Source organism: Dipodomys merriami, unplaced genomic scaffold (genome assembly GCF_024711535.1).
Source record: "Dipodomys merriami isolate MVZ:Mamm:240054 unplaced genomic scaffold, mDipMer1.0.p SCAF_561, whole genome shotgun sequence".
Classification (NCBI taxonomy): domain Eukaryota; kingdom Metazoa; phylum Chordata; class Mammalia; order Rodentia; family Heteromyidae; genus Dipodomys; species Dipodomys merriami.
In genome coordinates, this window is record NW_027206137.1 from 502,614 (window position 1) to 574,702 (window position 72,089).

Below are 72,089 nucleotides of genomic sequence, written 5' to 3' on the forward strand. Positions count from 1 at the left end.
TTTATAATTTCAAGTCAAGTAATAAGGCAGTGCCTTCTAGTACTACATCACAAAACTCCAATTAAAGAACCCAGAATAATAATGGGATTATAGCATTTCAAACCACAGGCATGTTATTCTGGGGAATAATAGAGATGAGGAAGACTGAGGTCCCAGGCTAGTCTAGGCAAAGGGTTAACAAGAAGACCTTATCTCAAGAAATACTTCTGGCTAGGTGGTTCATGCCTGCAATCCCAGCTCTGAGGGAGGTGTATGGACTCAATGCCCAAAAATTACTTTAAATACTGAAAACAAGAAGCGGGCTGGTGGTTTGGTAGAGTGCATGCCTAGCATGTATAAGGCTTTGAGTCCAATCAAACAACAATACTATAAAAAAAGCAAACAAATGTAAGATGTGCTCATTAGATGGATTCAAATACCTATGCAAGAAGCCATAAAAGTACGGCTTCTTTCCACTCTATAAGAAATATTTAGAATTTGGTGAAGTTATGAGAAGTGTGCAGCACAAGTACTATGCAGCTGTACATTATCTATACAGCACTCTTAATCACCATGCCTGAGCACTTGCTGGATTTCACTTAGACTTAAAATCAGTTATTGGCCTCTGGTAAGCAGACATTTATGTCAGACCCATAGAAAGAGCAGATAAGTTGATTGAGTCAATTGAGTTAAATGATAGACATCTGGAAACAACCTGCTTAAACTGTATACAAAGGAAAACCACCAACACTAGAACTTAATATTTGGTTATTCCCAGTGCAAATTGAGATGTGTGCAGTTGTAGAGCTTTCCTGGCCTTTGCATGCTGGCTTTTCAGATACTAGTCAATGTGCATGCTTAGAAAGCTCCATTGCTGTGTGCTCTGCCACAACACTAAGACCATTAGTGTTGTAGGATGATAGGGAAACTCCTCACAGAACACAACATAGCCATTGTTATCTTGCACGAATAAGAAAGCTGTCAAGCTGGGCACCAGTGGCCCATGACTGTGAACCTAGCTACTCAGGAGGCAGAGATCTAAGTATGGCAGTTAAAAACCAGCCTGGACAGGAAAGCCCTTGAGATACTTATCTCCAATAAACCACCAGAAAACTAGCAGTGGCACTATGGCTCAAGCGATAGAGAACTAGCCTTGAGCCGAAGAGCTAAGACACAGTTCCTAGGCCTAGAGTTCAAGACCAATGACCAACAAAAAAAAGAAAGAAAGGAACAAAGAATAAAGAAAGAAAGAGAAAGAGAGAGGAAAGAAAGAAAAGAGAGAGAAAGAAAGAAGGAAAGAAAGAAAGAAAGAAAGAAAGAAAGAAAGAAAGAAAGAAAGAAAGAAAGAAAGAAAGAAAGAAAGAAAGAAAGAAAGAAAGGAAAGAAAGAAAGGAAGGAAGGAAGGAAGGAATGAAGGAAGGAAGGAAGGAAGGAAGGAAGGAAGGAAGGAAGGAAGAAAGGAAGGGAAAATTGAAAAACAGAAAGACACCTGTCAAGATGAGAGCTATGGCAAAGCTTCAGCCTCTGCAGATAAAGACATCCTGACCTGGGATATGGCTCAAGGACAGAGGAATTGCTCTTAGTAAGAGAAAAATTTTCCACTGAGCACATACCACTAGAATGCAGCAGATGCCCAGCACTTGCCTACTGCCCCAAGTCCGTGTGGCCAGAGTCATTAGCAGCCTAGCTGCCAAGTCCCCTCTGCTTCCCACCTCCTGGGAACATTGTGGACCAGCTCAGAAGGAGGTTTCAGAAGAGCATAAAGAGCCATGCAGCAAAGCAGTGGTGCAAAAGCACAAAGCACATGTCTCTCACCTCTGGGTTTACAGTTATTCTCAGATGATTTGTGGATAACAAGACTTGGGGGAAGCTTCCTGAAATTACTCTGTATCCATAGGCACTCTTTGTCTGCCTCACACTGAAAGGCAACAACTTGTCTAAAGGCTGGTCTCCTCTGTCGCCAATAAATTCCTTTTCCCAGTCATCACTCCTGTAACAGACATATGTATGTTGGCTGATAGCACATCCTTGAATAGAGATGTACCTGCCAAGGTTTTGAAATCACAGTGGTCTGTGAAGTCCTATCACCAGTTGTCTTCCACTATCATCTCAGAATTAGACCCAAAGCGGGTCGCAATTCCAGGACTTACCAACAAAACACTGTCCATATGAGAACCTTGTCAAAGTCTACTTAAAGATACCTTTTAGTTTAATTCTATGTCTGACAGAATAACCACCCCCTACTTTTTTGGTCTAGGATATGTACAGCTCTAAACTGGGAGACTTTTAGAGAATGAGATTAGAGAGAATGGGTCTTCTGGACAGGATCTGCTATAGGTATGACAAGGTGGAAGGAAAAAGGAAACAGCGTAAGGAAATATGATTAACAAGGCCGAAGTGGTCAAAAGAAATCTCTCCAATGCAAGAAGGTCCTTCTGACAAACCTGTTCTTGTTGGGCCACGGCCTGGTATGGTGGTGCCACTTTAGACTCTGGTCCCATTAGAGCAACATACATGTCAGGGCTTCTTCATTCCAGGGCCTAGGATGACTACGAGAAGTTCATTCCCTGTTCCTACCTCTGCTTTCTAAAAGGGTACATACATCAAGGGGCTCTCTTCTTTCCCGCTACAAACATTCAACCAGTGTTCCCTCATGACACAACTCTTCAGTGCCAATCTGGGTGTTTTTCCATGAGTCCTAATATTTTGTCTTCTGAGCCTAACATTTGTTTTTTGTTTTTGTTTTTTGTTGATATATTTTTTTTACATTTTATTTTTATTTTATGTTTTTTCTTGCTGCAAAAATTAATTTTATTTAATGTGCAAATACTATACAGAGTTGTTACAATTACATAGGCAAGATAGTGAGTACATTTCTTATCAAGCATTGTAGCCTCCTCCTTTGTTTACCATTCCCATCCCGTCCCATCCTCCCTGCCCCCCACCCAATCCCCCTCCCTCAAGTTGTAAAGTTCGTTTTTGACATGACGAATTGTACTTCTCATTGTTACAATAGGTCAACCTGTATCCTTATTTGAACGACTTCTTTTTCCCCTTCCCCTCCACAAATTATACCGACATCAAATAGAGTGAAAGCAGGGGTTATACTGTGGGGGAGGGACATACAAAGCAACAAAGAAATAATCTTATAATTGGGTAAGAAACAAATGCATGAAAGAAAAAAAAACATAAAATACATATCTTAGGGTTCATTTTCCAAACATCTCCTTATCTGACCTTTTCTGCTTGACGCATATATATACTAGATATTGCAAATAAGGGAAATCATGGGACCTATGTTTCTTTGGGCTTCACTTACTTCACTTAATATAATTTTTTTGAGTCTTTCCATTTCCTAACAGATGAGGCAATGTCATTCTTTCTGATGGAGGCATAGAATTCCATTGAGTATATATACCACATTTTCTTGATCCATTCATCTACTGAGGGGCATCTGGGTTGGTTCTAGATCTTAGCTATGGTAAATAATGCTGAAATAAACATAGTTATGCTGGTAGCTATAGTGTGGTCTTGTTTGTAAACATTTGGGTAAATGCCCAAAAGTGGGATTGCTGGGTCATAGGGGAGTTCTATGTGGTGTCTTTTGAGGAACCTCCATACTACTTTCCAAAGTGGTTGAACAACTTTACACTCCCACAAACAATGAAGTAAGGTTCCCTTCTGTCCACATCCCCTCTAGCAACTATTGTTATTAGAGTTCTTGATTTTTGCCATTCTAACTGGTGTGAGTTGGTATCTCAATGTTGTTTTGATGTGCATTTCTTTTTATGGCTAGGGAGGTTGAGCATTTCTTCCTGTGTCTATTGGCCATCCTTCTTTCTTCTTCAAAGAAGTTTCTCTTTAAGTCTTTAGTCCACTTATTTATTGGGAAGTTGTTTCTTTGAGGATTTGTTGTTGGGGGATTTAATTTTTTGAGTTTGAAGTATATTTTAGATATGAGACCCTTGTCCGTTGTATGACTAGTGAAGATCTTCTCCCAATCCGTGGGCTTTCTATTGATCTTGCTAGCTATGTCCTTTGTCATGCAGAAGCTCTGCAACTTTATGCAATCCCATTTGTCCAACATTTCTTTGATTTGTTGTGTTTCTGGGTCTGTATTAAGAAAATTTCGGGCAGCGCCAAGGAGACCTAGGGTTTCTTCTATTCCATCCTGTAATGTTTTCAGTGTCTGCTTTGACTCCAAGGTCTTTGATCCATTTGGAATTGATTCTTTTCCATGGTGATATATAAGTATCTAGCTTTAGTTTTCTACAAGTAGTTAACCAGTTTTGCCAGCACCATTTACTGAAGAGGCTGTCTTTCTTCTATTCTATTTTTTTATCTCCCTTATCGAAGATTAGATGGCTATAGGTCTGTAGGTTCATTTCTGGGATTTCAATTCAATTCGTTTGGTCCTGAGGTCTGTTCTTGTGCTAGTAACAAGCTGTTTTGATTACTATGGCTTTATAGTAGAGTTTGAAATTTGGTATTGATATTCCTCCAGCAGTGTTCTTTCCGTTGAGGAGCGTTTTTCCTATTCGGGGTCTTTTATTGTTTCATATGAATTTTTGGATTGCCTCTTCTATTTCCTTGAAAAATGAGGTTGGAATGTTGATAAGTATCACATTGAATTTGTAGATAGCCTTGGGAAGTATTGCCATTTTCACGATGTTAATCTTTCCAATCCAGGAGCATGGGAGTTTTTCCCATTTTCTAAGTTCTGTGTTGATTTCCTTTTTCAAGATTTTAAAGTTTTCATCATAGAGGTCCTTCACTTCTTTGGTTAAGTTAATTCCTAGGTATTTTATTTTTTGTGGGGCTACTACAAATGGAGTTGCTTTCCTAATTTCAGCCCCACTTTTCTAACATTTGTTACCTTTTCCTCCTTTTGGTGCTGAGGACTGAACAGAGAGTCTTGTGCATGCCAGGGATGTACTCTACCATTGAGTTGCATCTTCACCCAGAGCTTTGCGTATCATACTAGTCAAGGACTCTATTAAGTATTTGATACAATTACCAAGGTACATGAGAATAAGGGAGATGCTGCACTTAGCATTTGGACAAAACAATCACCCTGTCTATAGGAGTCACCTCAATGTTGGCTTGTGTGGCAATGAGTGCAGACCTCTGGCTGGGAGGAAACAAAAGCCATGCCTGAGAAATATATGGTGATCTACTGATATAATTATCAAGAAGAGTTTTCTGAGGGGTGAGGCAAGAGTTATTAATTGTGAAACAAGAACTACTTCATCAAGAGTGTAAACTAATAATCCAAAGACACCAGAAAAGGCTCATAAATGAGTATTTAAGAGAAAACAAAAAAATATTCTTAGTCATTTGTTGTTGGGGGATTTAATTTTTTGAGTTCCAAGTATATTTTAGATATGAGACCCTTGTCCGTTGTATGGCTAGTAAAGATCTTCTCCCAATCTGTGGGCTTTCTATTGATCTTGCTAGCTATGCCGTTTGCCATGCAGAAGTTCTGCAACTTTATGCAATCCCATTTGTCCAATCTTTTTTTGATTTGTTGTGTTTCCTGGTCTCTATTCAGAAAATTCCGGGCAGCGCCAAGGAGACCTAGGGTTTCTCATATTCCATCCTGTAATGTTTTCAGAGTGTCTGCTTTGACTTCGAGGTCTTTGATCCATTTGGAGTTGATTCTGGTGCAGGGTGATATATAAGGATCTAGCTTTAGTTTTCTACATGTAGTTAACCAATTTTGCCAGCACCATTTACTGAAGAGGCTGTCTTTCTTCCATTCTATTGTATCAAATCCTCAAAGAAACAACTGCCCAATAAATAAGTGGGCTAAAGACTTAAAGACAAACTTCTCTGAAGTAGAAAGAAGGATGGCCAATAGACACATGAAGAAATGTTCAACATCCCTAGCCATAAAAGAAATGCAAATCAAAGCAACATTGAGATACCAGGTCACAACAGTTAGAATGGCAAAAATCAAGAACTCTAACAACAACAGATGCTGGAGGGGATGTGGACAGAAGGGAACCTTACTTCATTGTTGGTGGGAATGTAAACTTGTTCAACCACTTTGGAAAGAAGTATGGAGGTTCCTCAAAAGACTTCACATAGACCTCCCCTATGACCCAGCAATCCCACTTTTGGGAATTTACCCAAATGTTTACAAACAAGACCACACTAAAGCTTCCAGCACAACTATGTTTATTGCAGCATTATTTACCATAGCTAAGATATGGAACCAACCCAGATGCCCTTCAGTAGATGAATGGATCAAGAAAATGTGGTATATATACACAATGGAATTCTATGCCTCCATCAAAAAGAATGACATTGCCCCCTTTGTTAGGAAATGGAATAACTTGGAAAAAATATATTAAGTGAAGTAAGCCAGGCACAAAGAAACACAGGTCCCATGGTTTCCCTTATTTGTAATATCTAGTATATGTATGAGTCAAGTGGAAAAAGTAAGATAATGTGATGTTAGGAAAATGAATCCTTAGATAGGTATCTTAATGTTTTTTTTTCTTTCATGCATGTGTTTCTAATGTATTTATAAGATTATTTCTTTGTTGCTTTGTATGTCCCTCCCCCACAGTATAACCCCCGCTTTCAATATATTTGATGTCATTGTAACTTGTGGAGGAGATGGGGAAAAACGAGTCGTTTAAGGATTCAGGTGGACCTGTTGCAACAATGAAAAGTACAAATTGTCATGTCAAAAATGAACTTTACAATGTCGGTGGGGGGTAGATGGGGAAGGATTGGGTGGGCGGGGAGGGGGGAGGCTGGGAAGGGAGGTGAAGGGTAAACAAAGGAGGAGGCTGCAATGCTTGGTAAGAAATGTATTCATTATCTTGCCCATGTAATTGTAACCCCTCTGTACAGTATGTTCACAAATAAAATAAAATTTAAAAAATATTCTTAGTCAAATACTGGTAGATATGCTAGGTGGGACCTCCATCACAGCTTGGCCTCAATCCTTAACCCACTGAGGAGTGAGAGTGCTTTGGCCAGACCTGCCTTCAGTTCTGACCCAGTAGCCTTATTGGGTTTGGGGATCATCCAACCTGATCAGTTCCAGTACTAGAGACCCAGGAATGTCAATTTGCTGGCCAACACCTACTCCCTAGGTCTTCCACATTAGAAGCTAATTGCACTTTGATATGCCTTGGGGCAAGGACAGAAAACATCTTGCTTCTAGTCACAGATCACCCCCTGGGGAAGTTTACTTTCTAATGAGTGAGATCAGCTTGGCTTAAAGATCTATACCCCATCATCTCCACCCTACTCCAACCTCAGGCCTGGTAGAGGAAAGCTTAGGGAAATTACTATTTCCCAACTTTACTAGCAGCAAGGAACTTGCACCTCACCCAGTAGTATCTTTTCCTTAGAGCTTTCTAAAAGTTGCTAAATTCCCATAGGTCCTGTTTCTGAATAAAAAGGGGCTTACAGGTTATTGGTGGCCATGGAGGAATGCCTGGCACAGACAACCTACCTGAAGCCTCACTGCAAGAAGAGTGAAAGATTCTGGCAAAAAGAACCCTTGACTGATGTGGCCTCCTGTGAAAACAGAAGTGTTCGACCTCTTCCTGGCCATTGTAGGTTCTAAGCAATTGAGATTTCCATCTTACTCATGTAAAGTAACCATACCCAATAGTCTAGCTCCATGCATCCCTTTTGTCCTTACAACTCCCCCCTGGGGCTCAGATAGCTTTGAATGCTGGAAAAGTGAGTATGAGAATGGGTCATTGGGCCATATCTCCCCTTCTCTCCTTCACTTGGAAGGACAGAATCAAGCAGTTCTTGATACACTATGGGGCTGGTCAGCTTTTCACTCCCTCAAAGAGCTAGACTCACTTCTGTCCTTAATGTTGCCAGATGCCTTGAGAAACTACCCTGGCAACCAAGATCTTGCACTCATCCTGTGAGTTCTGCTTCACTGTAAACTGAACTGTAAGCACAGGGATCGGGGTTCCTGCTACAGTTTCTGGAGAATGTGACTGCAATCCCTCTGATGGGGCATGAGACAAGAACCTATCATTGTGTGAAGGAGAAGTAGATCTCTAATGGCCAGTATTCATAACTGCCTTTTGTGGTTCCATTCCCAAAGAGGAATGTGTAATGGGTGGCAGGTATAGCCAGTCCTGTGTCAGAATAAAGGAGGAAGAGGCCCTGCTACCTCAGTGCCCAGACAAGCCTTGAACGTCAATCCTGTCAGTACTCCAAACATCAAATTGGTACTAGGAAAATTGTAACATTTAGTTTTCGTTTTCTTTCTCTTCAAACTGCTTTTTTGCTACTGGCATGCTATTGAGAGATTGCTAACTTTAAAACTGGGCCAGGGAAAATAAAAAATATTGGCATTTGTCATACTCCTCTTCAAAATAGCAGGAATACCATGAATTTGAAACTCCTCTTGAGCACCAGGCCTATATTGCTAAGATTAAATCCTGCTGGCCACCTTTATATTTCAAATACATTGAAAGAATAAAAGGGATTCTTAAGAAGAATAAGGACTAAGAGTATAAAATGTATACTTCTTTATTTATATAAATAAGGCTTTCATACAATTATATTTAAAAGAAATCTGTATTTTTACATTCACCACCAGTGAGTTTCTGACAGGAAAGGCTGTGCATAATGATACACAGCAAGGATCCCACTCCAGGACAACAGGAGCTCAGGAAAGCACCATTAATTTGAGAAGTAGGCAGGCTCTGACACTCCTGTTGCACTGCTAGCAATGGGAAGTCTTAAACTAGTTCCTCCACCAAGTCTTCTTCAAATTCCCCCTGTTCATCAGCAGTGTCATCTTGGCACTGCTGGTACTCGGACACCAGGTCATTGATATTGCTCTCAGCTTCAGTGAACTCCATCTCATCTATGCCCTCACCTATGTACCAGTGCAAGAATGCATTGCACTGGAACATGCCACTGAACTGCTCTGAGATGCACTTGAAGGGATCCTAGATGGCTATGTTGTTGCCGATGAAGGTGGCCGACATCGTGAGTCCATGTGGGGGTGGTGTGGGGGGGAAGGGAAGGGGGGATGTCACACACAGCCGTCTTCACATTGTTGGGGATCCAGTCTCCAACGTAGCTGCTGTTCTTGTTCTGCACGTTGAGCATCTGTTCATCCACCTCTTCATGGACATGCAGCCTCGGAAGATGGCAGCCGCTGTCAGGTAGCAGCCATGGCGGAGATCACAGGTGACCATCAAGTTCTTAGGGTCAAATATCTGCTGGGTGAAGCTCGCGCACTGAGAGAGCATGGTACTGCTGGCTGGCACGGCTGGCCAGGGGCACAAAGCCAGGCATGAAGAAGTGCAGGCGGGAAAGAGCACCATATTCAAGGCCAGCTTGTGCAGGTCTGCATTCAGCTGGCCAGGGAAGCACAGGCAGATGGTAACCCCGCTGTTGGTGCCTGACAACAGGTGGTTCAGGTCGTCATAGTTGGGCGTGGGTAGCTTCAAGTTACAGAAGCAGATGTTGTACAGGGCCTTGTTGTTGATGCAGAAAGTTTTATCTGCATTTTCCACCAGCTGGTGGACAGAGAAGATCGCGTTGTAGGGTTCCAGCACTGTGTTTTACACCTTCGGGGAGGGCATGACACTGAAGGTGTTCATGGTGTGGTTTGGGTACCCCTCTTGAATATTGTTGAGAATCAGGGTGCCCATGCTTGACCCGGTGCCACCTCCCAAAGAGTGGGCCAGCTAGAAACCCTGTAGACAGTCACACCTTTCTGACTTCCGCCTCACCACATCCAGTACCGGCTCCACCAGCTCAGCTTCCTCTGTGTAGTAGCCCTTGGTCCAGTTATTGGTTGCCCCGCTCTGGCCTATCAGATAGAAGCCATGATGGGACACACACTCCAAGAATATTTACTGTGCCATTTGCATTGTGAAGACAACAGGACTCTTCTGAGCCAAGCTTTGCTTTTAATTTAGATAACTTTGGTGAAATAAAGGAAATGTTTTCATTGTATCTGGGACCCTACAAATCACCCAGGTTCTAAAGAAATAAAGACAATGTGGAGGAAGATACATTTTAACCCAAATCAACTACTTGTAGAAATGAAGAACAGAGCCTGCCTCAATACTGGAAATGTAATTAGTTTCACAGGAGGGACAGGAGCACATTGTGATCATAGGAAAGCTAAGCTGCAAGCACTTGTCTGCACCTTGCTCACACATAGCTATGCTTTGATTTCTGGTGTCCTGAAGTAGTTCTCTGTTATTGCCGGGCATTTGAAATGACCAGCAGTGCTGAAACCTTGTTGGAGGCTTTCCCTGATTGCTGATCTTTCCCTTCAGAGGCTTCTTTGTCATGGAGGGCTTGCAGAGTTGCACTGATCTGAGCTGTCTGAGTGGCCAGGGGCATGACTCCAGTGGACTGGAATAGGTGGGTTAGGTGAGGACAATATCTAGGTGTATAAAGGCTCAGCCCAGCACTGGAGTGCCTGGATGTTAGGACCCATAGACCATGATGACATACCAAATATGAAGTTGTCTGGCCTGAAGCTCTGGCCAAATGGTCCTGATCTCACTGAGTCTAAGGTTCCAGGCTCTAGGTCCACCATGATGGCCCAAGGAACATATTTTTTGCCTGTGGAGACAAGAGTTGACTTAGGCCTATAATTGACAAGAAACTTAGGGGCAGAGCTTATGATTCTGAGTGACTCTCAGCATTCATTACAGAAATTACAGCATTTGAGACATGGAAACAGAAAAGATTGGTTCAGCCATTGAGGGATTTTTTGAAGAGGAGATTAGCAGTGGTTCTCTCACTTCAGCCCTCCCTTCTTTTCAGGCCTCCTGGTCACTTCTGCCTTTTGCACACCATCCCATCCCTGCCAATCCTCCAGGGCTAGTCAGTCTTTACTGATGCAGTCAATATAAGCTAGCTTATGTGGATTCAGAACAGGCAGAAGAAAGTAGAAATGCATTTGGAAGGTGGATGGAAAATGCCTCTCAACTGTGACTACCCTTTTTGCCCCTTGGCCAATGAGACAGTCATGAGACAATCAAATTGCTTCAGCTTTCTTGTCATCAAGAGGTGATTCAAACTTATCCATTCTCTTTCTTGACACTGTCTCTCAAATTACAGAGGAGCAATATGGTAATCTTGCTTCACAAAAAAAAATGGAAAAGACAACATTGAAGGAAAAGCTCATTGCTTCATGATGAGTGTTGGGCTGTTAAGAGCCAGTTGTCATTGTTGGAGTTTTTTAAAGTTACTCACCCATAAATTCTTACAGGTGTCTTCCTTGCCAAGGTAATTCAAGTCATTGATTGATATTAGCCTTTAAAACTTCCATGGAGATGTTGAATATTTTTGTGATTACCATCTTGTTGTGAGATGAAATCCATTTCTGACTTAGTAAGGAATGGACTTGAGAATTCTGATAATTCTCTTAGAACTTCAATTCTGAAGGAAGCTAAATAAATCTTGATAGGATAAGAACAAATATATGTGAACTAATCCTTCCTCTTCATCCCTTTTCCTTCCCTAGTACTGTTAATTGGGCCACTGGCTCCTCTTCTCCAGTTCCAAATGCTTCAGGCCTTAACCCATTCGTTCTCCACCTCCTTGCATTTTTCTCGTCTCCATTCCTGCCAGTTTTCATCTTCAGGTTTACCTTTAATTCACCTGCTATTGTCTCTGCACATTCCAACACTGTAGATTCCACCAAATGTGGCTTGTCAAGGGAAATAATTATACACTATTTTCTTCTCATATACTTGTACTGTACTCTATAGTAAATCCACTGGCTACATAGCATGTACCTGTTATTAAGTATGATGTCATGTAGAGACACTTGAATGTGTGTGGCAGATTATTTGTAGGTTCTATACAAATACTATTTTATATAAAGAACTTGAGTGTGTGAAGATGTTGTTATTGGTGGGGGTCCTCGAGCCCATTCCATGAGGATACTGAGGGGTGATTGAATTTTAAGTAATGGTGCTGTTTTCATACTTCTTTAAATGAATTTATGAACTTATTAAAAGACTATTTTTTCAGCCCTTTGTTTATGGATCAAATCTATAATCCTAGCTAATCAGGAGGCTGAGATCTGAGGATCATGGTTCAGTGTTGGCTCAGAGGGAAGGAATGTACTTGGAACTCTTATTTCCAATTAACCACACACACGCACACACACACACACACACACACACACACACACACGCACCACAACACAACACAAAGCTAGAAGAGAAGCCCTATCAATTGAGCCACTAGTAGACTTCCATGTGAACAGTGACCTGATTGAGCCTCACAGGTGTCTGCTGGACCAGACATCCATTAAAAGGGCTAAAGGATGCAGATATCTCATACAAGCTGTGTAACATCTCTGATTGGGTCTGGGATGGATATGGCCACAGACTGTCCTATGACCTTGAGAGTCATATAGCTCTCTCCTACAGACAATTAAACCCTGTACAAAGCATCCCAGTAAGTACCTTCCCTTAGGACCCCTCCTGTCTAGCAAGACATTTGATATTCTCTTCTTCAATAAATCATTGCTGTTTTATTCTTCCCTCTGCATCCATGAACTCATTCTTTGAGATCATAGAGACAAAAGATGTGATTCAGTTATTAGGTTTTCAGTATCAACATGATGGCCTGCTTCAAAACAGAACTTTTATCTGCTTCCTGGGCACCAAAGCTGGTGGATCCTGAATGCTTTTATCTTGAGCCCTTTTTGTGTTGCCACCAAACCTGTGCTAGAGTATCATCAGTGCCCAAGGGACACACCGGGAATGCGTTTGTTCCAATCACACATGGTATACCTAGGTGTTGAGTCTGCAAACATGATGGGTACTCACAGATGTGTGACTTAGTGATGTCAGCCACTCAGCACAAGGTTTCCCTGGACCAGAGTCTCATCCCCATGCATTGAGTGGATGATAGGTGAAACCTTTGTTTCTCATACACAGATTATATCCTGGTTGTTCCTAGCAAATGAATTCCATAGACCCCAGGGGAAACAAGCTGAATCCTTCTTTTAGTCATTTCTTCCCTAACACTGACACATCTGCTCCTTGAAGACACCATGGCCACATACCTCTCAGTAGAGGCTTTCCAAGACCCTACTCCATCATGTCACCCACCCACTTCAGATCTTTTAGCAGCCACTTTCCTCTAATAAACACTTCCCTCACGTCCAGCCTCCCCTATGAAAGTCTTCACTGTTGGGTTTTTATCCTAATGTAGAGGTCACATGCTTAACTATCAAGGTCATGGTTATTTGATATCGTTGGGGTCTACACACAGGACTGCTCAGGGCCATATTGATCCAATGTCTATGGCTCTGTTCACAAGACTGCTCAGTGCCATGGTGATGGGATGTATAGTGTCTGCATATGGGACTGCTCAGTACTATAGTGAATGATGCAGAATATCCATAGAAGGGCACCAGTTTCCCATTGAGATTTTCAGCTTTCATTACTTGTGTATAGCTGGTATTCCACACAGCACTCTAAAATCTATGGGAATTTAGGAGAGAGCCTCTTTATCATGAGTTAGCAGAGAATGGAATAAAATAGAATACTCAGCTGTAGTGGTGGTGGCTCTAGCTGTTATTTCTTGATACTCAGCAGACTAAGATCTGAGGATCTAAGTTCAAGGCCAGTCCAGGCAAGAAAATTCAGTGAGATTCTTATCCCTAATTAACCACCAAAAATCCCAAAGTAGAACTATGACTGAAGTGGTAGAGCACTAATCTTCAGCAAAAAAAAATCCAAATCAATGTTTATGCATTAATTTAAGCCTTAGGACCAACACACACACACACACACACACACACACACACACACACACACACACACACACACACAACCATTTGTCCAGCACTGGTGGCTCACACACCTGTAATCCTAGCTATTTTGGACGCTGAGGTCTAAACTTCAGAGTTTCAATCCAGCCTAGGCAGAAAAGTTTGAGACTTATCTCCAATTAACCACCAGAAAACCAGAAGTGGTCCTGTGGCTCAAAGTGCAAAAGCACTAGCCTTGAGGGACAGTGTCTAGGTCCTGAGTTCAAGCCTTTCGACTGACAAGAAAAATAAAATGTAACACCTGGATCAGGTCCTTTGTCTCCTTAGTTTGAGGAAAGAGTCTACAGACAAAAAGGAAGAGGTAAGACAGCATAACTTTATTGAAGGAAAAGACCATCAGAACCCTTGCTAGACAGGAGAGGCCCATGGGAGGGAAGGCACTAGTTGGTGTGGGTTATGTAGGTATTAATGAGGTGTCTTTAGGAATGAACTATATGTCTCTCATGACCATTGGACAGTCTGCAGGTCATATCACTCCCCAGGCCTAGTCAGAAGCTCCACAAAGCCAACCCAAGATCTTTATGCATTCTTTAGTCCTTCTGAGTAAGTTATAATTTTGGTACCTACCTCTGGGGTATAGTCACCTCATCACAGTGTTCATTGTTCCAGGGGCGATGGGCCATGATATGATGTCAAGGAGCCTGCACACAGGACTGCTCAAGGCCAAAGTAAAAGAGAACTTCCATGGGAGAGAGACTTTGCATCCATTGCACAGACATGCTCTTTTTATGCTCTGATAACTCTGGGCGGTTTTTCCATGTTTTCTCATTTTTTTTCTCCAATGCTTTAGATGGAAACCAGGACATCATGCATGTAAGGCAAGCACTTTCCCATTGCACTTATATTTCTTTCCTTGGATTTGTTTTTAAATGAGCAGTAGATTTCATCTTTGTGTATAGGAAAATAGTTATCAAATATCTCCATTTTAAAGGTTTCAGCTGATGAAGTAGCACAGTATTTTTTATAATCTAAAATAGAGATATTCTGCCTTGGATATGTCCAGAGGCCTCAGACATAAAAAGGCTTGGGATAACTGCTGTGCAATTGGAAAGGCCAGGCTGAAGCCTTTTCCTTTTGCCCCAGCTTGCTGTTGCACCAGTGCTCCTTTCACCAGAAATGCTCATTTTCTCCATTTCTGCTCTTTGACACTTAGTAGAGGAGTCAGCTCCAGCCCTCTGAGAACTCTCTATGGGGGTGCGGAGTGGGGATTCCAGTATGGGAGAGGGCTTCTCTTCCCCCTCCATCTTTTGTGCTGGTCTTGGGCTTGATCTCAGGGACTGGCTCAGTCAGTTTTTCTGTTTGTTTATTTTTTCTTGCTTGTTTGATTTTTAGTCAAGAGTAGAACTTAGGCAACAGTTTCACTTCCAGATATTTGGGCTCCTAATTAGTGATGAGTCTCATGAACTTCCCTACACAGGCTGGCTTTGAACCTCATTCCTCAGATGTTTGCCTCATGAATAACGTGGATTATAAGCATGAGTCACAATCACCTGGCAGAGAGAGGGGTCTTCTTTCAGACATACCAACTACACAGTGACAAAGATCAAGAGGGGTAGCCTCTTTGTTTCAGCTGACCCCATCTTTTTCCATCACATCCAGCGTCAGCCCTGTACCAGCTATGGAGAAGAGCTTGGTGCTTCTTCAGGCCTGATCTGAATTAATTCATTGATCATACTAATAATAAATAAAATATTTCATGAGTATGTTTGTCTTCTCACCAACAGGAACGGATCTAGAAATCAAGAATCATTTATACCTTAGCTTTCCCACTCCAGAATGTAGAAAATTACTCACGTTGCATATGCCTTTCTTTACTAAGTGAATTAGATCAGAACAGCCTTCACATGTGCTTCTCACCCAGTGGAGATGATAACAAGGTAGCAAGATGTTGGGCAGTCTTGTATAGAAATTGGGCAAGGACCATAAAAACAAACACATTTTGACTTTGTAAGGCTGGAACAAAATCTACAAAGCAACGGTCCCCATAAACAGGCAGGAGTAGCAATACTAATATCAGATAAAATAGACTTCAAATTAAAATTAGTTAGAAGAGATAAAGAAGGTCGCTACATACTAATGAAGGGATCTCTCCTTCAGGAGGATAGTACAATTGTAAATAGTTATTCACCAAACAACGGAACACCCAAATTTATCTGAGAAACACTCCTTTCTCTCAAATCTCATATAGATCTAAAAACATTAATTGTTGGGGACTTTAACACACCACTATCGCCACTAGATAGATCAACTCAGCAAAAACTCAACATAGAAACCGCAGACCTAAACAGCTGCATAGATCAACTAGATTTAACAGACATCTACTGAATATTTCACCTAGCAGCATCAGAATACACGTTTTTCTCAGCAACACATGGAACATTTTCCAAAATAGACCACATTTTAGGTCACAAAGCAAATCTGTCCAAATTCAGAAACATTGAAGTTATACCTTGCATTCTCTGAGACCACAAGGGAATAAAATTAGAACTCAACACCAAAAGCCACCAAAGAAAGTCCTGTAACATATGGAGGCTGAACAACACACTGTTGAACCACCAGTGGGTCATGGAAGAGATTAGAAACAAAATTCAATTGTACATGATATTCAAAAAAAATGAGCACACAAACTACCAGCTTCTCTGGGACACAGCAAAGACAGTACTCAGAGGCAAGTTTATAGATCTGAGTTCCTACATCAACAAATTGGAGAGAGCTGAAACCAATAATTTAATGAGACAGCTGAGCCTCCTTGAAAAAGAGCAGCAAGATAATCCCAATCCAGTAGATGGAAAGAAATAAAGAAAGTTAAATCAGAAATAAATGAATTAGAATCCAAAAAAAATCATAGAAAGAATCAACAAAACAAAGAGTTGGTTCTTCAAAAACATTAACAAAATTGAGAGACCCTTAGCAAATCTTATCAGAAAAAGAAGAGAACACACCTAAATAAATAAACTCAGAGATGAGAATGGTAACATCACCACCGAAACAACCAAGATTCAGAATATTATAAGGGAATATTTCTCAAAACTTTATGCTTATAAGTTTGAGAACTTGCCAAAAATGGACCATTTCCTAGCAAATATCGACATGCAGAGACTAAACCAAGATGAGTTAAACCATCTTAACAGGCCCATATCAAGAATTGAAATAGTAATAGCAATCAGAGACCTCCTTTCTGCTGTTTTACAGCGGAATTCTACAAGGCCTTCAAAGCAGAAATCACACGAGTACTCATTCAACACTTCAATGAAATTAAAGAGAAAGTTCACTACCGAATTCATTCTATGAAGCTATAATAACCATCTTCCCAAATCCAGGCAGGGACTCATCAAAGAAAGAACTATAGACCCATATCTTTGATGAACACTGATGCCAAACTTCTCAACAAAATTTTGGCAAATCAGCTTCAACAATTCATCCAAAAACATCATACAGCACAATCAAACAGGATTCATTTCAGGGATGCAGTGCTGGTTCAATATACGCAAATCAATAAACATAATTCGTCACATCAACAAGGGTAAGGACAAGAACCACATGATTATCTCAATAGATGCAGAAAAAATATTTGACAAGATCCACCACCCCTTTTGAATGTTCTGGAAAAATTAGGAATCCATGGAACATTCCTCAATACAATAAAGGCTGTATAAGACAAACCTACAGCCAGTATTATACTCAATTGTGAAAAACTAAAGCCATTTACTCTAAACTCAGGAAAGAAACAAGGATGCTCACTCTCTCCTCTACTCTTCAATCTAGTATTAGAATGCTTAGTTACAGCAATAAGACAAGACCCAAACATAAAGTGGATCCAAATAGGGAAAATGAAGTAAAACTCTCCCTCTTTGAAGATGAGGTGATCTTGTATTTTAAGAATTCCATGGACTCTGCTCCAAAATTACTCATGGTGATTAAAAACTTTGGCAAAGTAGCAAGGTATAAAATTAATCCCCCAATATCAATGGCTTTTCTATATGCCAACAAGGGGAAAAGTGTGGCTAAAATCAGGAAAAAAACTCCATTCAGAATAGCCCTACAAAAAATAAAATAACTACGAATTAACTTAACCAAACAAGTGAAGGACCTCTATGATGAAAATTTTAAAAACCTGAAAATGGAAATCGAAACAGAACGTAGAAAGTGACAAAAAACTCCCATGCTCCTGGATTGGAAAGATCAACATGGTGAAAATGGCAATACTTCCCAAGGCTATCTACAAATTCATTTCTTCAAGGAAAGAGAAGAGGCAATCTAAAAATTCATATGGAACAATAAAAGACCCAGAATAGCAAAAACGATCCTTAACAGAAAGAACACTGCTGGAGGAATATCAATACCAAATTTCAAACTCTACTATAAAGCCATAGTAATCAAAACAGCTTGGTATTGGCACAAGAACAGACCTCAGGACCAATGGAATAGAATTGAAAACCCAGAAATGAACCTACAGACCTATAGCCATCTAATCTTTGATAAGGGAGCTAAAAAAATAGAATGAAAGAAAGACAGCCTCTTCAGTAAATGGTGCTGGCAAAAATGGTTAACTAGTTGTAGAAAATTAAGCTAGATTGTTATCTATCTCCCTGCACCAGAATCAACTCCAAATGGATCAAATATCTCAGAGTCAAAGCAGACACTCTGAAAACTTTACAGGATGGAGTAGGAGAAACCATAGGTCTCCTTGGCACAGGCCAAAATTTTCTTAATAGATACCCAGAAACACAAGAAATCAAAGAAAAGTTGGACAAATAGGATTGCGTGAAAGTGCATAGCTTCTGTATGGCAAAGGACATAGTTCACAAGATTAATAGAAAGCCCACGGATTGGGAGAAGATCTTCACTATCCTTACAACAGACAAGGGTCTTATATCTGAAATATACCTGGAACTCGATAAATTAAATCCCCCAACAACAAATCTTCAAAGAAACAATTTCCCAATAAATAAGTGGGCTAAAGACGTAAAGGGAAAATTCTCTGAATAGGAAAGAAGAATGGCCAATAGACACATGCTCAACCTCTCTAGCCATAAAAGTAATGCAAATCAAAAAATATTGATATACCACCTCACATCAGTTAGAATGTCTATAATCAAGAAGTCTAATTACAACAGATGCTGGAGGGGATGTGGACAGAAGGGAACCTTACTGCATTGTTGGTGGGAGTGTAAACTTGTTCAACAACTTTGGAAAGCAGTATGGAGGTTGCTCAAAATACTCCACATAGAGCTGCAATCCCACTTTTGGGCATTTACCCAAATGTTCACAATCAACAACACACTAAAGCTCCCAGCACAACTATGTTTACTGCAGCATTATTTACCATTGCTAAGATATGGAACCAACGCAGATGCCCCTTGGTAGATGAATGGATCAAGAAAATGTGGGCACAATAGAATTCTATGCCTCCATCAGAAAGAATGGAATTGCCCCATTTGTTAGGAATTGGAAAGACTTGGAAAAAAATATATTAAGTGAAGTAAGCCAGGCCCAAAGAATCATAGGTCCCATGGTTTCCCTTATTTGCAATAACTAGTATATGTCTGAGTCAACCAGAAAAGGTCAGATAAGTTGATGTTAGGGGAATGAACCCCAAGGTACGTATTCAGATGTTTTTTGGTTTTTTTCCTTTCATGCAATTGTTTCTATCATATTTACAAGATTATTTCTATGTTGCTTTGTATGTCCCTCCACCACAGTATAACCCATACTTTCACTGTTTTTGATGTTGGGATAATTTGTGGAGGAGGAGTGAAAAAACAAATTGTTTAACTAGGGATACAGGTGGACCCATTGCACCAATGAGATGTACAAGTTGTTATGTCGAAAAACGAACTTAACAACTTGGGGGAGGATCATTTGGGGGGAGGGGAGGAGTATGGGAAGGGATGGGAAGGGGAAAGGAGGAGTCAACAATGCTTGATAAGAAATGTACTCGTTATCTTGCCCATGTAATTGTAACTCCTCTGTATGGAATTCTCATAGTAAAAAAAGTAAAAAATAAAATAAAATAAAATAAAAAGATGTTGGAAAGGGTGGCTTGTCTGAAATCTGAGCTACTCAGGAGGACAAGATCTGAGGTTTGAGGTTTGAAGCCAGCCATAGCCAAAAACTGACACTTTTGTCTCCAGTTAATCAACAAAAAACCTCAAGTGTATCTCTAGTGACAGAGCCCTAGCCTTGAGCACAAAAGTGAAGAGAGAGTATAAGGCCAAAAAATCAAGCCCTAAGGCCATCACACACATATACACGCACACACACACACTCACACACTCACAGAGTGGGAGAAGCTACATGGACTAAATGAACAATTGGGACTCTGCCAGTGGTTTTTTGTTTTGTTTGTTTGCTTTTGTTGGTCATGGGGCTTGAAGTCTGACGCTAGGCACTGTCCCTCAGGTCTTCAGCTCAAGGCAAATGCTCTACCACTTGAGCCATAGTGCCACTTCTGGTTTTCTGGTGGTTTATTGGAGATAAGAGTCTCACGGACCGGGCACCAGTGGCTCATGCCTGTAAACCCATGGTTTCCCTTATTTGCAATATCTAGTATGTGTATGAGTCAAGCTGAAAAGGTCAGATAATGTGATGTTAGGAAAATGAACCCTTAGATATGTATTTTAATGTTTTTTCTTTCATGCATGTGTTTCTAACGCATTTATAAGATTATTTCTTTGTTGCTTTCTATGTCCCTCCCCCACAATATAACCCCCGCTATCACTATATTTGATGTCAGTATAACTTGTGGAGGAGATGGGGGAAAAAAGTCGTTTAAGGATTCAGGTGGACCTGTTGCAACAATGAGAAGTGCAAGTTGTCATGTCAAAAACGAGCTTTACAACGTCGTGGCGGGGGAGGGAAGGATTGAGTGGGGGGAGAGAGGGGAGGCTGGGAAGGGATGTGAAAGGTAAACAAAGGAGGAGGCTGCAATGCTTGGTAAGAAATGTATGCATTATCCTGCCCATGTAATTGTAACCCCTCTGTACAGTATGTTCACAAATAAAATAAAAAAAATTAAAAAAAAAGAGTCTCACTGACCGGGCACCGGTGGCTCATGCTTGTAATCCTAGCTACTCAGGATGCTGAGATCTGTGGAACGTGGTTCAAAGCCAGCCCAGGCAGGAAAGTCCGTGAGACTCTTATCTCCAATAAACCACTAGAAAACCAGAAGTGGTGCTGTGGCTTAAGCGGTAGAGTGCTCACCTTGAGCTGAAGAGCTGAGGGATAGCGCCCAGGCCCAGAGTTCAAGTCCCATGACGGAACAACAACAACAAAAAAGAGTCTCATGGACTTTTCTGCCTAGGCTTGTTTTGAACCATGATCCTCAGATGCAGCCTCTTGAGTAGTTAAGATTGCAGCCATGAACGACTGGCACCCAGCTATGCCAGTGTTTTTAATGATCTCCTTCCCTCATGAGTTCTGCTTGAGAATGTGGCTTCTGCCTTTGGACAGTGGCCACCGGTAGCGCTAGCTCTGGTCAAATCCAGGCAGGAATTTCTGAAGCTTCTCTGACCCTGTGTACCCAGGCACCCTCACCACCAGCCCTCGCTGCCAACAGGAATGAGTAATGAACAATCACATGACCAGATGAAGTGCAGAAAATTCCATGCTTAGTGATCTCTTACTCTAAATAGCATTTTTAAAAGAAACGTTTGGTAACACAATGAAGAGACAAAGGTCAAGGGGGGAACCAATACAACAACAATATAAACAAAACAATATGTTGGAAATGATCTGTACAACTTGGGGCTGGGTGATGGGGGTAGAGAAAGCAGGAGAAAATTGAGGGATGGGGTAACAAGTTTGTCAAGAAATGTATTTATTACCTTATGTAACACTAAACTGTACATCATCTTGACAATAAAAATAAATAAATAAAAATGTATAAATAAAAGGAAAATTTCAGCATAGCAGACTGGGAGTGAAAAGTCACGTTTATGAAAGCAGAGTCAAACAAGAATAGTTTCTTAGGTTAGTGAAGGAAAAGATGATGTCATATTCATTTTTATATTACTCAGCCTCAGAAGACAATGAGCACATATTTAAACATACATTTTATGCGAGGCACTATTGTCTCATGGATACAATTCTAGCTACTCAGGAAGCTGACATCTGAGGACCAACGTTCAAAGTCAGCATAGGCTGACAAGTTTTCAAGACTGTTATCTCCAATTAACTAGCAAAAATAATGATACTAGAGGCATAACTATATGGCATAGCACCAGCCACAAGCCAAAACAAAATAAAACAAAGAACCCCAGTAAGAATGAGAGATCCATTGTTCAAGACCTAATAGTGGGACACACGCACACACACACACACACACACACACACACACACACACACACACACACACACACACACACACACAGGTAAGCAGGATGCTAGCACTGTATGCCAGAGATTAACTTGTAGGTATGCTAGAAACTACTTCTCAGGAGATCTCTCCCAACCCTGAGCAAAGGACAGGCTCTCTGAGAAGATCCTCTCTTCCCCTGGCAAGTCCCACATATGCACAGCCCTCTGTCCTCCAATTAAATCACTTTGTTTTGTGTTTGCTGTTATGTGGTCTTGAACTCAGGACCTTTTGCTGTGATGTAGCTTATTCACCTTTTCAGTGCTTACTTGGAAATAAGAGTCTCATAAACTTTCTTCCTAAGACTGGCTTTCAATCTCTTATCTTTAGATCTCAGACTTAGTACCTAGGGTGACAGGCGTGAGAAATGAGTGCATGACCTCTAAACTATTTTTAAGCCTTAAATTTCGTTTTTGTGGATTCATGGTCCCCCCTCTTCTTTTTTTTTTTTTTTTTGTCGGTAGTGGGGATTGAACTCTGGGCCTGGACGCTGTCCCTCAGCTCTTCAGCTCAAGGCGAGCGCTCTACCACTTGAGCTACAGCGCCACTTCCGGTTTTCTGGTGGTTTATTGGAGATAGGAGTCTCACGGTCTCTCCTGCCCGGGCTGGCTTTGAACCGCGATCCTCAGATCTCAGCCTCCTGAGTAGCTAGGATTACAGGCGTGAGCCACCAGCGCCCGGCCCCCCTCTTCTTTTCAATGGCAGTCTCTGTGGTTTTCTGACTCATTTCCTTTGGCATTCAGTGATATCAGTAACCAGATCTCTGATGGTGAGACAAATCTCATTGTTTGATAGACATACAAGGAAAAAGTTGGGGCTTGAAATTTTTCCCCAGGTAACAGGAGATTAAAAACTTGGTGAGGATAGGAGTAGAGAGGTGGTCGTTAGGATTCTAAGGTGTATTAGTTAATATTGTTTAAATAGAAATTAGGATATACTTACATAATTTTTCCAATTTTTAATGCTACTCATTAAAATCATATTCATTATGGTTCGGACCTGGAATGTCTCCAAAAAGGATAGTCATCCATTGTAGCGATTAATGTTCAGAGATGCAGCTTCAGTGAAGTAATTGCATTTGAGTGCTCTGTCCTCATCAGTAAGTAAATCCATTGTTAAGTTCCTAATTTGATAGACTTTTGGAAGCGATGGAATCTTTGAAGGTTAAAAGACCTAGTTGAAAGACCTGGGGTTTTAAAAGTGATATCCTTTCCTGGCCTGTTCCTCTCATTTATCCTCGTGCTCTGTTTGCTTCCTATTTGGTCCATGAGCTGAGTAGCTTTTTCTTAACACATGCTTCCACCACAATGTGGCAGACTCTCTGAAATCTTCCCAGATTCATCAAAGGACAAAGCTGCCCTTGAGTGTGTTTACCACAATGATAAAAATACGTAAATCTGTCATTTTTGGAGGTTAATTGCTTTTAATTAGAACAGTGATTCTCAGAGTATGTCTCAAACCTACATCATCAGCACTGAGGAATTGTCAGAACTGTCCGGTTTTTTGTCTTTTATTATTTTTTGGTAGTTCTGAGGTTTGAATGAAGGGTTTTACACATTGTAGGTAGTCACTCTAGCAATTTGAGCCATGCCTTTTAAACTTTATTTATTTTTCCTATAAGGTTCTATGTTTACAACCCCAAGGCAAGCCTCAAACCATTATCGTATCATCTAGCTTTCTGAGTTGTTGGATTTACAGGTGGGTTTGATCCTGAGATAGGATCTTGATAATATTTTTTCTGAGTTGGCCTTGCTTCCTAAGTAGCTGAGATTATTGGCTAATGCAAACCCAAATTGTTGGCTGTCCTTTTCCTTTGCCCCAGATAAGCTAATTAGAGAAGAAGGGTAAGAGTGAGCCTATCCAAATGATTTTGGGGAAATGTAGATTAAATGTAGATTGGATTTGCAGGAACTGTGTTGAGGACTGCTTTAGTAGAAATTTAAAAAAATATTCTAAGGATGATAAAGGCTGATTTTTGAAGAGATATGAGTGATGGAAAAACATGTTTATCACTCTTTAATTTGTTATCTGTCCCTTCACAAACATGTGACATCCAAAGCTGGCAAAACTATGTCCATATTGTCAAACATAGCTAACATCCTGTCCACACACAGCCAGCAGGCAGCAGATATCCATTATTAAGTTAACATGCATAATTGAATAATAGTAGACTAATAAACTATTATTTCAGTCTTTATTAGAAAGACAGTCAGCAATGTAGGCCCATATAGTTCAAGCATTTGTGTGTCTTAAATCATTTAAATAAGGATACAGTTGGACTCATTGCAACAATGAGATGTACAACTCGTTATGTCGAAAACGAACTTTACAACTGTGATGGGGGAGGAGGATTAGGTGGCGGGGTGTGGAGAGGATGGGAAGGAATGGGAAGGGGAAACAAAGGGGGAGACTACAATGCTTGATAAGAACTGTACTCATTATCTTGCCCATCTAATTGTAACCCCTCTGTATAGTATTTTCACAATAAAAAAGTCTACAAAATATCTGGGTTCAAGTTGTAATTAATTAACTTTAATTTTTGTGCCTTTCCTGGGCTTGAATTCAGGGCCTAGACAATGTCCTCATGCATTTTTGCTCAAGATTTGTGCCCTACTGCTTCAGACATGGCTCCACCTCTGGTTTGTTGATGGTTCATTCGAGTTAAGAGTATTACAGACTTTCCTACCCAGACTGGCTATACATATGATTCTCAGATCTTAGTCTCCTGAGTAGCTGGGATTTATGAATATATCATCAGTATCCTGAAAGCTTTTATTATAGAGATCTTAACATGTTCATTTCTATGCAGAATTAGAACAAATCATTATTCTCCTTAAAAGCTTTGATTGCATATTCTAATTATAGCATGTGCATTAATTTTGTTGCTGTCATTAAAAATCCCTACAACTTCGGGGATTTAATTGACTTAAATTTTGTATATCAAAGTGACAGATAAGCTTGGTACTGGTGGTTCGCACCTGTAATCTTTGCTACTCAGAAGAGTGAAATCTGAGAATCATAGATAAAACTAGCCCTATCAGGACAGCCTATGAGACTTTTATCTGCAATTAAGAGCCGAAAAATGGCAGAAGTGGGGCTGTGGCTCAAGTTGTAGGGCATTAGGCTTTTATCAAAGCAGTTTAGGGACTCAGAATTCAAGCCTCAGGACTAGCAGACATAAAAGGAGACAAGGGAGCTGCACAGAGGCAAAAGGCCTGAGAAACACTGACGGTTTGTGTTTTTAAGTTTTAATACAAAGTTGTAGAGATTTGATTACTCACAACGGTGGTACTTAAATGAATTAGCAGGCAACAAGTGAGTGTTTGTGGGTCTCCTTAGATGACTCAGTTTATTAGAGTGTCAATGGAAAAGTTCACCTGACAAAATGAAAAGGGCAAAGATGAATTTTGGCTATTACAATACGAGTTATTCAACTCAGCTGAAACAAAAATTGGGAGAGAGTTTGCTGTGTGTGCCAATTCTGTGGTTTAGACAGGGCCTGGGTGCTGTCCCTGAGCTTTTTATTGCACAAGGCTAGTACTCTGCTCCTTGAACCACTGTTCCACTTCAACTTCTCTGTGTTTAATTGGAGATAAGAATATCACAGACTCCTCTGCCTGACCAGTCCATGTTGCACATGTAGTGACAATACGAAATGGAACCTCATTATCAAAAAATAACTATGGTTAAGGTCATACTTATGATAAAATATTTGAACTATAATTTTTAGATATTAACAATTATATTTTTGTATGCTACGCATTGGTGGCTCATGCCTGTAATTCTAGCTACTAAGGAGGCTGACATCTGAGGATCAAAGCCAATCCAGGCAGGAAAGTCAAGGAGACTTTTTTTTTTTAATTTTTCTTTCATTTCTTTTGTGAACATACTGTACAGAGGGGTTACAATTACAGTGGCGGGATAATGCATACATTTCTAATCAAGCATTGCAGCCTCCTCCTTTGTTTACGCTTCACATCCCTTCCCAGCCTCCCCCCTCCCCCCCCCGCCACCTGACCAAATCCTCCCCCTCTACCCCCCCCACACCAACGTTGTAAAGCTCCTTTGCTACATGACAATTTGTACTTCTCATTGTTGCAACAGGTCCACCTGAATCCTTAAACGACTTGATTTTCCCCAATTCCTCCACAAGTTATACCGACATCAAATATAGTGGAAGCAGGGATTATACTGTGGGGGAGGGACATACAAATCAACAAGGAAATAATATTATAAATGCATTAGAAACAAATGCATGGAAGAAAAAAACATTAAAATACATATCTAAGGGTTCATTTTCCTAACATCACATTATCTGAACTTTTCCGGTTGACTCATACATATACTAGATATTGCAAATAAGGGAAACCTTGGGACCTATGTTTCTTTGGGCCCGGCTTACTTCACTTAATACAATTTTTTCCAAGTCTTTCCATGTCTTAACAAATGGGGCAATATCATTCTTTCTGTTGGAGGCATAGAATTCCATTGTGTATATATACCACATTTTCTTGATCCATTCATCTACTGAGGGGCATCTGGGTTGGTGCCATATCTTAGCTGTGGTAAATAATGCTGAAATAAACATAGTTGTGCTGGTAGCGTTAGTGTGGTCTTGTTTGTAAACATTTGGGTAAATACCCAAAAGTGGGATTGCTGGGTCATAGGGGAGCTCTATGTGGAGTCTTTTGAGGAACCTCCATACTGCTTCCAAAGTAGTTGAACAAGTTTACATTCCCACCAACAATGAAGTAAGGTTCCCTTCTGTCCACATCCCCTCCAGCATCTGTTGTTGTTAGAGTTCTTGATTTTTGCCAATCTAACTGGAGTGAGGTGGTATCTCAATGTTGTTTGGATTTGCATTTCTTTTATGGCTAGGGAGGTTGAACATTTCTTCATGTGTCTATTGGCCATCCTCCTTTCTTTTCAGAGAAGTTTCTCTTCAAGTCTTTAGCCCACTTATTTATTGAGCAGTTGTTTCTTTGAGGATTTGTTGTTGGGGGATTTAATTTTTTGAGTTCCAAGTATATTTTAGACATGAGACCCTTATCTGTTATATGGCTAGTGAAGATCTCCCAATCCGTGGGCTTTGTAGTGATCTTGCTAGCTATGTCCTTTGCCACCCAGAAGCTCTGCAAGTCATGAAAACCCATTTGACCAACCTTTCTTTGATTTGTTGTGTTTCCGGGTCTCTATTAAGAGAATTTCAGCCTGAGCCAAGGAGACCTAGGGTTTCTCCTATTCCATCCTGTAATGTCTGCTTTGACTTCGAGGTCTTTGATCCATTTGGAATTGATTCCGGTGGAGGGTGATAGATAAGGATCTAGCTTTAATTTTCTACAAGTAGTTAACCAATTTTGCCAGCACCATTTACTGAAGAGGCTGTCTTTCTTCCATTCTATTGTTTTAGCTCCCTTATCGAAGATTAGATAGCTATAGGGCTCTGGGTTCATTTCTGGGTTTTCAATTCTATTCCATTAGTCCTGAGGTCTGTTCTTATGCCAATACCAAGCTGTTTTGATTACTATGGCTTTATAGTAGTTTGAAATTTGGTATTGATATTCCTCCAGCAGTGTTCTTTCCGTTGAGGAGCGTTTTTGCTATTCGGGGTCTTTTATTGTTTCACATGAATTTTTGGATTGCCTCTTCTATTTCCTTGAAGAATGAGTTTGGAATTTTGATAGGTATCGCGTTGAATTTATAGATAGCCTTGGGAAGTATTGCCATTTTCACGATCTTAATCTTCCCAATCCAGGAGCATGGGAGGTTTTGCTATTTTTGAAGTTCTGTTTTGATTTCCTTTTTCAAGATTTTAAAGTTTTCATCATAGAGGTCCTTCACCTCTTTGGTTAAGTTGATTCCTAGATATTTTATTTTTTGTGGGGCTATTACAAATGGAGTTCCTTTCCTAATTTCAGCCACAGTTTTCTCATTGTTGGCATACAGAAAAGCCATTGATTTTGGGGGGTTAATTATATACCCTTCTACCTTGCGAAAGTTTTGAATCAGCCTGAGTAATTTGGGAGTGGAGTCTATGGGATTCTTTAAATACAAGATCATGTCATCTGCAACGAGGGAGAGTTTTATTTCTTCTTTCACTATTTGGATCCATTTATGTGTGCATCTTGTGTCATTGCTGTAGCTAGGCATTCCAATACTAGATCGAAGAGAAGTGGAGAGAGTGGACATCCTTGTCTTGTTCCTGAGTTAAGAGGAAATGGCTTTAGTTTTTCACCATTAAATATAATGCTGGCTGTAAGTTTGTCATATTCAGCCTTTATTGTATTGAGGAATGTTCCATGGATTCCTAATTTTTCCAGAACGTTCATCATAAAGTGGTGATGTATCTTGTCGAATGCTTTTTCTACATCTATTGAGATAACCATGTGGTTCTTATTCTTGCTCCTGTTGATGTGATGAATAATATTAATTGATTTGCGTATATTGAACCAGCTTTGCATCCCTGAAATGAATCCTGTTTGATCGCGGTGTATGATTTTTGGATGAATTGTTGAGGTCGATTGTCCAAAATTTTTTTGAAAAATTTTGCATCAATGTTCATCAAACTAATGGGTCTATAGTTCTCTTTCTTTGATGAGTCCCTGCCTGGTTTTGGGATGAGGGTTATGATGGCTTCATAGAATGTGTTCGGTAGTGAACTTTCCTATTTCAATTTCATTGAAGAGTTGGAAGAGTATTGGTGTGAGGTGTGTTTTGAAGGTCTTGTAAAATTCCACTGTAAAACCATCTGGTCCTGGACTTTTCTTAGCAGGAAGTCTCTTATTGCTGTTTCTATTTCCATGCTTGATATGGACCTGTTAAGATGGTTTAACTCATCTTGGTTTAGTTTTGGCATGTCAGTATTTGCTAGGAAAAGGTCCATTTCCGTTATTCTCAAACTTATTAGCATAAAGTTTTGAGAAGTATTCCCTTATAATGTTCTGAATCTTGGTTGTTTTTGTGGTGATGTTTCCATTCTCATCTCTGAGTTTATTTATTTGAGTGTGTTCTCTTCTTTTTCTGATGAGATTTGCTAAGGGTCTGTCAATTTTGCTAATTGTTTCGAAGAACCAACTCTTTGTTTTGTTGATTCTTTCTATACTTTTTGGATTCTAATTAATTTAATTCTGATATAATTTTAATTATTTCTTTCCCTCTACTGGATTGGGGTTTATCTTGCTGCTCTTTTTCAAGGAGGTTTAGATGTGTCATTAAATTATTGGTTTCAGATCTCTCAAATTTGTTTATGTAGGAGGTCAGAGATATACTCTTGCCTCTGAGTACTGCTTTTGGTGTATCCCAGAGGAGCTGTTAATTTGTGTGTTCATTTTTGTTGTATAGCATAAACATTTGAATTTCCTTTCTAATGTTTTCCATGTTCCACTCGTGATTCAGCAGTGCGTTGTTCAGCCTCATGTGTTACCAGAATTTCTTTGGTGGCTTTTGGTGTTGAGTTCTAATTTTATTCCCTTGTCGTCAGAGAGAATGCCTGGTATAACTTCAATGTTTCTGAGTTTGCTTTGTGGCCTAAAATGTGGTCTATTTTAGAAAATGTTCCATGGGCTGCTGAGAAAAACGTGTATTTTGATGGTGCTGGGTGAAATGTGCGGTAGATGTCTATTAAATCTAATTGACCTATGCAACTGTTTAGATCTGCGGTTTCTCTGTTGAGTGTTTGCCGAGTTGATCTAACTATTGGGGAGAGTGGTGTGTTAAAATCCCCAACCATTAATGTCTTTTGATCTATGTGGGTTTTGGGGGAGAATAGTGTTTCTTTGATACATTTGGGTGCTCCATTGTTTGGTAAATAGATATTTAGAATTGTAATATCATCCTGAAGGAGGGATCCCTTAATTAGTATGTAGCGACCTTCTTTATCTTTTCTCATGAATTTTAATTTGAAGTCTATTTTATCTGATATTAGGATTGCAACTCCCGCCTATTTATGGGGTCTGTTTTCATGGTAGATTTTGTTCCAGTCTTTAACATTGAAAATGTGTTCGTTTTTACGGGCAAGATGTGACTCATGAAGGCAGCAGATAGAAGGATCTTGTTTTTTAATCCAGCTAGACAGTCTATGTCGCTTACTTGGAGAGTTAAGTCCATTAACATTAGTAGATAGAACTGAGGGGTATTTGGTATTTCCTGCCATGTTATCCACCTTCTTGGGGGCTGCGAAAACTAGGTTCTTCCTAAGGTTCTTGGATTCTCAGTTTGGGTGCAGTTTCTTGGCCTTTGTTGTGGTCTTGTTGGTTTTCTATGTGTAGGACATCTTTAAGAATCTTTTGTAGGGCTGGTTTGGTGGAGATGTATTGTTTCAATTTTTCTTTGCTATGGAAGGTTTTTATTTGGCCTTCAGTTATGAAGGAGAGTTAAGCTTGGTACAGTATTCTTGGTTGATAGTTGTTTGTTTTTAAGGCATGGCATACATCATTCCAGGCTCTTCTTGCTGTGATTGTCTCTGCTGAGAAATCTGAGGTGATTCTAATTGGTTGCCCTTTATAGGTGATTATTCTTTTCTCCTTGACAGCTTTAAGGACCTTTTCCCTGGTCTGAATTGATCCTGTTTGGATTATAATGTGATAGTGGGATGTTCTATATTCTTCTTGTCTATTTGGGGTTCTAAAAGTTTCTTGTATCTGAATAGGCCTATCTTTTTGCATGTTTGGGAAGTTCTCTGCTAGCATCCTGTTAAACAAATTTCCTAGAACATTAACTTCTGTTTCTAGGTGCTCCTCTACGCCCATTATCCTTAGATTAGGCCTTCTGATGGTGTCTTCCAAGTGTTGGACAGATCTATCATATTTCTTGGACTTGTCTTGGATGGTAGTATCTTCTTTCTCTATAATATCTAGGCTGTCTTCAAACCCTGAGATTCGATCTTCTTCATGGTCTAACCTGCTGTCCAGACTTTCTACTTTGTTTTTTATCTCTTTTCCTTCTAATTGCTCGCTTTGATGGCTTCAAATTCTTTGTTGAAGCTTTGTTTTAGATCTTGTATGAACTTCTTTACTTCCTTAATTTGATGTTCAGTGTTTATTCTCAAATCACTTAGTTGATTAGTTATGGTTTCCTTGGACTCCCATTCCTTCTGTTTGGTTCCATTTAGCATTGCCTTTTTGGTCTTCCTGACTTCCTTCAGCTCTTTGTTAATGTATTCCATGAATTCCTTTAGTGATCTTTGTGTATTCTCATCCTGCTCTCTCAATTCCTGTATTACTCTTTGCTAGCTTCCTCCCTTTCGTGGGATTCCTGTAGTTCTCTTTGAGTATTCTCAGCCTGCTCATGCCATTCCTGCCTTTCTCTTTGTGAATTCTCATGCTGCTCACCCAAATCCTGTATCAATTTTTGAGTAGCTTCCTCACGCTTATGATATTCCTGTATAAACTTTTGGATTGCCTCCTCTCTCTCCCTATCACGCTCATACAGTCCTTTTTATGTTTTCAGTCTTTTCATTTATCATTTTTGCCAGCAGTGTTTGTAGAGCTATTTGAGAACTCTCCTCTGGATTATTCATTATTTGTTCCTTCCCCTGGTTATCAAGAGTGGGAATTGAGATACCCGGATTTGCCATTTTTCTTGTGTTTTTCCGGCTTACTCTGCCCGTTTGAGATGAAAAGAGCTCCAGTGTTGTGCTAGTACACTATCTTAAGGCAAGCATCAACCAAAGTCTGAATTTGCACACACAATAGTCTACAGATACAATCTAGTTCAACAGATACATCTATTCCACATCAAACAACTATATGTTAATGGGCTACGAACCGCGAAGAAGAATTTTCACAACCAGAAATTATTAGGGTTAGGGAGAGATGTGGTTTAAAAAAGTAATAGATTGATGTGGGAAGGCACAGGGAGAGTTAACTAAGTCCTAATCTCAAAGCAGGAAATAGGTTGTGTAGGATGAAAGTAGAGAGAGAGATAAAAAACAAGAAATGGAAAGGGAAAAGAAAGAGAATAGAAAAAATATAAAAGTAAAAATTAATAATATTATGCAGAACAAAAGCAATCTATTTAGAGAAGAACGTGAATATATTGAGAGAAGGGGAGGGATATAAAGGAGATATGAAAAACTTAAAAATAAAAATGCTTAAGGGGCTGGGATGGTGGCTCAGTGGTAGAGTGCTTGCCTTGCATGCATGAGGCTCTGGGTTCGATTCCTCAGCACCACATATACAAAAAAACCCGGAAATGGTGCTGTGACTCAAGTGGTAGAGCACTTGCTTTGAGCTGAAGAGTTAAGGGACAGCACCCAAGCCCAGAGTTCAGGCCCACAACCGACCAAAAAAATAAAAATAAAAATAAAAATGCTTAAAATATTATATAGGTATAAAGAGGAAGTACTGCTATTAAGGAATTTAAGCCTCAGAGGTTTTGAATTGAGTAATAAATTTGTGGATTAAGTGTGTACACAATGGGGGATATTGTCTAATAGTCAACTAAGAGTTTATCTGAGGATGTGCAGGACAACAATTAAGTCACATAAAGAAGAACAAAAGAGAGGAAATGGTGAAAAGGACAAGAAAGGAAGAAAAAAAGATCAGAAGTCCAGTAGAGCTAAACAAAAAACAAAAAGATAATTAAAAAAGAAAAAAAGAGAAAGAAAACAAAAAAAAGAAAGAAAAACGCACACTCAGGTATCCCTAAAATAAAAATTATGAGAGGAATAAAAAGTTACTGGAAAACAATTTTTTTTAAAAACGCAAAAATTAAAGATTAAAAAAAGTTTTAGAAAAGAAAAAAAAATTTATATAAGGTACCAAAAAAAGAAGAAGAAGTAGAAGAAGAAGAAGGAGAAGAAGAAGGAGAAGAAGAAGAAGAAGAAGAAGAAGAAGAAGAAGAAGAAGAAGAAGAAGAAGAAGAAGAAGAAGAAGAAGAAGAAGAAGAAGAAGAAGAGGAGGAGGAGGAGGAGGAGGAGGAAGAAAGTTCTTTGATTTTTTGGGGAGGGGTGGGAAAAATCCAGTATCTCCCTTGTGTATGTAACCAGCCTCTTGTTGGAGTCTCTGGTCTGCTTGTGGTCCTGTGTCTTGGTTGGTTTCTTAAGTCAGTTTTTTCTAACAGGCAGAAACATGCTCTGCTTTACCCAGGATTTTGTGATCCTCCTCCAAGGCTAGTTCAATGGGAGGCAGATCTACTTTGAGAATCACAAAAGAGGGAGTTGCAGTGATGAAGCTAGGTTTTGGGTAGAGTTGAGGCCATTCAACAAACAGTAGCTTTTCCCGCTGGCTAGTTTGTGAGAAATTCACAGCACCCACTATGGAGCCATTCTCAGGGTTTCTGTTTACTGAATTTCAATTGATTGTCGAGGCTGCTGAAGGGAGGGGCAGCTTCTGGCTCTGATTACCCAGTGAAGAAAGCCACTGCTAGGGCTGGCGCCTGAGCTGGGTGACTTTTCCCTGGGTGGAGCTGAGTCTGGCAGGTCACGCCGCCGTTAAGTTCTTTTGACCTGCTAAATGACTTGTTTTATTCCAAGGCTTGAGTTGGGGCTAGCAGCTCCAACGAGCTTTGTCGGTATCCAAGATGGAGATCTCCGGTACTGGGGGGGGTGGGGGGAGTGGCCTTCCTTCCTCTGCTCCCTGGGAAGGAGTGAGGATGTCAGGCTTCTACTCCCGCCGAGTCTTGGTTCCTGGGTCATCTCTGGTTCTCTGAACTGCAGGATGAAGATGTCCGCTCCTTGTCGGTTCTTGCTGGTGTTGAGTAGAATCCATTTGCCCGCTGCATCTGTCTCCTTCATGCCAGACTCTCTGTGGTTCAGGTATGGCCCCTGCAGTCGCCGCCACCACCGCTGCCGCCACCGCCGCTGCTGCCGCAGCTGCTAGCAAGAGCTCAGATCTGTCTCCTAGCCTGGATTTTCTCTCTCTGGCCTGACTCTCTTTTCTGTGATGGCACACTTGGTGTGATTCTCTTGCTTAGGACTGTTCACTGGAACTCTAAAACTGCTTTCTATGCGAGAGCTTGTTTAGACTCCAGCTTCTGCTCCTCCATCTTCCCGGAATTCCATCTCCATGAGACTCTTATCTCCAATAAACCACAAGATAAACCAGAACTGGTACTGTGATTCAAGTACAGTGTTAGCCTTGAGCTGAAGAGCTAACTGACAGCGCCCAGGCCCAGAGCACAAGCCCCATAACCAAAAATGTGCATACTCACACACACACACACACACACACATACGTAGGGATTGTGTTATTCTTTTACCCATTCATCATTGGTGGACCTACAGCTTTCTTAATGATTGCAATAAATATGGACAAGATCACATAGTAGATCTACTATTGCCAACTTAGATATTTTAAAATGTGCATTTCCATGCAATTTAGTACATTAATGATGTTGTCCAGTGATCTACTTTGAAACTTTTTCCATCTTCTCTAATTGAAACATTGGAGAAATGCACCTTCTACAGATCTGCTTTGCTAATTACATCACCATCAATTATTTAATGCATATGGCATTCCATCAAGGTAACTGTCTTTTGAACTAGTGCAGCTGCAAGCACTTAATCATTCATATGTTTACTCATATTTTTTTTATTTTCAAGATGATGTACAGAGGGGTTACATTGACCTAAGTAAAGTAGAATGTGCATTTCTTCTCAAACATGTTACCACTTCCCTCATTTTTCTCATAATTTCCCTCCCCTCTTACACCTTCCCCCCAAGTTGTACAATCATTTCCGACATATTATTCTGTGTATATTGCTGCTCTGTCATCTTTTCTCACCTTTCTGTTGTTCCCCTTCCTTTTCCTTATTCAGATAAATGTATATAAAATACCAGAGTACCAAAATCAAATACAGTGACAACAGGGGATATATCATAGTGGGAAGAAAATACAAAAAATTTACTTGTTTTCATTTTTTATTTTTGGCAGGGGGCGGGTGGTCATGAGGCCTGAACTCTGGGCTGGGGCCTGTCCCTCAGCTCTTCAGCTCAAGGCTAATGTTCTACTACTTGAATCATAGCATCACATCTGGCTTTTTCTGTTTAGATGTTGCTGAAGAATTGAACCCAGGGCCACATGATTGCAATAAATAGAGGCAAGTACTCTACTACTGAGCCACCTTCCCATCCTGTTGTTGCACTTTTAATGTACTATGTGATTTTTTCGTTTTTTTGGTACATTCTCTTTTTTTAATGAGTTTCAAATAATTGTGGAAAATTCTTTCATATACAAATAGATCCTGTGGAGATTTTAGCTAGAAAAATTTTCTATGCCTTTCATTATTTTTAATTTTTGTCGGTCATGGGGCAAAAAAAAAGAAACTTTGCCACTTTAGCGGGGAGGGGGGGAGGGAGGAGGAAATGGAAAGGTATGGGAAGGGGAAACAAAGGAGGAGCAACAATGCTTGATAAGAAATGTACTCATTTCCTTGCCCATGTAATTGTAATGCCTCTGTGTGGTATTTTCACAATAAAAAACAATAATAAAAAATTGCTATGTGTTCTGGTATATAGGTATAATACTGTCTTCTTTGGAGGCCGAAGTAGGAAGATTTCTTGTTCAAGTCCAGCCCTAGTAGATTAGCAAAACTATATTAACCCCCAAGTATAAACAAAAGGGGTTGTGGACATAACTCAAATACTATAGCACCTACGTAGCATGCACAGGCTTTGGTTCAATCTTCAGGGGAAACAAAAGTGAAAAGGAAGAGAAAAAATCCTGAATTATCAAAGTTGATACTGTGTAGATATTTCTAGATAACCATTTAGCCATCAAATCTATACAGGAATTTTTAGAAAGAGATAAGAATTTCAACAAATTGCAATTGCAGCAAACATGGCTTATTTATCTTATTTATATTATGGTGGGAATAATAGGCAATTAGAATGAATATGAGAGCTTCAGAAGAAATTGGCAATTTATCGAGGAAGAATGTCAAGCATTGCTTTGAGACACTAAAAATGGAAGCAGCAGGTCAGATTTCAGACATATTTGCAGCTGAACTGGGATGTAGACCAGCCCTGCCCTTACTACAGTCCCCTGAAAAAATTTTTGCCAACCTCTGCTATCCTTCTGGGCTGTAAAGCCATTCTCCTAACCTGTTCAGAGACAGGGGCTTCACCCCAACCAACGTCTTACAAAACAGTTCACCTTTTGCCTTCCCCAATCAAAAGTCCTGACAAATAAGCAATGGAATTCCCATCTCTCCTTCGTGTTTTTGAGCTAAAATTCTGCAGCCATATTTTAAGAATGTATTTTCAAGATTGTTTTAATTAGTGTTTCCTGGATGGGAAACTGGAATAGCCCCAAATGCATCTATTTTTATTTGTTTCCCACTCTGCTGATGTTGTACTCACTTGACACCATGGAAAACATTGTGGGTAACCCTTGAAGTTGAGCTAATTTTTCAAGGCCCCTGGGCAGTGGGATAGATCACCCTCTCAGATTAGCTATTACAACCAGTGATTAAAGTGTAACCTGGTCTTTCAGAAATAACAGAAATTCTGCCACGTTTTTCAGTTCTGTTAAATGTGGTGGACAGAGCTAACCCTGAATGCTGGCTGCATGTTGGGTTGCCATCGAAGCAAGCGGCATCCTTGGCCACTTGTTCCACAGAGAAGCTCCTCCCTGTGCCAGCTTAATAAAGCAGAAAGTACCTTTCTTTGTTGCTGGCATAGCTATCTCTGCCCTCCCCAAGATAGCTGAACAATAGAAGGGGTATCTCACTAATATGTGGCATGGAAAATACAGGCAACAAAGTGATGGACTTAGCTGTGTCCATCGCTGGCCTTAATGACCCTAGGGGATAGGTGAGATTTTACATTAGACAATATCATCAGTAATGCCAGTGGGAGATTCTTGTCTAAGCATTGGGAATAGCTCTCAGTGTTTCTTTTGCCTACATTAAAGGCTGCTTAATGCACTAGAGCTTGTCTTGGAAAAGACACTGAAAGGAAAAAACAGAGGGGATCGAAAGGGCCACAGAGACACAGAGTTGTCCTAGCCCCTTGTTAGGGATCTTAGAAGAGGAGGTGCACACATGTGGAAGCCCTCAATTTAAGCCTCACTTGATTTGTGAAATAAAATCATTCACTGAGTTGTGCCTCCTGGATTCTGCCTACCTGCATGTTTCCCTTTACAATTCACCCAAATGCCAAGGATGATACAGTACACTGTACTCAACACTCTTTAAATAAACTGAGGCTCAGGGATATGAGCCTGAGTTCCTTGGTAAGCAGCAATGCTGGCACTTGGATCTATGACTCCAGCTGTGAACCTACACTTCATTTGTCTTTTCTGACCTTGAAATAAGAAAATTCTCTTTTCCTGCCTGCCAGCTAACTAGCTCCATGCTCAGTGCCCACTTCCCTATACTCCAGTTCTATCTAGAGAATAAAATACTTGAAGTCATATATCTTCCACACTGATGTGTCTCTGCTTACCAGGAATCAATGCCTGGGGTGCTGGTAGGGCAGCAGAGGACAGCCTCCTTCTGCCTTCCTTATTTCATGCAAGTTTCTTTGTATATACTATCTCTCTTGTAACGCAAGGCTCTGGTGGAGCAGTGTTGCTAATGGGGCAAGATAGAAATCCTAGGAGGTGGAGTTCTCTTTTAATTTTAAATTCCTTAATTCTCAGTTGTCTCACTTTCTGAGGTATAACATATAAGCAAGGGGACAAAGAAATATGCTTTTAGCAAATATCAGAAGAGTTCTCTGTGTCTATTAGAATTGTTGTTTTTGTTGATCATAGAGTTTGAACTTAGGGTCCCGGCACTGTCCCTGGGCTTTTTTGCTCAAGACTAGAGCCCTACCACATTGAGCCAAATTTCCACTTCCAGTTTTCTGGTGGTTAATTGGAGATAAGTGTCTCACAGACTTTCCTGCCTGGGCTGGATTTGAACCACAATTCTCAGATTTCAGCCTCCTGAGTAACAAGTATTACAGTCGTGGGCCACCAGCACCTGGCAGAAATTTTTTCTTTTTTCTTTTTTTAAATACTGTGAGATTTGCAGAGAAAGCAAGAAATTAGAATCTATTGTTGGGAGAGCAAATTAATTAAATGTTTTGTGGACAGCTTGACAAAGTACATTAAGTAATGAAATATGCCTCATCTTTGACCCAGCTAAATACATCTGAATATTCCTCAAAATAAGTCACAGAGAGAGGAAGATATTCTGGGCAAGCATGCCTCAGCACCATATGTCCGTCCTAGGCAAGGTCTGGAAAAATAACCTAGGTGATAAAATTATTACTGCATGTATTCAACTAACTGGAAAGCAATTCTTAAAATACTACATGCCTATTGAAAGGAAAAGGTATTCTTGACACAGGAAGCAAAACAAAAACAAAGTGTTAAAAATAATAGAGTTATCTTGGGGTTCATTTCGCCTAGCATCATCTTTTCTGACCATCTCTGCTTGTCTCATATGTCTATAGTTCTAGCTATTCTGGAATCTAAAGCCAGAAGCTCACTTGAACTCTAGTTCAGGGCTCATCTAAGCAACATATTGAGATACTGTCTAAACACAAATAGCTGTCTTCATCCAACCAGACCATGCTCAAGAAATTATGTAGTCCCAAATGTTTGTATAAAGTACACTTAGGAAGAAGAGGTTCAGGTGTACCTTCACATACAAGGGTGACAGATAGGTAATGACAAATATTTAAGGCTTGAAGACAGAATTTTTATTGTGTTCACTATAAATGATGTATTTGAACAGATCAGACAGACAGATAGAATTGTGTCCATTCATTGAGCCTAAATCAGAATAAAACATACTTAATCGAATCCATTACATGTTACCACAAATTATAAGGCAGCTATCCAACCTGGGTCCTTGCATCCAGCATAAGGAGAATTCAGGTAAGAAGAAAACATATGTAAAGATGATCGAAGGGTTTAGTAGAAGAGAAAAATAACAAAGAGCATATATTATAGACACACCACAGAGAAAAGGGCAATTCGGCCCAGGTCAGCCATCTTGGCCATCTTCCTCATTACAGAGATTGGTCTTGGGTTAAATAGGGAGAATTGTAGACCTTGAAGATGGCTTTCCGATTGGTGGCTATCCTTTCTGTTTCTTGTAATGTTATGACTTCAAAGATTTATTGCCCCATCCTTATGTACTCAACATTTTGAGCATACTCTTTATTCTTCTGTAGCCCTCTTCGCCCATATCCATGTCAGCTAGCTTTGGTTTAGCAGCTGATCATGCCATCTGCCAGTTCTATAGACCACATGTTCTGATTGACTACTTTGCACTAACTCACACTAGAATTACTCTGATTTAAAAAATATGCCATGTTATACATGCATCTGAACAACATGTGGTAGCACATAGTACATTATGTATCAGGTAAAAATAGGGAATAAACATTTTCAGAACAAATACTGTAGTATATTCCCTAAAGTATTAAGTACTACAATTGTTTTATTGAAATGTATAATCATACGTAACTGGTATTTTTGTCAATAAACCTGCTTTTATTTAGGAGGTAGTATGTACAGAAATAGCTCTTAGACAGAATATTAAGTTATCGTAAAAACAACTCCACTTCCATTTCTATTCAAGATGGGTAATTTAGGTATCAATTCCCTCACTTTCTAGAGCAATGAGTTCTCTTCTTCATAGGCAGAACACAGATTCTGATAGCCTTCTTGCTTTAGAGCTGGCCCTGACATCAACCTGACACACTGGCATGGCTTTTTCTTCCCACCAGGTTTCTATCAGTTAGGGAAGCTTTATGGTTGCACACTGAAGACTGACCACCCCAATCTCCAGTCCATGTCTCCCAACTTGAGATAGGATATTCCTTACAGTACCTGAAGTCCATTAGTCCATTAGTCCATTATCTATCTATCTATCTATCTATCTATCTATCTATCTATCTATCTATCTATCTATCTATCTATCTATCTATCTATCTATCTATCTATCTATCTATCTATCTATCTGTCTGTCTGTCTGTCTGTCTGTCTGTCTGTCTGTCTGTCTGTCTGTCTGTCTGTCTGTCTGTCTGTCTATCTATGCTCTATTTTGTGTGCCAGTACTGGAGTTTGAACAGAAAGCCTCATGCTCTTCCTTAGCTGTTTTTGTTCAAGGTTGTCAGCCTCCCATTTTAGCCACACTTCTGCTTCCAATTTTTTGCTGGTTAATTAAATATAAGAGGCTATGGACTTTCCTGCCCAGGGTGGCTTTGAAACACAATCCTCAGATCTCATCCTTCCAAGTAGCTAGGATTACAAATGTGAGCCACCCCTGGGTGACTTCTTACCTTCATACACCTCCTATGGTTTGTGTCATCACCCAAAGGGCTTCTAGCCATAGAAAGCTTACCCATTCTGTCCATGGTTTCAAGATGGAGGCAGCCAAAACTGACAGTCTCAAAGCCTGTGATTTCATCCCACTAGACCCTACCGAAGCCTTCACCACATGAGGCATCTCCCTGCCATGTTCTAGCTCCAATCTTTTTATATCCTTTCTCCCTTTTCTCACCTTCTACCCAGACATGCATAATCTCATCGTTACCTTGGAACTAGTCATCTATCCATCCCATTCCTGGCATTTAAAGAACCCCTGGATTCCAATAGCTCAAGCCTGTATTCCTAGCAACTCAGGAGTCTGAGATCTGAGGATTGTGGGTCAAAGTCAGCTTAGTAAGAGTGAAGCCCACGAGAACCTTACCTTCACTTAACTACTAGAAGTTGAGCTGTGGTTCAAGTGACAGAACACGCTAGCATTAAGTAATAAAGTTCAGGGACCATGTACAGGCCCAGGTCTGTTGTGCATGTACACAAATACGCATTAAAACACATAATGTAATCTGGTTTTATTGTTTGGTGTTTGAATAAGGCTACTTGTTTACAACCTTAGGAAAGAGCACATTTCAGTTGCTTTTTCTACAGTGAACTTGGATGTAAGTCCTGTGTTGTCCTCAAACCCCTGAGTTTCAACAACTGAATATTACAAGTACTGGGATGTTATGCCTGAATGAAATCAACTGATGGTTGAGTCTGCCTTTGCCAGCTGACACTGTCCACAGGGTACTTCTAGTCTTTAGACACTTCCTATGGAAGTGACTGTCCCTTGTAATGTAAAGACTTTTCAGCGGGGGGGGGGGAGGGTGTTGGGCTGGTAGGGATGGTAAGGGGAAAAAAAAGGAGGCAACAATGCTTAATAAGAAATGTACTCATTACCTTGTTCATGTAATTGTAACCCCTCTGTACAATGTTTTCACAATAAAACTTACTAATAATAAAACAAACAAACAAAAAAGACTTTTCTGCCCCCTGGCTCCTGAAACCTCCTCTGAAGTTTTCTTCCTCCTGTTGTCAGGATTCAGCTCATGTGTGCTCCTCTCCAAAAGGCTGAGCAAGCTTTCTTGGAAGATGCATTCTGTCTCCAGGGAGCATGAGACATAATACCTCTTTGGGCAGTAACTCAGGTTTCTGCCCAATCCCATCTGCCAGGATTTTGACTGGGCACTCAGAGCTGCAGCTAATATGGAATGAATGAAAAAGACAACAGTGAAATAGAAGACCTCCCAAAAGAGCTTAGAGAAAGAGTCATAGATTGGAAATTGCTTGGAATATGGTCTTCCCTCCATGAGGCCTCTCCATTTACTAGCTAGCATTCCTGGGCTGGAGTGCCTCTTTGTGGCTCCACCCTTGGTCATGTAGACAATTCCTATATTGCCAATGTAACATCAAAAGCTGATGTTCCCAGGGACATTGGAGGGGACAGTAAGAGGTAGCTACCTATTACTTACACACAAACTACTTAGGCTGTCTAAAGAAATGAAGTCTGGTCATTTGTAGCATTGTGTTGGCAAATTCAACATCTATGGATGGGAGTGCACCTTAATCCTAGTGGAGCTAGAAGAGTCATACAAACGGATTACCCTGAAGCTTTGAGCAGAGCTAGCTGTTGCTGCTGGCTTCTCGACTATTTTGTCTTTGAAGTACCAAGAAAATGATGAAAACATCAGCACATCAAAGCAATTCTCAGTGTTCTTTTGTCACAAGAGTTCCAAAATAAGTTTCCAGCAATAGTTTTGCAAAAGCTTTGGCTGCTCTGTCCCCAGGAGAGACGTCACCTGCCCAAAGTGCCTATTGGACCTGGACATCATCTTAGAAACCAGCTCATCTGGGCTTGTTTGAGGGCTCTCGAGGTAGAGGCGGGGGTGGGAAGTTGATATCCCCAGACCTTATGTCTTTTATCGAGGCATTATCTCTTATTATAATGGTCTCTTTTCTTTTCAGTGAATATCAAGTGTTGTCCTGAATACTGGGTACAAAGCTGTGAACAGAATGAGGTACTTTCATCATGGGGCTTATTTATTGCTGCAAAGCCTAATGCATCATAAATAAGTGGAGATTATGCAGAATATTATGAGAAAAAGGCATGGTAAGGAAAGCCAAACTGTATGATTTCACAATTGAGGGATGTGTAGCTTATACACAAAGCCCAAAAAACAAACAGCTTTAATGTTGTTTCTCTTTTTTTTTGGTGGTAGTAGGGCTTGAACCTTGGGATTGGGCGTTGTCCTTGTGCTCTTCAGCTGAGGTCGAGAACTCTATTTGGTTTTCTGGTGATTATTTGGAGATAAGAATCACAGGGAGGGCTGGGAAGGTGGCTCAGTGGTAGAGAGCTCTCCTTGCATGCTTGAGGCCCTGGGTTCGATTATTCAGCACCACATAAGCAGAAAAAAAAGCCAGAAGTGGCGCTGTGGCTCAAGTGGTAGAGTGCTAGCCTTGAGCTGAAGAGCTGAGGGACAGCACCCAGGCCCAGAGTTCAGGCCCCACCACCCGACCCCCACGCCAAAATAAAAAAGAATTGCAGGGAGTTTCCTGCCCATGTTGGTTTTGAATCGTGATCCTCAGATCAGCCTCCTCAGTAGCTAGGTTTACAGGTGTGAACCACTGGTGCCTGGCTAATGTTGCTTCTTACTTGCTCACCTTTGGTGCCAACGACCTCCATGAGTCAAATCTCGAAGTGTCAAATTGAGAACTATCTTGTACTTTGAGAAGTTATAGGGAAATAAAAAATTCAGAGATATATGCCACAGGTTAGGGAGTCAAAGTTGGATTTGAATGTTTTGTCTCCCTTTGGGTGAATGCTTCCTCTTCAAAGATTTAACACTTTTCTCAAAAACAAAACCAAAAAATATGGGATGGATATACTTAAGCCATATCTTGTCTTGAAAGCCTTCTTGTTTTGAAATTATTTTAAACTCAAAGAAGAGTTGCAAAGAGTAGTGAGAGTTCCCACATACTTCTTCACTGCTTTTTTACTATGAACATACTATTAACATCTTATATAACCACTCTCATTTACTGATTCTAAGACATTCACATTTGCACAATATTTTCAAGCTCCAGATGTTATTTGAATTGTATCATATCCCTCTCTAATGTCTTTGTGTATGTGTTCTTGTATTAAAGTACTGATGGCCAGAAAAAGGGGTCAGAAATAATTTTTTCCTTACCTGGAAAGGAAGAGGCATGGGACATAGTGCTAACAGTGTGTAAGTGTGGAGACTGCACATTTTAGAAATGGTTACAAGCCTTATTAAAAGAACTATCTAGTTAATAAAAGTTGTCACCCTGGTCAATTGTCCTGGGCCACTGCCTCAAATGTTGCCTTAAAAACCAGCTGGACACCCGCCTATCAAGCCTATGCCACATATCCTTAACCAGTCTTAGTAGAAATTTGCAGCCCAGAAAAATGTGTGATAACCCTTTTGAGTCGGTGTGGGACCCTGCTGCTGCTTCTACCCACCCTTCTGGATAAAGTTCAAGGACGGCCTTATAGTCATCTGGAAGGAAATCTATGTTGTCATCCTGACCATGTTGACCATAGTGACAGTGGACTGGACTCCTGCCTGACTCCATCACCTCTGACTGCTTCCCAGTGGAAAGCTGCTTTGGATCTGCTGAAACTGAGTCTGTGGTATATTATTTCAGTGATATCCAGTAACTCTCTCTATTCCCACAGTAGATATTGAGGGCAAGGATGATATCACTGGCTTGCCTCAGGCACTTCAAGGATTAGGAAACTAGAAATCCACTCTACAATCAAAGCCTTGCTTGGTTTGGGTGTGGTAAAAGGCCGCTTCCAACAATAGCTATAAAGGAGAGATCTTTATCAATGGAGGTAGGAAGAGGAATGAAACTCACCCCTGCTATTAGAATTAAAAATTTAACAAAATTCTCCACCCAAGGGATGCCTTGAGGCAGTTCTGATAACCTGGTTCCTCAAGCCAAAGAAGCAAAATGGGCCCAAAAGCCACAAAGAAACTCAGGGAAAGAAAGAGTGTAGTAAAGAAAGCCTTAGAAAGGAACTGAAATAAAATCTCATCTGGATTAAAAAAAAAAGATATAAAAATAAGGATTGTCTTAAAATGTTTGTCACAGTGAAAAGGGGAAGAAGACAAACCCCAGAAAGTTTAAGTATGTAACAAATGGTAGGAGTATGTCTTAAAAATGAAGCTTATGAGTAAGTTGGTATGAAATTAAACTAGCTTTCATATACATAGAGTCAGGATGGGTGAATTGATGTGGAACTATTCTTTATGTTTATCTGTATGGTAGGGAGGAAGGATATGCCCACTTCAATCTAGATGCTGGTTTAGCTAATTAGAGCAGCCAGGTAGACTCGTTGTGAGAGGGGTTTCTCTTAAATTTACCATGACTGAATGACTCCTTCCCTTTGCCCTTTTGCGCTCCCATTGCATTGTCTATTCCAAAGGGTTTATGCCCTGTGAAATTATGTTTGGCAGACCATCCTTCTTGTGTCCTCGCTTAAAAACTGCAATGTTGACATAGATGACTGCTCCAGTCTTTACAGGCACTGCAGACTGTTCAACAGGAACTCCATTCCCAATTTCAGGCACTCCTGCAGGCAGCCCCTGTAGTTGGCCCTAATTACTGATCATGAGACACTGTGTGGGTCATATGACATAAAAAAAAACTAACTATCCTCAGTGGAAAGGACCTTATACTGCTATCCTAACAGCTCCAACCACTGTCAAGGTGAATGGGATCTGGTCCTGGATCCACGCTTCACCACTTAAGGTGGCCCTGCTACCAGAAGAGACAAATGGATGGTGTATAAGGACCCTGAAAAGCCTCTCAAGCTAAGACTTATCTCATCATAATTTTTCATTTATGCTTCTGTGCTCTAAATGATGTTAACTACCACTGGCAGTTTAAAATCAGAGACAAGGGGACAGTTTTCTTACTTCTGCTATTGTAATGTCCCTGATTGTAGCAATTTAATTTTACCAACCAACTCAACTTGTGGAATATGACAAACTGCTTCAGGTATCTTGATGTCACACCCCTTCTCCTACTATGTTCTCGTGCAATGGAAGCCTATGGTCATACATTAATCCAACCTTGGTCTCTTGGATTTTGATAACAGCAGTTCCCCAATTAAATCTTTATACCAAAAGTGAAAATTTTCAGAGATTGTTATCCCACCTCTTAACCAAGAGGACAGATTTTATTCCTATAATGTTAGGGGTGAGTCTGGTTACCTCTGTTGGAGGAGCAGCTTTTGCTGGAGGTGCTGTAAGACATAGTTTAAAACTTGCTCAAGAATTTGAGGAGAGGGTAGATGAGGATACTCATGCCTCTTCAGTGTCTCTGGCATGCATACAAAGACAACTGAACTCTCTAGCGGGGGTGGCCTTGCAGAATCAGAGGGCACTAGACCTTCTCACAGCTTCCAAAGAGGGAACCTATGTTTTTCTAAGGGAAGAGTGCTGATACTGTGTAAATGAATCACGGCTGGAGAAGAAAACATAAAGGTTGTAGGTAAACTGTGTGAAGGACTCCACCAGCATCCATCTGCTAAACTAGATCTAGTATGGGTTCAAAGCCTTTTGGCCTGGTGGCTAGTATCCCTAGCCACCAGCAATTATACTATTTCTTCTACTTGTTATTACTGGTTCCTGTGTGGTTAAGTCTTTGATATCACTTATAGAAAAAATAATTGGGACTGTCAAGCTGATGGCCCTTCAGGCCCAGTACAGTCTCCTAAGTCAGGAAAAAGAGTCAAGAATTTGACTCAGTTACAAAAAGAAAGGGGAATGTAAGGATCTCTTAGGATTAAAGACCCCAAGACCAAGCAAGGACACTTAGTCAGAATATTAACCTCTTATGGGGAACTGAGGAATGCAATAATCTCTTGCTTGAAACTGAGGAATGAAATAACAGGAAATTGCCATTGTAAAAGTCCCTTGTTTGAAAAAAAAAAGTTGATGTTATCATATTAATAGAACTTTGCAGCTTGTACCTGCTTGTGTTTTTTGCCTTCATTAGCCTAGGCTGTGTTCATGTTTAGGGTCATAGTGTTAGCTCCCAAGTCTACACTGTGTCCCTGGCAGGACTACTTCTGTAACACCTAACAAACTTCTTTAATCTCTAAGCCCGCTTTGATGGACTCATTCTCAGACCCTGTAAGAATTGAAATAACAGTGATTAAGTTGTCTTAGACACTAATGAGGGGAATTTGTTTTAAGGATATCTCAGGTAACCTCAAAGTAAGAATAGAGTAGGATCAGACCTAAAATCTAGAAGTAGCCATGAACATCCATTGGCAACCTGGGAATGATTGTCTCCTGAACCCACATACCTGTTTCAGCATTCTCACTGTTAAGAAAATGGAGGAAAACAGAAAAGGAATAGGCCAGACTCAATGATCAACAGGTGGGGACTGTTTATTGCCAGCAAGGTGCATAGACCTTTCAGGTTTGGAGGTTGTTTGAGGGACTATATTTTGGATGGACTTATATAGGGCTTGTTTTCACAAAGAAGCAGAAAATAAAAAGTGGCTTATGCTCTCTTAGGCCACAAGGAGACTTCCTTGACCAGGCCCACAAGTTGAATGTTGTACACTGGATGAAGGGCTATTGTCCCCTGGGGACCAAGTGTTATATCCTTGGCCAGGCACTGATTGGAACCTGCCTGCTGACAGGCATGTGGCCACGCTTGTTTTCTTGTACCTGGTGTCTTGCTTGAGCTGGAGGAATTAGGCAGGAATCAATCTTTCACTCACTGTAACAAATTTTTCAAGCCAAATTGCACAGATTCCAGCCTGTTACCTTTCCTGCAGCAGAATGTGGGGACATCAGGTTATACAGTGCTGTGGCGTTTTAGTGAGAGCAATGAAAAGAGTCCCCAGTATGTGACTTCTGTTAGAGTCATAGGAACTCTTGAACAGAAAAGTGTTGGTAGCTAGTTGTGATTCAGCTAGCTGCAGAAGGTCTCTGGCATCTCTAAAGGAGAACTGGGTCTCTCTGTTGACTGCCACTGGCAGGTAAGAATGTTACTGTAACAGAATAGAGTTCTAATGCCTGTTCCCAGAGCTAGGGCTGGCTCTGATTAGTAGAACCAAAGGACGAGGCTTGGGAGTGGTAGAGGCTGGTGGTCAAATGAATCTAGCTGCTCAGCAGAAAATGGAATATGAATTTTACTAAGAAATACTGGAGCATCTCTTAGTCATGAGATACCCTCAAATCAGGCTTTCACTGAGCTGGATGCAGAGCAAAACAAGCACAAAGCCACTGGTAACAACCAAAAACCAGCCCTGCTTCTATTCCCTGCAAACATTCTCCAGGAAATATTGCCACACCATGTAGAACAATTCCTACCAGATCTGCTGAGTTTCTGCTAGGCCCAAAAGTCGGGTTCCCTTTCCATTTTACTTTTCATTTTCAGTCTTTTTCTCTTGTTTGTTTTTCTATGAGATCTTCTTTTATTTGTATTTATACACACACACACACACACACACACACACACATTTGTGAAAATACCTTACAGAGAAGTTACAATTACATGAGTACATGAGCAAGGTAATGAGTACATTTCTTATTAGGGATGGTAAGAGGAAACAAAGTGGGAGGCAACAATGCTTGATAAGAAATGTACCCATTACCTTTTATTTGTATTCTGTGACAAGTGATCTGATTTTTCCCTGTTACTGCTTCCAGCACATGCTGCCCTAGGTCCAATTGAACACTCTACCACAATGCCTGGACCTCTGCTGTAACAGCTTCACCTAGTCCTATAATTGAATCCCAGGAGGCTGGGAATATGGCTCAGTGATAGAATGCTTCCCTAGCATGCATGAATTCATGGGTTCGATTCCTCAGCAACACATAAGCAGAAAACACCAGAAGTGGTGCTGTGGCTCAAGTGGTACAGTGCTAGCCTTGAGTAAAAGAAGTTCAGGGGCAGTGCAAAGGCCCTGAGTTCAAGCCCCAGGACTGGCACAAAAAAGGAAAAAGAATTGAACCCCAGGGCTTCCGATGTCACATTTAGAAGGCATGCTTTCTTCCTACATTGTCTGTCATGTGTATCTACAGCTTTCTCTAACAAAGGTTTTTCATTGAAACTACAGTTGCTTACATCTTAGCCTTAGGATCTGATATAGGGATTGATCTCTGGGCAACAGGGCTGGTTGAAATGCAAGACATTTCCTTAGCACAATTCAAGGGCCTACTCTACTTGTTTTAATGTTCTGGGAAAGTTTTCTTTTTCTTTTTTTTTTTGGGTCCAGTCGTGGGGCCTGAACTCGGCCTGGGCACTGTCCCTCAGCTCTTCAGCTCAAGGCTAGCACTCTACCACTTAAGCCACAGCGCCCCTTCCGGGGTTTTCTTTTTGCTTATGTGGTGCTGAGGAATCAAACCCAGGCCCTCAAGCATGCAAGGCAAGCGGTCTACCACTGAGCCACCTTCCCAGCCCCTGGGAAAGTTTTCTAAAGCAGTTTTGAAAGTTTGAAACAAGAAAGCACCAAGCTCATGGCTGGTCTCATTAACTATTGGGTGAAAACTCCAGAAAAGTGGTGGGAGGTGGGGATGTCTTCCTGCTTGGCCCATAGTAGCATGGCATGCAGCTCTTCTGCAATCAAGCATATTTCTACTGATCATATGTGGACATGGCCAGCTCATACTGGTACTCTCCAGGTAGTATTTCTTAGGCACCAGGAACTCCATGTAATGAAGTTCAGGGAGTTTACACAGTGCAGAGAAGAGGCGCTTGAGGGTGCAGGCTGACAGCAGGTTAGCAAGGAACTTGAGCTCCTAGAGATAGAGGCAGGAACACAGGCCCAGGATCATCATGACCACATAGCTATGGGTAATAGCACACTCCATTGGGGTCCACACCCACACTATCTGGGCAACCTGTTGCCGGAGCTTGAGGAAAGTAGAGGGATATAAATGAAGCAGATTGTGTCTACTGAGGTGCAACATATCCAGCTGGGCAGCATGGATACAGTCTGCCAAGAAGTTCATGTCCACATGGTTCAGAGCACAATTGGCCAGGTCCAGCATTCTCAATCATGTCCTGAACGGGCTGTAGAACATGGAATAATCAGCACTAATCAGAGGAGTTCCATGTGAGCAACAATGGATGTGAGCAATCCATCTGCTTGTCTGTCACAGAGAACAAAGACTACACCTTGCAGGGCAAGTCTTGTTCTTACCTGACTGCATGCAGTCTATGAAAATAGATTGTGACACAAGATGCTACATGAAATGCAAATATCTGTGTCCATAAATATGGTTCACTGGGATGCAGGCTGGCTCCCTTGCTTTCAGACAGTCTACAGCTGCTGGGCTTGCTGTGTGGTTCAGAATTAACCTGAACCAACGAAACCTTTGTCTTCATCTCACCTAAATGGCAGATTTTATCAACAACCATTTTCATATGAAAGGAGTTATGTACATGATCCTGGAGAGAACATCCACTCTGAGAGCTTGCTACAGAGGAAATGAGGCATTAGTAAGAAAAAAGAGCCATTACTCTAACAATAGAAGAATCCATTACTGTAGAGCCAGGAAGGGAAAGCCAGACATCCCCAACTGAGGCACCATATCCACAATCCAATAATTCTGATTTAGATAGTGTTGGCAGCAAGCATCAGCAAAGGGGCAGCTGGGCCCTGTCTCTGACTGAGTCCCTCACTGTCTGTGCATGCCCCTCCTGATATCATAACTGCAAATGGGTGAAACTATTAGCTAAGACCTTATGATAATCCTGCTTATGGAGGAGGCCAGGCATTCCCCCAATTCCCATGAATGATCTTGGGTTAATATCTGCTCAGAAAGGCCAGGGTGACACTGCAGTCCCACAGTCAGCTGACAACAACCTCATGTCACCCAGCTGAGCCAGATTTCTATACCTGACCTGAGATAATGCCAGTCACACAGTGTTGGGAACTTTTTTTGCACCACAATAGACAGCTACAGGAGTCACTATAGTTAGCTTTGCCTTATAAAGCAACATTCTATACCCATTAGTTAGCATGTTCTTTTCACAGAGACCTCTCCCTCTCCCTTCCCCCTCCCCCTTTCCCTCTCTGTCCTGCTCTTCTTGCTTTCCCCCACTCTTCCTCCTATCTATGCTAGGGATTACAGCCAGGGTTTTTCATGTGCTAGTCAAACACTGTAGCATCAAGGCACATTTTAGCCCTTATTTTTCTTTCTTTCTTTTTTCTTTCTTTTTTTTTCTATCTTTCTTTCTTTCTTTCTTTCTTTCTTTCTTTCTTTCTTTCTTCCTTCCTTCCTCTCTCTCTCTCTCTCTCTCTCTCTCTCTCTCTCTCTCTCTCTCTCTCTCTCTCTCTCTCTCTCTCTCTCTCTCTCTCTCTCTCTCTCTCTCTCTTGTCTGTCTCTTTCTCTCTTTATTTTCCTATTTTGAAGACCAAGACACCATTCAAACTCAGTATCTGATGCTTTTGCTCACTGGCTGGTACTCTAATATTTGAGCTACACCTCCAGACCTTGTTTTTTGAGGCAGTCTCCCCATGTTATCCATGCTGGACTTGAACTCACTTTCCTTCTTCCTCAGGCTTCTGAGTGTTGGGATTGCAAGCCTGGTTTTGATGCCTACCTTACACATTGTCTCTTTCTAACTAGAAGCAGTCCCCTAAGGTCCCTCACTATTCTGGATCACTCCTGATCCTCCAACTTCTTTATTTCTCTTTTGTGCTCTCTTATGTGCAGCTCCAGAGAGCATTAAGCTTGGGGCTTTGTGAATAAGCTGTTCTTCTACCTATCACTCAGTGCCCCTACAGCCTGTGAAGCCAATGACCAGAGTGCTTGACCCATCCCTCCTCCTTTCAGTCTCTGAGATTCACCCTAGGAGAATCTGGATCTTCCCTGTCAGCATGGAGAGGGCCACACTCAGCTCTATCAGGTAAGTCATGTGACTGAGCTCTCAGGAGATGGAGCCAAGGAGGCAGTCTTCATGCTTAGAAGTTGGGACAGAAATGAAGGGTGTGTCAAAGGCCTTAATGGGGAGGATGAGTGAAGTGAGACGAGGGAATCCCACCTGGGCTAACAACTGCTGCACATGCCAGCATGTAGCCGCACATTGTGGGCCACTTCCAGCTTGCACAGCTAACCTGTCCTGGCTAGGCCTAACACCTGCAGAAGCTACCCAGGGCTCAAGCTGTCTTCCCTAAATGAGGGGCAGTGCATTTGCAGAGCAGCCATACCTGCTGATTCCAGGGCCTGCACCACTATCTCAAAGTTGCCTTCAATGGGCTGGGAAGGTGGCTCGGTGGTAGAGCGCTTGCCTTGCATGCCTGAGGCCCTGAGTTCGATTCCTAAGCACTACATAAGCAAAAGGAAAAAAAGCCGAAAGTGGCGCTGTGGCTCAAGTGGTAGAGCGCTAGCCTTGAGCTGAAGAGCTGAGGGACAGTGCCCAGGCCCAGAAGGGCCCCACGACCGGACCCCCCCCCCAAAAAAAAGTTGCCTTCAATGACAAAGAAATAAATGAGAACTTCAATAGGTCACCTAACTGCACAGGGCTCTGCCTGTAGTTGGCAGCATATTCTAGCCAGGAGCTCAGTGTGGCTCCATATTCCCAGAGCCCTTCCGCAAGGGCATTGCTGTACCTGCACATTCCCGGATACCCATAAGGTCAGATCTCTGCAGCTGATGAATCCTTTTAAAGAATTATTTAAGAAAGATTTTTCCTTTGTTTTATTTAGAAAAGAATATTTTAAAGGTTCATTCCCTGGAAAACACTTCCCCAGTTTTAAATGCCAAGACAAATAGTTGGGTTCCACATGAGAGTGCCATTAAGATACTAGAACTCTACGTACTTTTCAGGGATACAATGAATTTTGGGATGACTCAATGTTTTAGGTATCCATGATTCTAACATTAGATACATTTCTACTTTCTCAATACACTGAGAAGAGATTTTGATTCCAAGAGACTTTGAAAAATAGTATGAAGTCTTTCATAACTCCGCATCAACTCTTCATTTTATGAACTTATTTTCCTAATATAATTTATGAAGCTTTATAGTTAATTATTTTCTCCAAAGTCACAAAATCATTTTTTGAAGATTTTCTAATAGGGATAAAGCTTTGAGACTGAAAGGTCAATATAATCCTTTTTGTCTACTATAATCAAGAATCTCTTAAAATTATTGTTGAATGTTAAATTCCTCCAAAGCCTATACTTGAATGGAATCGCTTCTATCTTGAGGGTATGAATTGTGTGTGCTTGGGAAAAATTCCATTTATCCCATTAATATGTGGAGGATATTTCACAGTAAGGAGATCCAGGTAGTACTTACCCACTTTGGTCTCATCTCTGTACTCTGTGCGTTTGGGCAAACTTCAACTTTGTTCACGACTCATTTAACTTCTGTAGATTCTATGATGAAGATACTCTTTTTTTGTGGGGGGGGGTCTGGTTGTGGGGCCTGAACTCGGCCTGGGCACTGTCCCTCAGCTCTTCAGCTCAAGGCTAGCGTTCTACTACTTGAGCCACAATGCCACTTCTGGCTTTTTTCTTTTTGCTTATGTGATGCTGAGGAATTGAACCTAGGGCCTCAGGCATGCCAGGCAAGCACTCTACCCCTGAGCCAACTTCCCAGCCTGATGAAGATTCTCTTAAATTTAATTTTTTTCTAAAATATATCAGAAGCCTGTAAGTATTCCTCAATACATCATGTATTCCCACAACTTATGCAATCCCTTCCTTTGATAAAAAGTCCTTCCTCTAATTAATATTAGCTAACTCCAATAGTATAGTATAAATAATTACTCAGGTTGAGGAGAGAAAGTTGTTCTATAAGTGAAATAAATATTTAGTTTTATCAAATTTTATCATTTTTAACCTCTGAAAAACTCTAGAGGTCCTAACTAAAAGCAGCTTTCATTTACACACACAAGAAAAGAGGTTAATTAATCTATTATACACTAAGAAGAATGAACCTCTGAGAGAAAAACCCATGGCATTTTTAATTATGGCTGTTATTATTATTTTAAGAACTTTTCTATCCCTTTTTATCCAAAGAAAAAAATTAGATACTATTCTTAAGCAGACCAAGTTTCATTACCAAGAAAGCTAAAAGAAAACCTAAATAATGTGAGAAAATAACTATATATTATAGATTTTAACCTCAGAGAATATATGAAGAACTCCTCAATCAAGTAACACAAAAGGAAATTCACTTTAAAATAGTTGTGGAACTTCAACAAACATTTCTTCAAAGCAGAGAGATAAAGCACCACTAAGCAACCCCAAAGTTGCTAGGAAAATGCCATAAAAATCACAGGAAGATACTGCTTCATGCCTTCTACAATGACTGTGACTTAAAAAAAATACAGAAAATGGTCTGGGAATGTGGCTTAGTTGTAGAGTGCTTGCCTAGCATGCATGAAGCCCTGGGTTCAATTCCTCAGTACCACATAAACTGAGAGAGCTGGAACTGATGGTGTTGCTCAAGTGGTAGAGAAAAAGAAGCTCAGGAAGAGTGCCCAGACCCTGAGTTCAAGACCCAGGACTAGGAAAAAAAGAGGAGGAGTTGAACTCTTTTGGCACAGCTAAGGTAATGAGAATGTAGAATGTTACAACCACATAGAAAACAAGTTGGTGAATCTTCCAAGAGTCTAACATAGAATTACAATATGACTCAACAATTCTATTTGTAAAGATACAAACAATGGACAATAGAACTTACATGGATGCCAGTGTTCATTGTAGCCTTATTTATAAATACTGGAGAGAAACCTTCCGAATGTTCATTTATAGATGAATGAATAAACAAAATATGGCATCTCATAGTGTGGAAATTAATGTGCCACAAGAAATAAATGACACTCTGTCCATGCTGTAACATGGACTGCACCAACCTTGAAAAACATTATAAAACTAAGTATTTCAAACCAGACACAAAAGCATAGCTCATGTATGATTGTACTTATAAGAAATATCTAGAATAGACAACAGAAACTGATAGCAGATTAGAGATTGTCCACAGTTAGAGGGAGGAAGAGATGAGTGACAATTTATTGATTAATGATGATACAGTTTCTGTCGGGTCTTTGTCCTTCCCACGAAAGACGGACGGGGTCTGAGGAAAGGTAAGTGCGGTGCTCGCCCATTCCCCAGCCTCCCTCAGCCCAGGAGACAATCAGACACAGGAGGGAGCCAAATCCAGCAGGTAGAAAACTCATTTATTAACAGAGAGCAGCCCTTTTTAAAGACAAAAAGGCAAGGGAGGAAGAGGAACCAATCACTGTCAAGGTCATACCCTATCATGCACCTAAGCCTTCACGGACTGGTTAGGAACTGATCAGAAGGTCAATTGGGCTCTGCCCACTCTATTCCCTCCCAGCGCCATCTTTGCTGCCCATGTGCTCTACAGTTTCTGTTTGAAGCAATAAAAAATTTAAATACTGGTGATGGTTGCACAACACTCTGAATATGAGCAATGTAACTTAAACACTTATATATTGGAAATTTGGTTATTTATAATTCACCACAGTTTAAAATGTCAAAACATGAAAATTAGTATTAAAGATGTGTTTCATGAGCTGATAAAAGCCAAAATGACAGCTCAACATGAGTGGCTCATGCTTGTAATCCTAGCTACTCAGGAGGCTGTGACCTGAGGATTACAGTTTGCAGCTAATCCAGTCAGGACTTTTATCTCCAATTATATACAAAATAAACTAGAATTGTGGCTGTGACTCACATGGTAGAGAGCTAGCCTTGTGTGAAAAGGGCTAAGGGACTTGGGCTCAAGCCCCAGTACTAGCACAAAAGAACAAAAAAAAAAAAACCCAAATGATAATGGTTGTTCTCAGCACTCAAGAAACCTACTAATATTTGTTCTTTCTCAATGTTTCCCTAATGTTAGGATATGAAAACCACATCCAGGAACTTTTAAAAATTCATCTTTCCTCAGCGTTTCCATAAATGCATGGCAAATCCCAGAATTGCTATACTGATTTCTATTACAGGCTTGTGACATCATGATTTCAAAACAACACACAAGGGGCTAGGGATGCAGCTCAGTGGTAGTGTTCTTGCGAAGTGTGCACAAGACCCTGTGCTCCATCCCCACGACTTCTATGAAAAAACTCCAAATCACAACACACATACTCATAAACAAAAGTATTGTTTTAACTGATCATTTCCTATAAGAATGGCTTCTATTATTTCTTTGACTAATGTTTAGCAAATCTGTGGCTCCTAAGAGAGACACAATTTACACTAACAGAGTTAACTGAAGTGATAATTTATGCGGAAGGTAGAAATTTCTCATAAACTCTAACGGAGAGCATTATATTTCAAGTGGTACTAGGGAATTTCTTTTATCTTGCAGAAACCAGTAACATTTAGAGGCACATCAAAGACCTTTTAGAAGAAAATATGGGAAAGAATAACACGACCATTTAGGAATGCCTCAATTTCTTTTTGAGACAACAAAATAATAATAATAATCAGAATGAATATTTTCTGGATTTTGAAGATTCTGTGTATTAGCACAATGAAAATATGAAGTTTTTATAAAATTTAAAACTCTTCATTCTAACAGATCACATACAGTTGGATTTAAAAGTTTCTCTTTCTTATTTGGTAAAAGATAATGTTACATTTTGTCTGACTTGCCCCACAGGATCAAAAAAAGCAAGAAAATCCAAGTATTCCAGCTGGTTGCTGGTGGCTCATACATGTTATCTTAGCTGAGGATGAGATCTGAGGATTGCAGTTGAAAGGCCAGGAAGAAAACTTCCTGAGAAATTTATCTCCAATTAACCACCAAAGAAAGCCAGAAATAGGGCTGTGGCTTAAGTGGTAAAGTACTAGCCTTGAGCAGAAATGTTCAAGTACAGGACCCTAGTCCTGAGTTCATGCTCCAGGATTAGCAAAAACCAAACGAAACCAAACAAAAAATACCACCCAAGAGAAAACCCCCAAATATCCCCTTTATTCCAATCTTGCTTTCTCAGATATTAGTGAGCACTTGCCTGATAAATCCTGCCCCATATTGGTGAGCATTGTCCCCCCAGGAAAACTTGATCATTCTCCATCATGTAAACTCTGAAGTGGATGAGAAAGAGAGGTGTTTGAGACTTAAGCACTAATATTTCGTTTAGTATCTTTTTTCCAGTAGCAGGAAAAATTGATGAAAGTCTGTTATTGCAATATCTCAAAGCTGGGATTCAGCCGAGCTGCATTCCTGAGTTCATAGAAGAATTTACGTTAGGAAGTGGCGCTGTAGCTCAAGTGGTAGAGCGCTTGCCTTGAGCTGAAGAGCTAAGGGACAACGCCCAGGCCCAGAGTTCAAGCCCCACGACCGACAAAAAAAAAAAAAAAAAAAAAAAAGAATTTACGTTATGCTCCTCAGTTCAACAAGAAGAGGTCCATGTTTTTATTTTCCATGCTACTTCAACACTTCAACCCTTGACATTCAGATAGAACACACACACACATATGCCTTAAAGGGCTTCTCTTCCACATTTTGCAGAAGATAACGTTGAGCATGTAGGTTTAGGTATCCATTTCTGTTGTTGCCAGGGGCCAGCCTCGGATCACAATCCTCTACATACTCATCCTTCATAGCTCAAATTATAATGTGTACCATTATCCCTGCTTGTTGGTTGATCTGGAAACTCACATTTTACCCAAGCTGGCTTCAAAATGCAATCTTCTATACTACTTTCCAAAGTGGTTGAGCAAGTTTATACTCCGACCAACAATGCAGTAAGGTTCCCTTCTGTCCACATCCCATTCAGCATCTGTTGTTAATAGAGTTCTTAATTATAGCCAATCTAACTGGGGTGAGGTGGAATCTCAATGTTGTTTTGATTTGTATTTCTTTTATGGCTAGGGAGGTTGAGCATTTATTTCTTCATTGGCCATCCTTCTTTCCTCTTCAGAGAAATTTCTCTTTCATTCTTTAGCCCACTTATTTATTGGGCAGTTGTTTCTTTGAGGATTTGTTGTTGGGGGATTTAATTGAGTTCCAGGTATATTGTAGATATGAGACACTTGTCCGTTGTATGGCTAGTGAAGATCTTCTCCCAATCAGTGGACTTCCTATTGATCTTGCCAGCTATGACCTTTGTCTTGCAGAAATTCTGCAATTTCATGCACTCCCAATTGTCCAACCTTTCTTTGATTTGTTGTGTTTCTGGATCTCTTTTACAAAAATTTCTGCCTGTGCCAAGGAGACCTAGGGTTTCTCCTGTTTTATCTTGTAATGTTTTCAGGGTGTCTGCTTTGACACCCAGGTCTTTGATCCATTTGGAGTTGATTCTGGTACAGGGTGATATATAAGGATCTAGCTTTAGTTTTCTACAAGTGATTAACGAATTTTGCCAGCACCATTTACTGAAGAGGCTGTCTTTCTTCCATTCTATTTTTTTTTAGCTCCCTTATTGAAGATTAGATGGCTATAGGTCTGTGGGTTCATTTCTGGGTTCTCAATTCTATCCCATTAGTACTGAAGTCTGTTCTTGTGCCAGTACCAAGCTGGTATCATTACTATGGCTTTGTAGTAAAGTTTGAAATTTGGTATTGATATTCCTCCAGCACTATTTTTTCTGTTAAGGATCATGTTTGCTATTCGGGGTATTTTATTATTCCATATCAGCTACTTTGAAAAGTAGTATGGAGGTTCCTCAGAAGACTCCATATAGAGCTCCCCTATGACCTAGCAATACCACTTTTGGGCGTTTACCCAAATGATCACAAACAAGGCCACACTAAAGCTACCAGCACGACTACGTTTATTGCAGCATTATTTACCATAGCTAAGATATGGAACCAACCCAAATGCCCCTTCATAGATGAATGGATCAAGAAAATGTGGTATATATACACAATGAAATTCTCTGCTTCCATCAGAAAGAATGGCATTGCCCCATTTGTTAGGAAATGGAAAGATTGGTACAAATTATATTAAGTGAAGTCAGGCCCAAAGAAACATAGGTCCCATGGTTTCCCTTATTTGCAATAACTAGTATATGTCTGAGACAAGCAGAAACGGTCAGATAAGTTGATGTTAGGCAAAATGAACCCTAAGATAAGGACTTATGTTTTTTTTCTTTCTTGTGATTTTTTCTTTTTTTGAGGGGGGGGTCTGGTTGTGGGGCCTGAATTCTGGGTCTTGGTACTGTCCCTCAGCTCTTCAGCTCAAGGTTAGCGCTCTATCACTTGAACCACAGCACCATTTCTGGCTTTTTTTCTTTTTGTTTATGTGGTGCTGGGGAATTGAACCTAGGGCCTCATGCATGCAAGCAAGTGATCTACCACTAAGCCACTTTCCCTGCCCCTTTCTTGTGATTATTTCTAACATATTTATAAGATGATTTCTTTCTTGCTTTGTATGTCCCTCCCCCACAGTATAACCACTGTTTTCACTGTAGTTGATGTTGGTATAATTTGCGGAGGGGAAGGGAATAAACAAATTGTTTAAATAAGGATACAGGTGGATCCTTTGCAACAATGAGATGTACAAGACGTTATGTCAAAAAACGAACTTTACAACTTTGGTGGGGGGGGGCGCATATGGGGGAAGGGATGGGAACAAAGAAGGAGGCAACAATGCTTGATAAGAAATGTACATTACCTTGCTCATGTAATTGTAACCTCTCTATATGGTACTTTCACAATTAAAAAATGCAATCTTCCCTATCTCCACCTCCAGAATAGCTAGGATTATATATATGCCACCGTGTTCAATGTAAAATTAATTCATTTTTTTGTTTGACTGAGGTTTGAACTCAGGGTGGCATTCTACCACTTTGTCCATACACCAGCTCTTGGCAAGTTTTTTATCTTTAGTTTATGGATCACTTAATTCACTCTAAGTATCAATTTCATTTTAATTTTAAGAATTATAGTTTATTTTTGTTTTCCTTAAAATATTTGTGCAAAGGAAGGAATGTTCTGTTTGAAAAATAAAGATAGTTACCCTTTAAAATATTTACTCTGTATTGAAACTCTTAGAAGGCAAGGTATGGCTCAAGTGGCAGAGCACCATTCTTGAGTAAAAACCAAGCAAGCATGTGAACAAGCCCAATTTTACCGCACACACACACACACACACACACACACACACACACACACACTACAACACTTGGCATGAAATTTTAAGCTTTACAGGTATAATAATTTTACTTCTCACAAAAATGATTGTGTTAACTAATACCTATAGTTAACACACGAAAAGTCACTAGAATTATATATACTATTTTATTTTCCAGATGAGGAAACTGAGTCATGGGAAAGATCAGAGGATATTTTAGAAGAGGAAGCCAGGAATTCTGTTTTAGAACCCACAGGACTTAACACACCATTGACACTATAATACTGCTTGATTTAGTGTATTAAAAATCCCCTCTGTACATTATTTTTACCACACCTCTGATGGACTTACTGCTCATTGTGTTGATTAAAATTTGACCACTTTCATTAATTCACTAAACATTTTCCCAGAGCTGCCCAGGCTTCTGAAAACACTAAGCTAATAGATAATTTTGAGGGTCAAGTAAAAATCTGCAGAGATAGGTTTGTATGAAGCTAATGAAGTTTAAGCTTATCCTCTTGGGAACCCTTCAAGATCCTGGAAGAGGAACAAGCTGTGGTCACCCAGTCAAAAATTTTGATACATTTTGAGACATATAAATTCAAATGGATAGAACTAGTATATCTTTCTAACCCAATATCTCCTGTGTCATTTGGCATGCTTTCTTCCCTTCTTAATTATTTTTAGATAGTTGTAGGAGTTTCAACTAAATGTGTCCCTTTACATGTACAGTGCATTTTGATCAGTTAATGCTTCCATCATTCTCCCCTCCACCTATCCATTTCCTTGCCTATTTTCTAATATGTCTGAGTTCCATTTCCATATGTGCAAATTGAATATTATGACTATATTTGCCCACCATTCATCCCTCTATTTGTCTACTCACTTCTCCTTATTTCCCATCCCTCTCACTCATATTTGAGCTCCTTAGTATTCTTTTTGTTCAACTGTTGTTCAAAGTTGTACTAATTTATATTTCCACCAATTAAGGTTCCTTCTCCCCTCCTACTCCATTCTTGTCAGCATTTGTTGCTGTTTGTATTCTTGATGATGGCCATTATGTCTAGAATGAGATGAAATCTTGATTCTGTTTTGATTTGCATTTCTTTTTTGGCTAGAGGTCTTCTACAGGTTGTATTTTTAGGTTAATAACCATGTCTTTTGCTGTACAGAAGGTTTTTAGCTTGATACAATCCTATTTGCCAAGTCTCTTTTCTATTTTCTAAGTTCCTGGAGTTATATTTAGGGAGTTTCTGCCTATGTCAATACATTCTAATGTTTACTCTTTCCTGTAGTAAAGTTTTAAATCTTATATTGAGGTTTTTGATCCACTCTGAATTGATATTAATTTAAGGTGTGAGAGAGGTCATATATATGGCATTTGGTTTTCCCAGCACCATTTGTTGAAGAGGCTGTCTTTTTCCACCATACATTTTATCAGATAGCTGTGGGTTCTTGTATTCATTTCTTCGCCTTCTAGTCTGTTCCACTTCAGGTCTGTTATACTTTCTAGAGTGGCTAGGACTATTTTGAGATTAACTAAGGAGAATGTGAGTTGGAATTCATTTAGTTTGACTTTACAGAAATCTCTGATAATCACATATTGAATAATTTATTTACTGATAGTGATTGTACTGTAGCAATAATTTTTATGGCACATTTTTAATAGAAACATTGAGCAAAGCTGTTTAATTGTTTAATCATTTGTTAATGAAGAGGAATTCATCACATAGATTGAGAGAATATTTTGGTTCTCTTGCTGATTGATATATATACAATTAAAATTGATGAAAGCAACATAATTGTTAGACACACAGGTTAATGAGTGTCTAAGTAAGTTGAAAATGATTTAAGGTTAGTCTCTGGACAGGAAAAAAATAAAAGGATCTGAGAATATAGAACTCACCTAGAAAAAACTTCAGAGAGAGGATTTCACAAACAAGACAATTCAAAACTGAAAATATGGAAGAATGAAAATATAGTCAATATATTGTATGAAAGTATGAATTATTTTTTATAAAATATACTAATAAACAATTATCATTTTACAAAAGATTTATAGTATAACCTAAAATAGTAAAATACCTTTTCATTTCAAAGAATGAAAAAAAAGATACCAAAGGAATATGGGATAACTGCAAAAGACGTTACATATGGATGATGGGAATATCATAAGGAGTAAAGGAAAAGAAATAGAAAAAGTATTTGAAATAATAATGACAGAACTTTCCCCAAATTAATGTCAGGTATGAGCTACACTTTCAGGAGAAACTCTGGTAACAGCAAGTTACCAGAATGAATTCTGCAAACAACAATAAAGGCCCCTAAAAGAAGAAAAAAATCCTCACACAAACAGGTATATGTGGCATGCTGTAATAGTTCATGGTTATAAATTAAAAATAGCCAAAAGGTCTAAGCATCTTGCAGAACTGTAGTACAGGTGATGACAAGTCCCTGGACACTTTCCTGATGTCTATGACAATCAGAGGGAAACCTTCCTTGACCCCATGAGAGCAGAACTTTCTAGAGGATTACGAGGTTCCTATGACAATGAATCTGAAATACCTTATTTTCCCTGGGGACAAAGTCATTACACTACTTATAAGCTATATGAATCTTAAAATGAAGCTTACTCCTGCAAAATCTGCTTAAAGTGCATTTATGAAAGAAAGAACTGATAGCTCAATATAAGAATAAGAAAATGGAAAGCATTCCTAAACTCTGAAAATGGAATTCTCAAAGTTAGTCAGCTGACTACTGACCATATACATGCCCTGGACCTGCTTCTATTTTCTACATAACACTGCTAGTGGTTCATACCTGTAATTATAGCTACTCAAGAGGCTGAGATCCTAGGATGGCAGGTCAAAGAAGTCAGACTGGGCAGAAAAATACCAGAAAATCTTATCTCCAATTAACCAGGAAATAGCCAGAGGTATGACTCAAATGGTAGCATGCTAGCCTCAAATCTCAAATAAATAGAGAGAGAATCCAAGGCCCCGAGTTCAAGTCTCAATTACGGCACACAGAAAAACAAACTAAAAGAATACTGTTATGGGGGGAGGGGAGCATCAAAAATATAAAAAATAAAAAAGAATACTGCTAAAGGAAAGTTTTTGAGTATTAGAAGGGGCTCAAGATTTATAACTTTATATTATATACGCATGTAATACGTACAGCTATAATTTAAAATATATAATCAATTTATACATGTAAGAGAGTCCAATTATGATATAGATTATATAATATGTTTTTCCTTTTTTTACTTTTTTATTGTGAAAATACTGTACAGAGAGATTATAATATATTTTTCTATGGACGAACAAAGACAAGAATTTCATTTTTAGAAGCCAAACAAGTAAGAATATGAAGTGAAATACTTAAACTCTACTAAAAACAAAAATCACCAACCTGGAATTCTGAACCCATGAAATTATCCTTCATCAGTCAGATAAATATAATTGACATCTACATTAGAAGGGATTGTATTCAAGTTCACACATGAAAAAAAAAAAAAAGGTCACACATGAGCTTTCATCGAGACAGAGAAAATTCCAGGTAAGAAGATAAATGAAAACAATAGAAATAATATAATACCTGCTTTTGGACCAAATAGAATTAAACTTGAAATCCATATTATAAATTAATAATAGAAAGATACTTAAAGATTAAACACTGCTAGGTGTCCAGGGTACATATCTGTTGTCTTAGCTATGTGAAAGGCTGAGACTAGGCAGATTGATGTTCCAGGCCAGCCAGGGTGGAAAACAAAAGTCTTCAAAACTTCATTTAATGGAATGAAGATGGTATACACCAGTCATCTCAGCAATGATGAAAATCCATATGGGAAGGAGGTGAGACACATCTCAGAAGTATATAACCAATGCTAAAAAGACTGGAGATATGGATCAGCAGTATGACACCTGACTAGCAAATGTGAGGGCCTGAGTCAAACTCCAGTGTCACCTAAACAAAGAAACGAACAAGTATATCTCAAACTGTGAAATGCATCAGAAGCAGTGCTTTGAAAGAAACGTCTAGCACTGAATGCATACAGTAGGAGGTAGACCTCAAATTATTAAACCAAGTTTCTATTTTAGTTAACTAGAAAAATTCCTGAGTTCAATCTCTAATACCACTACCACCACCCAGAAAAAATAAATGAAACTTGTAGAAAATCCATACACCGAAACCTGCAATGATAAATTCAAAAGTAATTCTTTGAAAAGATCAAGAAAATCAGTAAGATACTACTTAAGATGAGGATAAGATAAATTAACAATATGAGAAATAAAAGAGATATCTGATAATTTCAATGATGTTAAAGTATAATAAAGATAACAAAGGAATATTGTGAACAAACCTATGCCACAAATTTGATAATCTAAATGTAATAGACCAATTTCTTCCAAAATATCTGTCAAAACTTACACAAGAAGAAATCAAGCAGGATAAGTCTGAATCAATTGAAAAAAATTGAATAGCTAGGAATACAGGTGTGAGAACCAGAACCTTTCCATCTTAATGTATTTTTAATGACTTCAAGTCTATCAAGTTATCACAAAGACTGTGAAATCTTATTACTTATTTATCCCTTTTTATACTAGGTGCTATTCTAGTTTTTTTTTCCATGTATTATTAACCTGTGTGATAGTTACATTATGCTTTGAGGTTGGTGTAACTACAAATTTTCCAGAAAGAAATTGATGCAAAATAAATTGTTCAATTCTATGAGGCGGTTTAAATGGCAGACCGGGGGCTCAAACCAGAATTTGGTGTTTGTGCCTTAGTGCAGTGTACTCCTCTCTGTGCCACTTCTGTGAGATAGGATGCATTTATAATTCCATACCTGGATTTCAATTTCACTTTGAATTCTATAGCATTTGCTATGGGTTCCATAGCTTTGTTTTTATTTCCTCTGTTGTAATTTTAGGTCTTAGAAACGGCAGTGATTATTTTTTTACTCTGTCCTATTGTTTCAGACTTTTAGACTATATATGGACCCAGCATTATAAAGCAATTTTCCACTGGTCTAGATAATTTAGCACACACTGCAAACTCTGAAAGCTTCAATTGGGAGATATGTCCAATTACTTTCCAATCTATTTTTATGTAATAATCAATTTTGAAAGTATAAACCATATTCTGTTTGTAGGATTTGCATTTTGCTTAAAATAAAGTCCAATTTCTGAGATTCTCTAATAAGCATTGTAGATTATCCAAAACCTTAGCAAGTCAAATACTTGTCTCACTTCGTCTACCAAGAAGAAACCTGGTGTTCCCCAATCTTAATATTTTGTGCCATTTTGAGCATAATATTGTAACAGGTCCGAAGGCCCTTTGACTGAGGGGGACTATCATTTGGGCTCAGAGATTAACCAAAAGCAGTATAAAAGCTTGGTATCTCAGCTTCCACTTTATATCCACCTACCAGACCAATGACTTACTGTATCCAGGTTCCAGCTGAGAAATCCTGAGATGATGAACTGCCTGACTCTCTATGAGTACTGCCTTCCAACTCTCACCACATGAACACGTGTGTGACTGGGACTTTAAAATTATGCATTTGTTATTGGATGCTGGTGTCTCACACCTGTAATCCTAGCTACTCAGCAGGCTGAGATCTGAAGATCCTGATTCAAAGCCAGCCAAGGCAGGAAAGTCAGTGATATGTATCTCCAATTAGGTAGCCCTGAAAAGCCCAAAGTGGAGCTGTGGCACAAGTGGTAGAGTGCTAGCTTGACTATAAAAGCTAAAGGAGTACATCCAGGCCCTGAGTTCAAGACCTAAGAGTAGAACAAAAAACCAAACTACAAAAACAAAAAAATATGCATTTCTCTCCTGCCACTGCCTTTTCCTCCTATATAAAGCTAAAGAAAATGTGTACTCAACTTGGGAGGGGAAAGGAAGGAGCTGGGGAGGTGGGGAGGGAAGGTATGGTAGAGGAAAAACAAAGGAGGAGGAAACAATGTTCGATAGGAAATGTATTCATTACCTTACTCATGTAACTGTCCCTCTGTATACTATTTTTATAATAAAAAACATAAAAAAGAAGAAAATATATGCTTAGACTGGACCTATGGAACCAGGAGTATATTCCTGGACCCTGTAACAATGGGTTTCATCTATCAAAGTTAATGGACGTATCTTTGATGCTTATATTCATAAGCCATCTATTTGGCATTTTGAATTTATGACAACATTTTTTGCTAACTTTCAGACTTGAACTCAGAGCCTTGCACTCTTGCTTGGATTCTTCTCTCAAGTCTGGTGATCTCCCACTTGAACCACAGCTCCACTTCTGACTTCTTGTGGGTTAATTGGAGAAAAGAGTCTCTTGGATTTGCCTACCTAGGCTCACTTTGAACTGTGATCCTCAGATCGCAGCTTCCTGAGCAGCTTAGAATACAGGCCTGAGCCGCTGGCACCCTCCTATAACAAATATTTTTAACTTTTCAAAACCTCTGTGATCACCTGCCCTTGGAACAGGTAGCAGTACTCTGTTCTATACCAATTTTCCTCCACAGCACCTAAGCAATCGTCCCAGAGAAATCTTCCCTTACCTCCTACTACCCTGTCCCTAGACACTTCTCTAACCCCAATTTCTGTCTCTCTGCTCACACTGTCTTCATTTTCTCCACACTACTTACTGTCTTCTAAAATAACAAGTTGAACTATAAGAAATTGTGATTCACTTAGGGTAGAAGCTCTTGTTTGGTTTCTATGTTTACTTCCACATGGTCCAACATTAAAACAAGACATTTTATCTGCTTCATCAGTCACCTATCCCTACTTCCCTAAATCCAGTACCTGGCAGATATAATAAGATATAAACCATCTTTTCAATCTCAATCATTTCCTTCAATATTGAGTTAAGATAAAAAAAATCAGGATGATAATTGACAGCACTTCCACAGAGAAGGCCTTTGGGTGTGATTTCTCTACATGTCTAATGATACACCTTTCAATACACACACACATCAACCCTGATCCCAGCACACGTTGTGAACATGCCACAGCCATTGCTCTGTCATGGGATTGTAATATAAATTCCATTTAATAGTGTCATTACATAATGGAGTTTTTTGTGTTTCCCTGTGAGCATGGTACTTGTTAACTTTGTAGCAAATTTAACAAGCATCTCAATGACAACCAAACCTCTACATCTTTTTCCTGTGAAAGGTGCAATGGGGAATGATACCAGGCAGGCCTGTGTCCTTATATTGATTCAGTTAATCAACTTTATGATGGAATCATTATTTTGAACTTATTCTGCTAAACTGTAGTTAGTTTGCCAGATATGCATTTTTTGAAAATGGAAGAGCTTTGTGGTGCTAGGTCCTCTCCAGGAGCAAACCCATACAAAGGGATAAATTTTTCTATATCTCTTGCTCAACAATCTATTTTGTAAATATTTCTAATTGTGGATTGTTTTTTGCAACTCCTAACTCTTGAACTCAAGTCCTGTGCAATGTCCCTGAGCTTCTATTACTCAAGGATAACACTCTACCACTTGAGCCACAGCAACACTTCTGGCCTTCAATGAGGAACTGAACCCAGAACTTCATGCAAGCACTCTACCACTAAGCCACATTCCCAGACTATGGGTTTTGTGTGTGTGTGTGTATTGGTTCTGGGCTTGAACTCAGGGCCTGAACACTATCCCTGAACTTTTGTACTCAAGGCTACTGCTCTATCACTTGATAGCTCCACTCCAGGGTTTTGGTGACTAATTGGAAATAACAATCACACCAACTTTCTTGTTCAGGCTGGCTTCAAACCATGATCCTCAGATCTCATCCTCCTGAGTAGCTAGAATTACAGGCGTTGGAAATCTAATTCTGTTTGTTTTATTTTTGCTTGCAAATAAACCTATGCACATTGAATTTCAAACTTTACACTGGAATATTGTTTATATGTTTGATGAATAGTGATATTTCTATTGCAATGTTCATCAGAACAGTATGAATAATTTCTGAAATTGGGTCATTATTTCTGTAGTCAATAACATTGTGATAACAAGTCCAGTCTCTGGCAAATGATTTAAAAATTTATTCTCTGAGATCAATTCATCTTTTTAAATTTGTACCTATCTTCAGTGATCTTAAGGATCACTTAAGGAATAATAATAGGAAGTACTAGTTTGGGGACTATAATAACTGCTCTTGCATTTTACATTAATGAAATGTATGTGAGAAAAATTAAGTTTTTAATTACCTTTTCTCTGAAATTTCCAAACTACCAACAGATTATTTGATAACCTGAAGTTAGTGGTGACTCTGGGGAGGAAGGACCTTGATTTGCAGCATTTGCCAAATTTTGTGCTGTAAGTAGTCCCATAATGGGCTATTTAAAGCTAATCAAAAGTTAAGTCCTTTTATATTTCTAAGTACTTTGTCACGGATTTTTGTAAAATCAAAGATGCATTCGCCTTCCAGCTGACTATTATACTATGAAACTCCTCTTCAAAAACATTGGCCAAGATAGAAAAATAACAGTTACTCTGTCATTTCAGAACTAAAATATGTGGCTTAGATGGTAAGACTTCCTTCAGTGCAGTTTACTCTATGGTTAACAGGTGGCTTATTGGCTTCAACTGTTGATAATCCAGCACTGATCCTAGATTCAGAATCAAAGTAAAACTTCACAGTTACAGCCAGAGTTTATTCAGTACTTGCTTTTAAATTAGAAAATAAGCTTAAATAGTTAAAACACAAATAGGACACAGATTTACTTTAATCTGTCAAAAAGATAAATAAATATTTAATGGTTTAAATTGTGACCTTCAAAAATAGGTACAAAGTCTGACCCTTCTATTACCTTTGCGTACCTGGGAGTATGATCTCATTTAAACATAGGCTCTTTGCAAATGTAGTCAATAAAGGATCTTAGTGAGACAACATGTGAATTTAGAGTAGACCCTAAACCCAATGATAAGGTAATTTCAGGGATTGGATTTGTTTGGGTTGTTGTGCAATACGGCACAGATCATAATTTACCCGAAAGACTCAGCTACTCAATCCCAAGCTGCTTGTTGCCCATGGAAATATGACCTGCCAGATCTTCTGGGTGTTGTTCTTTTGTTTCGTTTGGTTTTGTTTTCCTGAGGAGAAGCCAGAAGCAAGATTTTCATTTGATAGCACTGTAGTTTTAAATGTCTCAAGCAAAGGAAAAGGAAGAAAAGAGAAAAAAATGATTGGTTCTTTTCAGGTTTTGAACAAATGTATGACCTTTGCTTTATAAAGTAACATCTAGATCTAAAAGAGTTATGCTAATTTGTTGCTTGGTAATTGTCATTGTTTCTCAGTGCCTTCAATTAACAATGCTTCCAAATAAAATAGGCTTAAAATTTGTCATCCTTTATCATCCTAGTTAGAGTGGCCGATGTGTATACAGGAATATCTTAAATTTACAGGCAACTGGTTTTCTAGAACCATTTTGAAGTAAAGAATTTCAAATGATGAAAGTGTGGTATTACAAAACAATAATTTATTTTGAAGGTTCAGCTTTTTCATATACTGCAAGGTAAGCTATTGGGCTGTTGGGTGCTCATAATAAAATGATTGTATAAAGAATTTCAATCTCCCATTTTAGGTTTTAAGCCTACAACTTTTAGAACTAGTTATGTCTTTAAAAAGTCAACTATCCAAGTGAAAAAGGAAATCCATTTTCTCAATTTTCAATCTAATTTGAAGAACATATTTTTAGCTATGGGAACAATAGTTAGCTCTGCCTGATGACATGTTGTCTTTAAATTTTATGAAAAGAAAGAATTAGAAACAATTTCGAGGCTATATATTGCAGAACATAGAGGAGAAGGTTATATTGTAATTTGATTCTTTATTATTATATGCTGTGAGGTTACAAAAGATGGTGACAATTTACATTATTCAGAGGTACAGCTCATGAAGCACTGGCATGGTAGCTGGAAGTCTGACTACAGAATTGGTCCAGACAAGACCCGCCTGCCAAGAAAGCAAACTAAAATGACGTGATATGATAAAAACAAATGAGTGAAAAAGTGGCTACAGCCATTTCCTATCAAATAAAATGATGAAAGAAAGACAGATGGGCCTCGTGGAGCAAGATGGTCGGGTTAACAGTGAGGATAAAATATTTAACTAAAGGCAGCCACTATTGTTGCAAATATATTTAATAAGTTGAAATAAACAAGTGTATATAGCCATAAAGATGAACTGTAGTTCATTGTAGTTCTCTGAAGAGGAATATGGGATATATGGAAAACAAATTATCATAGGAATAGGAATGGGCAACAAAGATTTGCATAAATGAAATAGAAATAAAAGCTGTTTTCTGGAAAACTAATTGTTTTTTATAGGTGGATGATTCATAGATGATCTGTGTGTGTGTGTGTGTGTGTGTGTGTGTGTGTGTGTGTGTGTGTGTGTGTGTGTGTGTGTGTGTACATGCGCGCACGCTGTTGTCACTGGGCACTGGGACTTGAACTCAAGGCCAGGGTACTACCCCATAGGCTTATTGCTCAAGGCTGGTGCTCTAGAAGTTCCAAATATAACTTCTCCTAGTTAGCTGGAGATAAAGTCTTCTCTGTCCTGGCTGTCTTCAAATTGTGATCCTCAGATCTCAGCCTCTTGAATAGTTACAATTACAAGCATGAGACATGAGTCAGTGGCTACCTGATAAGTCTATGCATGTTTTTGTGTTTTGTATGTTTTTAAATATTCTCTTTTAAGAAAAACCATGAAACATATGAAAATAAAACTTAGTTGAATTAAAAATTTAGCCAGACTTTGTGAAATATTAAATGCCTTAAGATGTGTATTGCCTGGGATTTCACTTCTAAAATAAATAATTTAAGCCTTTTTATTTGAGAGATGAGAAATAATTTTCTTCTCAAATGCACATTTGCAAAAGATTTTGGAATGTTGTCTCTAGTGATTTTGACTTTTTTAGGAGATGAATAATGATGAAATTATATTTTATTCAGGGTTCAGAAATATATCAAACATTTTTGGTTTGCATAAATAAACAAATGGTTAACATTCTATTTTAAAATAAAACAAAATATTCTCTATTGGTAAAGTTTCCCATAGAAACCTAAGAAAAATAAAATAAATCAATGAGAACATCACTGAGGCTTTGCTCCGAATGATTTACAGTATCCAAAAGTTTTCACTTGCTTTGTGCTAATATTGTCCATGACCATTACATGGGTTTTCAGGAAAAGCTATTATCCATTATGTATACCATTCATAATTGACTCATAGCTCTTACCAACATGCTGTTGAAATTCTTTTCACTTACTATTTGGGAACAAAGAAAAACTCAAGGGATTTTTATGCAAAATTGGTAGTATTTCCCCCATTTCAGAGTCCAGGAAGGCAATGTAAACTTTTATGACTCTCCTGAGTCTCAAATTATTCTGCTTTAAATATTCCCTGTATGAGAAATAAAAAGAAGCAATCTATATGTGTGAACTATTTTTAATGTCAGTTTAAACAGATGTTTATCCAAAGAAGTCATACAAATCATCATCATTAGTCTTTGAGAGTATGTTCGCCATCATTATCAGGGAAGGCAAGTAAAATTATCTTAAGATATTATTGCTGTTAAGATCGCTATTATAAAAAAAGATAAGAAAACAGATAAGAGGAGTAAAAACAACTATTGTCAATCAGATAGAGAATTCAGAACCTAGATCTCAGAACCTTTGTGCTCTCTTGAGGGTAATTCAAAATAGTGCAATAACTATGGAAACCAGTATGAAGATGCCTCATAAAAATAAAAATAAAACTTCTATATGATTAGTAATTCTACATTTGGATATATATCTAATAGATTAAAATCAGGATCCCATCAAAGACCTTGGAGTCAAAGCAGACACTCTGAAAACATTACTGGATGGAGTAGAAATAAACCCTAGGTCTCCATTGCACAGGCCGAAATTTTTTTAATAGAGATCCAGAAACACAACAAATCAAAGAAAGGTTGGACAAATGTGATTGCATGAAATTGCAGAGCTTCTCCATGGCAAAGGACATAGCTAGCAAGATCAATAGAATACCGACGTATTGGGAGAAATCTTCACTAGCCATACATTGGTCAAGGGTCTCATATCTAAAACATACCTTGAACTCAAAAAAATTAAATCCCCCAACAACAAATCTTCAAAGAAACAAGTGGGCTAAAGACTTAAAGAGAAACTTCTCTGAAGAGGAAAGAAGGATGGCCAATAGACACATGAAGAAATGCTTAACCTCCCTAGCCATAAAGAAATGCAGGAGCTGGGAAGGTTGCTCAGTGGTAGAGCGCTTGCCTTGCATGTATGAGGCCCGGAGTTCGATTCCTCAGCACCACATAAGGAAAAAGAAAAAAAAAGCCGGAGGTGGTGCTGTGGCTCAAGTGGTAGAACGCAAGCCTTGAGCTGAAGAGCTGAGGGACAGCGCCCAGGCTCAGAGTTCAGGCCCCACGACCAGACCCCCCCAAAAAAAGAAATGCAAATCAAAACAACATTGAGATACCACCTCACCCAGTTAGAATGGCTATAATCAAGAACTCTAACAGCAACAGATGCTGGAGGGGATGTGGACAGAAGGGAACCTGACTGCTTGTTGGTGGGAGTGTAAACTTGTTCAACCACTTTGGAAAGCAGTATGG

The 72,089-nt window shown here is 39.6% G+C and overlaps 1 pseudogene; it reads right to left on the reverse strand.

The window, feature by feature from the left end:
- Positions 1-9,026: 9,026 nt before the first annotated feature.
- LOC138812323 (leucine-rich repeat-containing protein 14B-like) lies at positions 9,027-52,715 on the reverse strand (annotated as a pseudogene).
- Positions 52,716-72,089: the final 19,374 nt, after the last annotated feature.